At 44.5% G+C, this 72,089-nt stretch overlaps 2 protein-coding genes across 2 annotated transcripts; one reads left to right on the top strand and one right to left on the bottom strand.

Annotated features, from left to right (window-relative positions):
- Positions 1-49,239: 49,239 nt before the first annotated feature.
- On the top strand, positions 49,240-52,152 carry LOC123102192 (30S ribosomal protein S17). The gene is made up of 2 exons (XM_044523498.1): positions 49,240-49,668; positions 51,468-52,152. The coding sequence occupies exons 1-2, from the start codon at positions 49,507-49,509 to the stop codon at positions 51,618-51,620; spliced, it is 315 nt and encodes a 104-aa protein (XP_044379433.1). The 5' UTR covers positions 49,240-49,506; the 3' UTR covers positions 51,621-52,152.
- Positions 52,153-54,481: 2,329 nt separating this feature from the next.
- LOC123102191 (homeobox-leucine zipper protein HOX33) lies at positions 54,482-60,517 on the bottom strand. Its single transcript, XM_044523497.1, has 18 exons — positions 60,090-60,517; positions 58,739-58,907; positions 58,488-58,594; positions 58,313-58,403; positions 58,123-58,218; positions 57,930-58,043; positions 57,748-57,831; positions 57,339-57,494; positions 57,167-57,241; positions 56,926-57,032; positions 56,642-56,834; positions 56,322-56,510; positions 56,151-56,231; positions 55,932-56,066; positions 55,512-55,837; positions 55,299-55,404; positions 55,037-55,186; positions 54,482-54,907 (listed from the first exon to the last, which is right to left on the bottom strand). The coding sequence occupies exons 1-18, from the start codon at positions 60,404-60,406 to the stop codon at positions 54,755-54,757; spliced, it is 2,649 nt and encodes an 882-aa protein (XP_044379432.1). The 5' UTR covers positions 60,407-60,517; the 3' UTR covers positions 54,482-54,754.
- Positions 60,518-72,089: the final 11,572 nt, after the last annotated feature.

Raw genomic sequence — 72,089 nt, 5'->3', positions numbered from 1 at the left:
TTGTCAAGGTATGTACTCATTGAAAATATATCAAGCGTCTTGATCTATCTCTATAGATCTTGATGCTCAATATGTAAGTAGATTCACCGAGGTCTTTATTTGAAAAACTCCTTTCAAACATTCCTTTATGCTTTCCAGAAAATTCTACATTATTTTCAATCAACAATATGTCATTCATATATACTTATCAGAAATGTTGTAGTGCTCCCACTCACTTTCTTGTAAATACAGGCTTCACCGCAAGTCTGTATAAAAGCATATGCTTTGATCACATATCCCAACTCCGAGATGCTTGCACCAGTCCATAGATAGATCACTGGAGCTTGCTCACTTTCTTAGAACCTTTAGGATCGACAAAACCTTCTGGTTGCATCATATACAACTCTTCTTTAAGAAATCCATTAAGGAATGCAATTTTTACATTCATTTGCCAGATTTCATAAAATGCGGCAACTGCTAACATTATTCGGACAGACTTTTAAGCATCGATACGAGTGAGAAAATCTCATCATAGTCAACACCTTGAACTTTTCGAAAACATTTTTTGCGACAATTTGAGCTTTGTAGATAGTAACACTACTATCAGCGTCCGTCTTCCTCTTGAAGATCCATTTATTCTCAATGACTCACCGATCATCGGACAAGTCAATCAAAGTCCATACTTTGTTCTCATACATGGATCCCATCTCAGTTTTCATGGCCTCAAGCCATTTTGCGGAATCTGGGCTCATCATCGCTTCCTCATAGTTCGTAGGTTCGCCATGGTCTAGTAACATGACTTCCAGAACAGGACAGGATTACCGTACCACTCTGCTGCGGACCGTACTCTGGTTGACCTACGAGGTTCGGTAGTAACTTGATCTGAAGTTTCATGATCATCATCATTAGCTTCCTCACTAATTGGTGTAGGAATCACAAGAACTGATTTCTATTATGAACTACTTTCCAATTCAGGAGAAGGTACAATTACCTCATCAAGTTCTATATTCCTCCCACTCACTTCTTTTGAGAAAAACTCCTTCTCTAGAAAGGATCCACTCTTAGCAACAAAGATCTTGCCTTTGGATCTGTAATAGAAGGTGTACCCAACAGTTTCCATTGGGTACCCTGTGAAGATGCATTTCTCCGATTTGGGTTTGAGCTTATCTGGTTGAAACTTTTCAACATAAGCATCATAGCCCCAAATGTTAAGAAACGACAGCTTAGGTTTCTTGCTAAACCACAGTTCATATGGTGTCGTCTCAACGGATTTAGATGGTGCCCTATTTAACGTGAATGCAACTGTCTCTAATGCATAACCCCAAAATGATAGTGATAAATCGATAAGAGACATCATAGATCGCACCATATCTAATAAAGTACGGTTATGACGTTCGGACACACCATTACGCTGTGGTGTTCCAGGTGGCGTGAGTTGCGAAACTATTCCGCATTGTTTCAAATGAAGACCAAACTCGTAACTCAAATATTCTCCTCCACGATCAAATTGCAGAAACTTTATTTTCTTGTTACGATGATTTTCCACTTCACTCTGAAATTCTTTAAACTTTTCAAATGTTTCAGACTTATGTTTCATCAAGTAGATATACCCATATCTGCTCAAATCATCTGTGAAGGCCGGAAAATAACAATACCCACCGCGAGCCTCAACACTCATCAGATTGCATACATCAGTATGTATTATTTCCAATAAGTTAGTTGCTTGCTCCATTGTTCCGCAGTACGGAGTTTTAGTCATCTTGCCCACGAGGCATGGTTCGCAAGCATCAAATGATTCATAATCAAGTGATTCCAAAAGCCCATCAGCATGGAGTTTCTTCATGAGCTTTACACCAATATTACCTAAACGGCAGTGCCACATATAAGTTGCACTATCATTATTAACTTTGCATCTGTTGGCTTCAATATTATGAATATGTGTATCACTACGATCGAGATTCAATAAACCATTCACCTTGGGTGTATGACCTCAGAAGGTTTTATTCATGTAAACAGAATAACAATTATTATTTGACTTAAATGAATAACCATATTGCAATATACATGATCCAATCATATTATGCTAAACGCAAACACCAAATAACATTTATTTTAGGTTCAACACTAATCCCGAAGGTAAAGGGAGTGTGTGATGGTGATCTTATCAACCTTGGAATCACTTCGAACTCATATCATCACCTCACCCTTAACTAGTCTCTATTTATTTTGCAACTCCCATTTCGAGTTACTACTCTTAGCAACTGAACCAGTATCAAATACTAAGGGGTTGTGTAACATCCCAAATTTTCAATTTGGAATTTATACATTAGATCATCATTGCATATCATATTTTATTGCATTTTGGCTTGATCCTAGAAATTCCATGCAACTCAAGGACCTACGGAGGAGTTGGGGATTTCATTATTTTCATATTCGAGTTTTCTCAAATTTTGAAAAGAGGATCGTTTGATTTTAATTATTTTATCTTCGAATATTTCTTTTATAAAAATAAAAGAGAGAGGATAAAATGACTTCCTCAAAATAGAGAAATATCGAAGATTTAATATTAAAATCAAATAAGATTTTTATTCAGAGTTTTATCACTATTTTATTTGAATTAGGAAAAATATGCATTTTTCAAAATTACATTTTAGGCCCAAATAAATGTTCACCTTGTCTGGCTTATTTTTAGAGGACGGATAAATTTATTTCGGGATTTTTGGAGTCCGTTTAGTACTTCTTTTCTTTCTTTATCTACACGTCGGAATTATTTTAAAGAAAGTGAACCGACTCCGGGCCGTACCTGAGCGGGACTCCGCCCGAGGGGGCTTTTTAAGCCGCGCCGCCGAAGCCCACCGCAGCCCATCCGCGCCGCCGCCCCAAACCCTAACCCTAGCCCGCACTGTGCCGCGCCGCTGCCGCCGCCGTCGCCGGACCTCGCCGGACCCGAGGTAGCCGCCTCGGTTTTCGTGAGAAAACTGTTTGGTTTTTTTTCGAAACCCTAGATCCGTTTTTTTAGATCCGGTTCGGTTTATTTTTCGATATTGTTATTTAGCGAACGCCCGTTTTTACGTTCGTTTTAATGAACGGTTTTCATAGTTTAGCTGCAGACAGCGAACGTTCGTTCGTTAGCCTGTTCGTCAGTTTTTCTTTTTCTCGGATTTTCCGCGATTATTTTCGATCGCAATTTCCGATCCAATTTTCGTTTTAGTATAACTTTTCGCTCGTTTATCGGAATCAGGCGATTCAAGCGCCTAGAGTTTCGTCTCGAAACCCTCTTTCCGTTTAACCAACTTGAACAAGATTTTGATACAGTAAAATTTGACCTTAGTCCAGATTAGTAATCGGATCTTGTTTCTTTCGCAGTTTGAGTTTCGTCGCTCCGTTTGATTTGATTTTTTTTGCAAACCGGAGTTCTTAAGTTGAACTTTCTGGTTAGATCTCTTATTTGATTTTTACCCGTGCGTCTTGTTTGATTGCTTATTGTATGCTTGTTTGTTTGCGATAGAACACCCGGAGTGTGAAGCGTGCTACTACGAGTCTCTAGGTTTTGCGGATCATCAGCAAGGCAAGTAACACTTTGATCATATCCCTTTATCACCCATTTTTTATGCATTAGTTTCAACCCTCAAACATTGCATGGTTAGGACTTGATAACATGTGGGATTGGGAAGTAGTTGATGAGGTAGAACCTATTGCCCTGTTACTATCAAACCCTTGGGAGTTACTTCTACGTATTGCTTATATTGCTATGCTATGCTCCTAGACGTGGATTGGGTTTGAGTGAAACCATGACAGATGGGAGATTATTAATTAATGGTTTAACTTAAGGTGGAAACTTTAATACACATCTGGGTGGATTGTTTGTTGGACACCTAGAGAATCCAGTGTTGTCCTAGGATATCCCGGAGTACCCATGTGATAATCCTAAGGTCCGCCACCCAGGCTCAAAGGGAACTGAGATATTTCATGCTACAAACTTCCGTGTGCAGCCACAAGCTAGTATGGGCTCTAGCATAGTTGAGTAAGTTGCGTGAAGCTCTTGAAGAGGTAGACTAGCAGATGTAGTGGGTTGTAGGTGGTATAGTCTATCCGGAGTAGAGAGTTAATGCTTCTGAAAGACTGTGTCTCGGTCATCCGTTTCTCAAACACCATGTAGTGCGAGAAATCCAACGGAGGAGATCGAGTCTTGTGGGGAAAAGTGTGCAAACCTCTGCAGAGTGTACAAACTAATCATGGTTAGCCATGTCCCCGATTATGGACATCTTGAGTATCTAGTACTTGGATTATCATACGTATCTCATCACTCTAAACTAATATTGTTGGGTTGATAATTACTTTTAATTGGGATTGAGTTGGAGGAACCTTCTCAATGATGTTTCAACTACCATGATAGTTAAATAAAATCTATTCCTTTGTTGTAGGAAAAAATTGGCTTTTTGCAAAACTTTAGCCGTAGAGCTTTCCACCAGCCAAATAAGCATATAGTGATAGTATTATTCTGTTCTTGCTCTACCGTGTTATATTGCCAGCATATTCCATGTGCTGACCCGTTTTCGGGCTGCAACATATTATGTTGCAGACTTTTCAGACAAGGAGTAAGGTTCGTTAGGTCGTTGCCCTGCAGCTCAGCTATGCCGTTGGAGTTGATGGACTCACTTTATCTTCAAGCCTTCCGCTGTTATCGTATTAGATGGCCTTAAGCCATATTTATTGTAATAAGTTCTCTTTTGAGACATTCGATGTAATAAGTGTGTGATTGCTACTCTGTTATAAATCCTTCCGAGTATTGTGTGTCAGCATTACCGATCCAGGGATGACACTGAAGCACAGAGACTTGGCCGTTTGAGGTCGGGTCGCTACAAGATGGTATCAGAGCACACGCTGAGTGTAGGACACGACCACTAAGATAAAGCCCTAGATCACCACTCTCTTCTCATTTCTGACTCCTATCCATTTTTCTACTCTTTAGGATGGCGGGCGCAAGGAACAAGTTTGCACAACCGTATGAAGAAGCACCTTTTGGACGACACTTGAAGGAAGTCACTAAGTACCTGAACATTGGAATACCAAGCTTCACCAGGACTTACAATGCCACTTTACCAGAAGAGGAGCGATGGATGATTCAAGTTCAAGTTCCAGGAAGGACATTCGCGCCAGTCACCAAACCCATAGAGTTTTCCTTTGATGCACCAACCTGGAGTCTACGAAAGAGTATGGCAGCTCACATCACCATGGGACGCATTAGAGAAGTTTACCATAAGGAGCTTAAGCATACTATCTATCAGATTTGTGGGTGCTGAGATGAGCAATGGGAGATGATCAGCACCAGGAAGGATAGATCAATCGCAGCTTTCATCCAGGAGTTAAACCAGCACATTCGTCGCCAGGAGAACCTGATGTGCGCAGGCATGATAGACCTGAAGAAGGCGATGACAAGGATCACAGAACTGGAGGAAGAACTCAAGGCTACTCCCGAAGATTATGAGGAGGAAATCGTCGTACTAGTGGAGAAGAATGACGATCTGGAAAGGAAGCTAGGAGTATTCATGGGAGACCCTGCACCAGGAGGAGAAGATGATGAACCCAAGGAGATTCATTCTGAGGACTACATCATCATCGACGACACCGACTCGGACCCCGACGATAGCGATGATGACTATGAAGACAAAGCTGGAGCAGACATCATGGAGTCTTCGACCGATCAATATTTCTAGTAGACCACCACATCAGTAGTAGTATTCCACCATGTATATAGTATAGTCCAAGCACTTTTGTAACGATAGTTAGATCGATTGTATGCCTTGCTTGATTGATTGAGTAATATGATTGTGTTTGTCTCATGTGCATATGGGTAGTGTTTTCTCACTAGACCTCATTCTATTTTATTATCTTCCCTCTAAACCCTCAGATGCCTCCGAGACGTGACCTCGGACTTACATTCCCACCGGAGCTCACTCAGTTGATCCAACAGCAGAATACACTGATGCAGTTGTTAGTTCAGAATCAAGGCAACAACAACAACAACAACCCACCACCACCAGTTGGCAACTTAGCCCGCTTTTTGAGGTTGCAGCCGCCGGTGTTTTCCAGCAGCACCGAGCCGATAGTGGCAGATGATTGGCTCCGCAGGATTGGAAGGGAGTTAACCACTGCAGGTTGTATAGATGTTGAGAAGGTGCGTTTTGCCGAACATCAGTTCGATGGACCAGCAGCCTCATGGTGAGAGAATTACATATACATAGTCACCTATCCTATAGCCACTGTTACATGGGATCAGTTTCAGCAAGCATTCCGCATCGCCCATGTCTCAACGGGAGCTATGAGCATGAAGAAGCGTGAGTTTCGCAACTTGCGCCAAGGGAACCATACTGTGGGGCAGTACGTGGATGAATTTAGTAAGCTATCTTGTTATGCCCCTGACGATGTGGCCACAGATGCCGCGAAGCGGGAGAAGTTTATGGAAGGGCTGAACAATGAGATGACCATGCAGTTGATGGTGGAAACATTTAACAACTACCAGGAGTTGGTAGACAAGGCTCTTATGATTGAGGGGAAGCGGCAGCAAATTGAAAGCCGCAAAAGGAAGTATGGACAAGGAAGGTACAACACAGGAGCTCAGTGATAACCCACAAGTATAGGGGATCACAACAGTTTTCGATAAGTAAGAGTGTCGAACCCAACAAGGAGCTAAAGGTAGAACAAATATTCCCTCAAGTTCTATCGACCACCGGTACAACTCTACGCACGCTTGACGTTCGCTTTACCTAGAACAAGTATGAAACTAGAAGTACTTTGTAGGTGTTGTCGGATAGGTTTGCAGGATAATAAAGAGTACGTAAATAAAAAGTAGGGGCTGTTTAGATAAAGAAACAATAAAGTAAATATAGCGAGTGTGGAAAAGTGGTGGTAGGAGTTGCGAAATTGCCCCTAAGCAATTGACTACTTTACTAGACCGATAGCAAGTATTATGTGGGAGAGGCCACTGCTAGCATGTCATCCCTGACTTGGAATTCTATGCACTTATGATTGGAACTATTAGCAAGCATCCGCAACTACTAATGTTCATTAAGGTAAAACCCAACCATAGCATTAAGATATATTGGTCCCCCTTCAATCCCGTATGCATCAATTTCTATGCTAGGTTGAAGCTTCTGTCACTCTTGCCCTCCAATACATAGTCCTATCAACATACAACTAACCCTAGGGTGTGATCCACGCGCGCAATCATATGATGGGCACCAAAGGACAGCAACATAACCACAAGCAAATTAAATCAATCATAGCAATTCATCAAGCACCGATAGGACAACGAAAATCTACTCAGACATCATAGGATGGCAACACATCATTGGATAATAATATGAAGCATAAAGCACCATGTTCAAGTAGAGGGTACAGCGGGTTGCGGGAGAGTGGACCACTGTAGATAGAGGGGGGAAGGTGATGGAGATGTTGGTGAAGATGGCGGAGGTGTTGGTGTAGATCGCGGTGATGATGATGGCCCCCGGCGGCGTTCCGGCGCCACCGGAAGCGAGGGGGAGAGAGCCCCCCTCCTTCTTCTTCTTCCTTGACCTTCTCCCTGGATGGGAGAAGGGTTTCCCCTCTGGTCCATGGCATCCATGGCGTGGGAGGGGCGAGAGCCCCTCCGAGATTGGATCTGTCTCTTTGTCTCTCTCTGTTTCTGTGTTCTCAGATTCTTCCCTTTCACCATTTCTTATATTCCCGGAGATCCGTAACTCCGATTGGGCTGAAATTTTGACACGATCTTTATCCGGAAATTAGCTTTCTTGCGGCGAAAGAAGGACACCAACTGCCTTACGGCTGGCCCACGAGGGTCAGGGGCGCGCCCCGCCCCCCTGCCTTGTGGCCACCTCGGGCACCGTCTCACGTGGATTTTTCTTCCCAAAAATCATATATATTCCAAAAAAAATCGCCGTCAGTTTTTATTGGACTCTGTTTGATATGGATATTCTGCGAAACAAAAAACATGCAACAAACAGGAATTGGCACTGGGCACTGGATCAATATGTTAGTCCCAAAATAGTATAAAAAGTTTCCAAAAGTATATGAAAGTTGAATAATATTGGCATGGAACAATCAAAAATTATAGATACGACGGAGACGTATCAGCATCCCCAAGCTTAATTCCTGCTCGTCACCGAGTAGGTAAATGATAAAAAAGATAATTTTTCATGTGGAATGCTACCTAGCATAATCTTGATCATGTAATCTAATCATGGCATGAATATTAAGATACGAGTTATTCAAAGCAATAGTCTATCATTTGACATAAAAACAATAATACTTCAAGCCTACTAATAAAGCAATCATGTCTTTTCAAAATAACATGGCCAAAGAAAGTTATCCCTACAAAATCATATAGTCTGGCTATGCTCCATCTTCACCACACAAAATACTCACATCATGCACAACCCCGATGATAAGCCAAGCAATTGTTTCATACTTTTGACGTTCTCAAACCTTTTCAACTTTCATGCAATACATGAGCGTGAGCCATGGACATAGCACTATAGGTGGAATAGAATGGTGGTTGTGGAGAAGACAAAAAGGAGAAGATAGTCTCACATCAACTAGGCATATCAACGGGCTATGGAGATGCCCATCAATAGATATCAATGTGAGTAGTAGGGATTGCCATGCAATGGATGCACTAGAGCTATAAGTATATGAAAGCTCAAACTGAAACTAAGTGGGTGTGCATCCAACTTGCTTGCTCATGAAGACCTAGGGCATTTGAGGAAGCCCATCGTTGGAATATACAAGCCAAGTTCTATAATGAAAATTCCCACTAGTATATGAAAGTGATAACTCAAGAGACTCTCTATATGAAGAAGATGGTGCTAATTTGAAGCACAAGTGTGGTAAAAGGATAGTAACATTGCCCCTTCTCTCTTTTTCTCTCATTTTTTTTGTTTTTTTGTAGGCTTCTTTGGCCTCTCTCTCTTTTTTTGGGGCTTCTTTGGCCACTTTTATTTTGATAACCTCACATGGGACAATGTTCTAATAATGATGATCATCACACTTCTATTTACTTACAACTCAATATTACAACTCAATATCTAGAACAAAGATATGACTCTATATGAATGCCTCCGGCGGTGTACCGGGATGTGCAATGATCTAGCGTAGCAATGACATCAAAAACGGACAAGCCATGAAAACATCATGCTAGCTATCTTATGATCATGCAAAGCAATATGACAATGAATGCTCAAGTCATGTATATGATGATGATGAGAGTTGCATGGCAATATATCTCGGAATGGCTATGGAAATGCCATGATAGGTAGGTATGGTGGCTGTTTTGAGGAAGGTATATGGTGGGTTTATGGTACCGACGAAAGTTGCGCGATACTAGAGAGGCTAGCAATGGTGGAAGGGTGAGAGTGCGTATAATCCATGGACTCAACATTAGTCATAAAGAACTCACATACTTATTGCAAAAATCTATTAGTCATCGAAACAAAGTACTACGCGCATGCTCCTAGGGGGATAGATTGGTAGGAAAATACCATCGCTCGTCCCCGACCGCCACTCATAAGGAAGACAATCAATAAATACCTCATGCTCCAACTTCGTTACATGACGGTTCACCATACGTGCATGCTACGGGAATCACAAACCTCAACACAAGTATTTATACAATCCACAACTACCCACTAGCATGACTCTAATATCACCATCTTTATATCGCAAAACTATTGCAAGGAATCAAACACATCGTATTCAGTGATCTACAAGTTTTATGTAGGATTTTATGACTAACCATGTGAATGACCAATTCCTGGCATCTCTCTAAATAGATATAAGTGAAGCAAGAGAGTTTAATTCTATCTACAAAAGATATGCCCACGCTCTAAAAAATATAAGTGAAGCAAAAGAGCATTCTACAAATGGCAGTTGTCTATGTAAAGAGAAACAGGCAATCCAAACTTCAAATGATATAAGTGAAGCACATGAAGCATTCTATAAAGCCATACTCAAAAGATATAAGTGAAGTGCATAGAGCATTCTATAAATCAACCAAGGACTATCTCATACTAGCATGGTGCATAAAAGAAAAATGAAAACTAAATGCAAAAGACACTCGAAGATTGCACATATCGCATGAACGAAACGAATCCGAAAACATACCGATACTTGTTGAAGAAAGTGGGGATGCCTTCCAGGGCATCCCCAAGCTTAGACGCTTGAGTCTCCTTGAATATTTACTTGGGGTGCCTCGGGCATCCCCAAGCTTGAGCTCTTGCCTCTCTTCCTTCTTCTCACATCGAGACCTTCTCGGTCATCGAACATTTCATCCACACAAAACTTCAACAGAAAACTCAGTAAGATCTGTTAGTATAATAAAGCAAATCACTACTCTAAGTACTCTAGAAAACCAATTCATATTTTGTTTTTTCATTGTGTCTACTGTAATATAAATTTTTCGTAGCTTAATCCACTAATATGAATCGATAGTTTCATCAAAACAAGCAAACTATGCATCAAAAACAGAATCTGTCTAAAACAGAACAGTCTGTAATAATCTGAACATTCACCATACTTCTTATACTTGAAAAATTCTACCAAAATTAGGAAAAATAATCAATTTGTATAGTAAGACAGTGCAAAAAGAATGAGAACCATTTGACGTTCCTGCTAAAAATGTAAAATCGCGCACTACAGCCAAAGTTGCTGTCCTGCACCGTACAAACCATCAAGCAAATGTAAACATCTTAAAGGCAAACCTTGGCACATTATTTTTATTTCTAAACTTTATAAAAGCACACAACAGAAATAAATGACTCCCTAAAACTCCCGGATTGTCTCCCAGACAGCGCTTTCTTTAAAGCCATTAAGCTAGGCATATAGTGCTCAAGTAATGAATCCACCCGGATCCCAAGGTATATCAAAGCCAATTTTAATTAACAATGATTTATAATTTAGTGGTGAGCACAAGGTAACATATATCATGCAACAACGAAGTCTAACTCTCTTCCTATGCATTGGCATGTCATAAAAGAACAATTCATGCACACATAGTAAAGGCCAATGCATAGTATAAACAGTTTCTTGCAATTTTATCATATTGGAAACATAGAGAGGTGGAGATATAGTTCCTCTCTCATAATAATTGCAAGTAGGAGCAGCAAGCACATGCATACTATATTCATCAAAATCATCATGTGCAACGGTAAAAGGCAACCCATCAATATAATCATTAATAAGTGCAAACTTCTCCGATATAGTGTAGTCGGGAGAATTCAAAAAGATAATAGGACTATCATGCGTGGGTGCAATAGCAACAATTTCATAAGGAACTATAGCAAGTTCATCTCCATAAGCATAATTCATATTGGCATATTGGCCACAAGCATAGCAAGCATCATCAAAAAGGGATATTTCAAAAGAATCGACGGGATCATAGCAATTATCATAATATTCATCCTTCGGTAAGCATGAAGGGGAGTTAAACAATGTATGAGTTGAAGAGTTACTCTCATTAGAAGGTGGGCACGGTTGATAAATCCGCTCTTCCTCCTTTTGTTCTTCGCTCTTCTCCTCATCTTTCTCATCCAATGAGCTCACAGTTTCATCAATTTCTTCTTACATAGACTCCTGCAAAATATTAGTCTCTTCTTGGATAGCGGAGACTTTCTTAATAAGCGCATTAATTTCGTAATTGTATTCATAATTCTCATAACAATATTTCAGGATAGCTAAATTTGCAGGTCTATAAACAGCATCATCAAAATCTTCAAACTCTTTAAACATAGATTCAATTTCATAAGCACCCATAAAAGCAACAAATTCTTCTATTTGTTCCACATCATAGTAATCATATATACCATTAGCATAAGAAGCTAAGGTTTCCTTATCATTAAATTCACATGAAAAGGGAAGGTGTGGAGCCTCCACCTTAGAGCAAAAAGTATAAGCATATCTCAAGCATAGTTGCCTAGCATACCAATTCAATATATGAATTTGATCCCATAATAGTTTCCCTTTTTGTGTCAAGCGGTAATCCCTAAAGTATTCACGTTGATCCAACGTTACTCCCATTACATAATTGAAAGGGGTTTTCTTAGGATTATTAAAGTAGTACATAATATCTTTCACATAACCAGCATCGAGGGTTTTAGGAGGTTCCCCATCTCCATGAGTAGCAAGTACACCTAATTTTTTTGGTATTTCGTGTTCCATATCCATAACTAAAGATAAAGAACAACTAAGAACAGCAAATAAAAATTACTTAGTGATAAAGCAAACAAGCACACACGAGAATATTCACCCCACGCTATTGCTCCCCGGCAACGGCGCCAGAAAAAGGTCTTGATAACCCACAAGTATAGGGGATCGCAACAGTTTTCGATAAGTAAGAGTGTCGAACCCAACGAGGAGCTAAAGGTAGAACAAATATTCCCTCAAGTTCTATCGACCACCGATACAACTCTACGCACGCTTGACGTTCGCTTTACCTAGAACAAGTATGAAACTATAAGTACTTTGTAGGTGTTGTTGGATAGGTTTGCAAGATAATAAAGAGTACGTAAATAAAAAGTAGGGGCTGTTTAGATAAAGAAACAATAAAGTAAATATAGCGAGTGTGGAAAAGTGGTGGTAGGAGTTGCAGAATTGCCCCTAAGCAATTGACTACTTTACTAGACCGATAGCAAGTATTATGTGGGAGAGGCCACTGCTAGCATGTCATTCCTGACTTGGAATTCTATGCACTTACAATTGGAACTATTAGCAAGCATCCGCAACTACTAATGTTCATTAAGGTAAAACCCAACCATAGCATTAAGGTATATTGGTCCCCCTTCAATCCCGTATGCATCAATTTCTATGCTAGGTTGAAGCTTCTGTCACTCTTGCCCTCCAATACATAGTCCTATCAACATACAACTAACCCTAGGGTGTGATCCACGCGCGCAATCATATGATGGGCACCAAAGGACAGCAACATAACCACAAGAAAATTAAATCAATCATAGCAATTCATCAACCACCGATAGGACAACTAAAATCTACTCAGACATCATAGGATGGCAACACATCATTGGATAATAATATGAAGCATAAAGCACCATGTTCAAGTAGAGGGTACAGCGGGTTGCGGGAGAGTGGACCGCTGTAGATAGAGGGGGAAGGTGATGGAGATGTTGGTGAAGATGGCGGAGGTGTTGGTGTAGATCGCGTGATGATGATGGCCCCCGGCGGTGTTCCGGCGCCACCGGAAGCGAGGGGGAGAGAGCCCCCCTCCTTCTTCTTCTTCCTTGACCTTCTCCCTGGGTGGGAGAAGGGTTTCCCCTCTGGTCCATGGCATCCATGGCGTGGGAGGGGCGAGAGCCCCTCCGAGATTGGATATGTCTCTTTGTCTCTCTCTGTTTCTGCGTTCTCAGATTCTTCCCTTTCACCGTTTCTTATATTCCCGGAGATCCGTAACTCCGATTGGGCTGAAATTTTGACACAATCTCTACCCGGAAATTAGCTTTCTTGCGGCGAAAGAAGAGCACCAACCGCCTTACAGGTGGCCCACGAGGGTCAGGGGCGCGCCCAGGGGAGGCAGGCGTGCCCCCCTGCCTCGTGGCCACCTCGGGCACCGTTTCGCGTGGATTTTTCTTCCCAAAAATCATATATATTCCCAAAAAAATCTCCGTCAGTTTTTATCCTGTTTGGACTCCGTTTGATATGGATATTCTGCGAAACAAAAAACATGCAACAAACAGGAACTGGCACTGGGCACTGGATCAATATGTTAGTCCCAAAAATAGTATAAAAAGTTGCCAAAAGTATATGAAAGTTGAATAATATTTGCATGGAACAATCAAAAATTATAGATACGACAGAGACGTATCACTCAACAGAAGCCTCGTCTAACCCCGAACTCGGGAGGACTTGTTCATAACCATGGAGGTCATAACCACAACGGAGGATGTTTGCATAACCACAATGGTTCCAAGAATGGGACTGGGAACAGAACAAGCAACAATCAGACCCGCTCCACTCTAGCCACACCCGCCAAGAGAGACCTAAGTCACATTACTTGCTTCAAGTGCGGGAAGACTGGACACTATGCCACGGAGTGCCCTGAAGCGAAGAATGGAAATGGTAATGGGAGTGCTGGGAAGAAACCTAATCCATTCAACAAAGGACAAGTGAACGACGTTAACGTGGAGGAGGTTGAAGGGCAGCCAGACGCAGTGATCGGTAAGTTTTTGGTCAAGTCTTTTACCGCCCTTGTTCTTTTTGATACTGGTGCATGCATCACATTCATACATATCAAGGGGATTCGTGAATAAGTTTAAACTACCAAACCAAACCCTTAGGACCCCTCTATTAGTAAGCTCACCTGGAGCAGAGTATATAGCGAGCCGATGGTGCGACCAGATACCCCTAACCATTGGTAGCCATGTTTTTCTGTCAGACCTAATAATTTTGGAGACACAAGGATTGGATGTGATATTAGGCATGGACTGGATGTCAAAGTATGGAGGAAGCATTGACTGTGCTAGTAAATCAATTTGTCTCACCACCCCGGAGGGAAAAAGGATCAAGTATGTATCTAGACATGCGCCTAGGAGGAGCCAAGTAAATACCCTCACGGGAGTTGTTCAAGAGGAAGTGCCTGTAGTGAAGGATTACCCAGATGTTTTTCCAGGGGAGTTACCAGGCATGCCATCGGATCGAGACATCGAGTTTTTGATAGAGCTATTGCCAGGTATCGGGCCAATATCAAAGAGACCCTACCGGATGCCCGCAAATGATCTGGAGGATATTAAGAAGCAGATCAAGGAGTTATTGGAGAAAGGTTACATCCGACAGAGTTCATCACCATGGCGAGCCCCAGTGCTTTTGGTTGAGAAGAAGGATAAGTCTCTAAGGATGGTTGTTGATTATCGTGCATTGAATGAGGTTACGATCAAGAACAAATACCCACTGCCAATGATCAATGATTTGTTTGACCAGTTTCAAGGAGCTAAGGTGTTTTCGAAGATCGATCTGCAATCAGGATATCACCAGCTAAAGATCTGGGAAAAGGATATACCTAAAACCGCATTTACCACAAGGTACGGGTTATATGAGTATACGGTCATGTAATTTGGACTAACTAACGCCCCAACCTATTTCATGAGCATGATGAACAAGGTGTTCATGGAATATTTGGATAAGTTTGTTGTGGTGTTCATTGATGATATAATGGTATACTCGAAGAATGAAGAGGAGCACAAAGAGCATTTGCATTTAGTTCTCGATAAACTCAGGTGTAAGGACATATTTATCCCTAAGTGTTTTGGTGATTGATGACAACGCATTTGCGGACTAATCATGTGCCATGAGTTTTCCAGACACTTCTTTGCTAGGCACAAGACGATTGGGTGCCCCTCTAAGACTGATGAAGACGGCGTCTTTTCTACGTTTCTTTTTGGTGGATTTGAGTCGTAGGAAAGCCGTACTATTAAGAGGGGGTCCGCGTTGGAAAGGTTTGGGTGGAATCATCACGTACACGTCTCCTTTTATCCCCTCCTTTTTCCTTGGAGCTTCCTCCGTTTTTCCTGCCTCCTTTGACTGGCTGCTGTTGTGGTTGCGGTAGTACTGCTCCTGGATCAACGGTAGTACCGTAGGCATCCACGGTAGTACCGCGCCGTGGCGCGGTAGTACCGCTGGTGCTCACGGTAGTACCGCTCCCCCGGAGCCGCACTACCGCTGCCCACCAGGCTAGTGTCGCCCCCTTGCGGTAGTAGGAGCGGATGTAATTTTTTACATCCGCACCTGCCGCGGTAGTACCGCTTTCGCCGTGCGGTAGTACCGCGCTATGCGGTCAGGTAGTAGTACCGCCCCTCGGCAGTACTACTGTGTCGGGTTTTTGCTACTTCCGTTTATTTGCGGAAGTAGGCACGGAAGTTCCCCTTCCCCCTGGCTGGGACTTTTTCCTTGCGGTAGTACCTCATGGGGGGCGCGGTAGTACCGCGCGTGCGGAAGTACCGCCCCCAGCTTGCGTCTGTTTTTGTGCTGGGGTCGCGGCAGTACCGTGGGACGGTACGGTTGTACCGCACTGCCGTGCGGTAGTACCGCTTGGTTGCAAGCAGTAGTACCGCGTGGCCTTGCGATAGTACCGCTGGCCAGGCGCGGTAGTACCGCTGGCTGCGGGCTGGTTGGTGGGTAATGGTTGGATCTTTTCCACATACTATATAAAGGGTCTCCTTCTTCCCCGTTGACTCACCTCTTCCACCATTAAAGCTCCATTATTGCTCCAAGCTCCATTTTCGCCCGATCTCACTCCCTAGCCAACCAAACTTGTTGATTTGCTCGGGAGTGGTTGAGAAGGCCCCGATCTACACTTCCACCAAGAGATATTTGATTCCCCCCTACTAATCCCTTGAGGATCTTGTTACTCTTGGGTGTTTGAGCATCCTAGACGGTTGAGGTCACCGCGAAGCCACAGTCCATTGTGGTGAAGCTTCGTGGTGTCGTTGGGAGCCTCCAATTGAGTTGTGGAGATTGCCCCAACCTCATTTGTAAAGGTTCGGTCGCTGCCTCCAAGGGCACCAATAGTGGAATCACGGCATCTCGCATTGTGTGAGGGCGTGAGGAGATTACGGTGGCCCTAGTGGCTTCTTGGGGAGCATTGTGCCTCTACACCGCTCCAACGGAGACGTACTTCCTCTCAAAGGGAAGGAACTTCGGCAACACATCCTCGTCTCCACCGTCTCCACTCTTGGTTATCTCGTGCCTTTACTTGTGTAGCTTATTTGTTTCATATATCTTGCTTGCTTGTGTTCCTATTCGTGTTGCATCATATAGGTTGCTCATCTAGTTGCATATCTAGACAACCTACTTTGATGCAAAGTTTAAATTGCTAAAGAAAAACTAAAATTTGTTAGTTGCCTATTCACCCCCCCCCTCTAGTCAACCATATCGATCCTTTCAATTGGTATTAGAGCCTCGTCTCTTTATTAAGGACTTTACCATCCAAAGAGTATGGTTGATACCGTAGACGGTGCGGAGGAACACTCCAGTGTGAATCCTATCTCGTCTACGGGCGATGGGGGAACTTCGGTCTCTCGTGAGGAGTTCAATGTGGCCTTGGAGACATTGAAAACCTCCATGACGACCGAAGTTGAAATCATGTTTACTAAATTTCTTGAGGGGTTTAAACTATCCACCGCACCGTTGAAAGTGGGTGATCCCGCCATCAAGGTGTCGGATGCTATCCCCGACAAGGGGGAAGCTAGTAGTGAAAAGGCTCCTTCTTCTAGTGGTAAGAATGGCACCGACATCTTTGCCCATGTGGAACCACCACTTGTTTATGGTGGACCGGTTCCTTCCACTCATTTGAATCATGCCGGTCCTCCCCCTAAGATTGTGAAAAATGAGAATTTTGATTCTTGGGTTTACCGCTTTAAACGTCATTTAAATCATGTGAACACTAACCTTTGGAGAATCATTGAAGAAGGTTTCTATCCACATGATCCAAGCAACTTCACTCCTCGAGAAGCCGTGGACAATCAATTCAATGAGAATGCTCTCTTCATCATTCAAGATGCAATTCCACCCGAAGACCTACCTCATCTTCGTCCCTTCGCCTTGGCCAAAGATGCATGGCATTGTGTCGTGTCTCTCTACCGGGGAAGCGCAAGCATTCAACGCTCCAACTATGAAGTGGTACAAGATGAGGCCGATGAGTTTGCAATGAAGGAAGATGAAGAACCTCGTGAGCTTTATCGGAGAGTAACCAAACTCACGGTCTCACTACGAGATCACGGGAGCAAGGACACGGATGACAATTGGATCAAGCGCAAATTCCTCAAGGCAATGATGCCCTACCACAAGGCCATGTCTTCCGTCATTCGTCAAAGACCGGACTTCCACACTTTGACCTCAAGCGAAGTGTTGGATGAGTTTGTGGCCATGAACATTTTGGACAAGACCGCCGACAATGCGGTGCTCCGTTCTCAACGGGCAAAGAAGCCTAACCTTGCATTGAAGGCCAAGCTCACCGTGGAAGAAGAAGAAGAGGAAGAAGAGGAGAGCAACCCCGAAGATACAAAGTATGCATATCATGAACACATGGCACTTGCTTCAAGGCAATTTTGGAGCAAGAAAAACTCGAGGCCCAATTTTAGCAAAAACAACTCGAGTGGCACAAGGGGCAAGCAACATGTAAGGACTTGCTACAATTGCGGCAACATGAGTCATTTCGTTGCGGAATGCCCGTATGAGAAGAGGGAAGACAATGGTGGCAAACTCATCCGAAAGGACAAGGCCAGGTCGTTCCCCAACAAGAACAAATTCACAAAGAAGACTCCTCCCAAGGCTTTGGTTGTGCAAGAAGAGTACAATGAGGATGATGATGAAGGTGATGAGTCAGTTGCCATGGCCTCCGTTGCCATTGCAACAACGTCACGGGTGTCTCTCTTCGACTCACCCAATGAGAGCATCACCGCCAAGTGCCTCATGGCTAAAGCCACCAACAAGGTAACCTCCAACATCAAAACTACCATCATTAATCATCCTTCCCCAACGGATAGCATTAATGAACCTGAGGGAGCTAATGTGGAGGCTAATGAGTTTAAGGACTTTATGGGCAAACTCAAGGGAAAATCCAAGACTTTGTTGCTCTCTTGGAACAACTGGGTGAGGCCAATGACATGATCGAGGCTCACGAAGACACCATCTCTAAGATGGAAGGGCATAGTCGTGACTATGCCGATGAGATTTCGGATCTTTCCAATGCTCTTGAGGAAGAGCGTGGTCTTCGTTTGGCTCTTGAGGAGTCACACAACGTCGATCATGCTAAGTTAAAGAAAGATTATGATCATGCCCTCATTGTTTCTCGTGTGCTAAATTCCGAGAAGGCCAAACTCAGGGTTGATCTTGCTAGACTCAAAGAGGAGTTTGATATACTTGACAAGGCCCACAAGGCCTTGAAGGGTATTCACGCTAGTCTCAAGGAGTCTCATGATCAACTCCAAGTGAAGCTAACTAAGGAGAAAGCAACTTTTCCTCATATGGTTTTAATTGATAATGCAAATGCTACTAACCCGTGTTGTGAGCATATACATCTTGTTGAGGAAATGCGAAGTTGAAGGAGCAACTTGAGAGAGGTCTTGCGACTTGCATACAAGGCAAGAAGAACCTCAACGATCTCTTGATCAACCAAAAGGGAGGTGTGGCCAAGGAAGGGGTTGGGTACGTGCCCGACTCCAAGAACAAGAAGAAGAATGACAAGACCAAACGACCTCCTCCCCTCATGCAAACCTTTGTGAGGGAGGGAGAGAGTGCCCCTGAGGAGAAGAAGAAGAACAATGTCAAGAAGGGCAATGCCATCCCTCTCAACAAAGCCGGCGATTTTAATCCTTCTTATGTGTTATGCCGTGCTAGTGATGGGCATGTTTATGCCAAATTTGTTGGTTCTCTTCATGAATACATTGAATGGTCTATTTGGGTTCCAAAAACCCTTGTTTCTAACATCAAAGGACCCATTACAAAATGGGTACCTAAAACCAAGCATTGATCTCTTGTAGGTGTTTGCTTCCGGTGGGGGATCATGGTTGCTCGATAGCGGAGCTACAAATCATATGACCGGAAGCAAGGACTTGGTGGTGGACGTGCACAAGGTTCCATCTATGCCCACCAATGTCGAGTGGGGTGACGCCTCATCTTCTAAGGTATTGGGACTTGGCAAGGTGGTCATCTCTCATGATCTCACGATCGAGAAGGTCATGCTTGTTGAGTCCCTTGCATACAATTTACTTTCCGTTCGTCAACTTGCTATCATGGGCTTTGCCACTTTCTTTGATATCGATACCGTGGCCCTCTTGTGGAGCAAGACTCTTAAAGTAGCCTTTGTTGGGCATGTCGAGAACGGTCTATATGTGATTAACTTTTCGGAGCGACCCACTAAGACCGCGACATGCCTAATGGCTAAAGTTGATGTGGGATGGCTTTGGCATCGCCGTTTAGCCCATGTCAATATGAGATCTTTGCAAAGTCTCCTCAAGGGGGACCATGTCCGTGGACTAACGAATGTTAGTTTTGCTAAAGATCGTGCTTGCAGTGCCTGTATCGAAGGAAAGCTACATGAGAAGGCTCACCCTCCCACGACTATCATTTATTCAAAGAGGCCTTTGGAGCTCCTTCACATGGATCTCTTTGGGCCTCCATCCTTCGATAGTCTTGGAGGTAGGAAGTATTGCTTGGTGATTGTGGATGACTACTCAAGGTACACGTGGGTGTATTTCTTCAAGAGGAAGAGCGAGACCCAACAAACCGTCATTGACTTTGCAAATGAAGCACAACGTCAACACAATGCAAAGATCTTGACAATAAGAAGTGACAACGGCACCGAGTTCAAGAACTACACCTTGGATGAGTTTCTTAGTGACGAGGGAATCAAGCATCAATATTCCGCACCCTACACCCCTCAACAAAACGATGTTGCAGAGAGGAAGAACCGGACATTGATGGATGCGGAAAGGACCATGATGGCGGAGTTCAAGTCTCCGTACAACTTTTGGGCCGAAGCCATCAACACCGCGTGTCATGCATCAAATCAGCTCTACCTCTGCAAGGGCTTGAACAAGACTCCATATGAAATACTCACCAGTAACAAGCCCAACCTCAAGTACTTCCGGGTATTCGGGTGTAAGTGTTTCATTCTCAAGAAAGGTGTTCGGTTGTCTAAATTTGAGGCTAGAGCTTATGAGGGCATATTTGTTGGTTATGCTACAAACTCTCATGCTTACCGTGTCCTCAATAAATCCATGGGACTTATTGAGGAGACGTGTAACGTGGAGTTTGATGAGAATAACGGCTCCCAAGTGGAGCAAAGTGGCACTTGTGATGTAGGTGATGAAATTCCTCCTCAAGCCATAAGAAGAATGGGTGTTGGTTTCATCCTACCCATTGAGGAACCCCTTGTGGCCGAAGGAGAAGGACAATGCTCCACTCAAGTGGAGCCATCACCAACCCAAGGCCCACACGCTTCCGAAGAACAAAGTGAAGGCCCTCAACCTCATGAACAAGACCAAGGGCAAGATCATACTCAAGACGGTGTGGACACACCAAGTGATGCCCAAGGTCAAGTTCTCTCCCCCGAGCAAGTTCAAGATCAAGAACAAGTTCATGACGGCGCTCAAGATGATCAAGTAACCGCTCCTCAACTCACCACCGAGGAGGAATTAGAGCGTCGTGCCGCCAAGGTTGCTTCCAAGCTCTCCACCAAGGATCATCTCATGACGAATGTGCTTGGAAGCTTAAGAAAGGGGGTAAGCACTCGTAGACAATTAGCAAATTATTGTGAGCATCACGCGTTTGTCTCTTGTGTGGAACCCCACAAGGTCTATGAGGCGCTAGAAGATCCGGATTGGCTCAATGCCATGCACGAAGAACTCAACAACTTCGAGCGCAACAAAGTGTGGAGATTGGTGCCAAGGCCAACGGGGAACCACAATGTCATTGGAACCAAGTGGATATTCAAGAACAAGCAAGATGCCCATGGGATTATCATTCGCAACAAGGCTCGTTTGGTAGCACAAGGCTACTCCCAAGTCGAGGGTATCGACTACGGTGAAACCTTTGCTCCCGTTGCTCGTCTTGAATCCATTCGCATGTTGATTGCATATGCTTCTCATCATAACTTTAAGTTACAACAAATGGATGTGAAGAGTGCTTTTCTTAATGGTCCCATTAATGAATTGGTTTACGTCAAGCAACCCCCCGGGTTCGAGGATCCCTACTTTCCCGATCATGTGTATCAACTCGATAAGGCACTCTATGGCCTTAAACAAGCCCCACGTGCGTGGTATGACCACCTTACCGAGTTGTTACAAGACCGTGGTTTTGAAGTTGGGCTAATCGACCCCACTCTTTTTACTAAGAAGGTCAAAGGGGAGTTGTTTGTGTGCCAATTATATGTTGATGATATTATCTTTGGTTCTCCTAACAAAGCTTTCAATGAGGAATTTGCCGCTCTCATGACATCAAAGTTCGAGATGTCCTCCATGGGAGAGTTGAAGTTCTTTCTAGGGTTCGAAGTGAAGCAAAGAAGAGAAGGAACCTTCATCAATCAATCCAAATACACTCAAGACATGCTCAAGAGATTCAAGCTAAGTGACGTCAAGCCGGCTTCCACTCCAATGCCCACCAAGTGCCAACTTGACTTAGATCCCAATGGTAAAGTGGTGGATCAAAAGGTATATCGTTCCATGATTGGATCCTTGCTTTACCTTTGTGCATCTAGACCGGACATCATGTTGAGTGTGGGAATTTGTGCACGGTTTCAAGCCGCACCTAAGGAAAGTCACTATGTGGCGGTCAAACGAATCTTTCGATATTTGGCTCATACCCCAAACTTTGGCTTATGGTACCCAAGAGGATCAAACTTCAAGCTTGTAGGGTACTCGGATTCCGATTGGGCGGGAGACAAAGTGGATAGGAAGTCCACTTCCGGAGGGTGCCAATTCCTTGGTTGCTCTTTGGTAAGTTGGTCTTCCAAAAAGCAAAGTTGTGTGTCTCTCTCGTCCACCGAAGCGGAGTATGTGGCGGCCGGTAGTTGTTGTGCACAACTCTTATGGATGAGGCAAACTTTAAAGGATTATGGTGTCACTTGTGACAAAGTGCCTCTTTGGTGTGACAATGAAAGTGCCATCAAGATCTCTCTCAACCCGGTGCAACACTTCAAGACGAAGCATATTGAGATCCGGTATCACTTCATCCGGGATCACATTAGGCGAGGAGAGATCGAGCTCAACTACGTCAACACTCATGATAACCTTGCAGATATCTTCACGAAGCCCTTGGATGAAGCAAGATTTCGCGAGTTAAGGCATGAGCTAAATATCATCGATTCGAGCAATGTTGCTTGAACCTTTGCACACCCCACCATACTCAATGTGTTGTCCTATTTAGATGTAGGCATGGACATAGGGGGAGTGATGTTCTCTCAATGAACTCTCCCTCCCCCCATTATGCATAAATCAATCAAGTCTTTCACATTAGCCATGTTTGATGGTACTTGTGCTTCAAAGATGAGTTTTGGTCATGGACCCAAGGATAATTCTTCGCGGTGCCATACCAATTGACTCAAACATAGGTGGCTACGGCCACCGCCCTCTCTTTTGGAGAGGTGGTGTCTCGTGGTTGGTTCGTTTGTCGTGTGCCTTTCTGGTTTTGTGTGTTGCGTGGTCTTGTGGTGTCGTGTTGGCTCAGAGTGGTTTGTGCAAAGATCCAGTTTTTTGCGCTCGAAACGTGCATCTTCTTGAGCCCACAGTACTACCGCGTCTGGGCGCGGTACTACCGCTTTGGGAGGCACGGTACTACCGCGCCACAGCATGGTACTACCGCTCTGGTGCGGTACTTTGGAAGTACCGCACCGTGCGGTACTACCGTGTCTGGGCACGGTACTACCGCGCCGTCAAGGGCGCGTGGGGGTTATGACTCGGGCAGGGGAGTTCCAACTCCCCATACCCATTCATTGTCTCTCTCTCTACGTCTCTCCCTCTCAAGAACGGCGCCGGAGGCCCTCGCCGGATCTCTGTCTCCGGCCACTCTCCTCGGATTCTGACCAGTGGGATCATTCCCCACCACTTCCTCTTGCCATGGACCAAGGTTTTTTCCCAAATCCCTCTTTTTCTTGGTTGTTCTCTTGCTTCTAGGCTTTTGGGGAGAAACTTGTCGTTCTTGAGATTTTAGGCCAAATCTATGCAAGAGTAGGATGTAGGAGAGTCATGATGCGTAGGAAACATACTTGATATGCTATCTTGTGGTAGCTTTGTCCAACCGTAGTACTATTGTGGTTTCGCGGGCTTTCTCAGATTTGAACCAGTTCAGATCTAACGCGGTGCGGTACTACCGTGCCCGATGTGCGGTACTGCCGCTCTTGCAGTACTACCGCCCGTCAGGTGCGGTACTACCGCACCAGCCATGGCACTAAGGTCGTACTACCGCTCCTACACCCGGTACTACCGTGATCTTGCACAGTACTACCGCGTCTAAGAGCCGTACTACTCTCTTAGCTCCGCAGCTCTTGGCAGTACTACCGTAGGGATCAAATCTCTCTCTAGGCATTTATCATGTGTGCTTTCTACTTGTTTCACTTGCTTTGTTGTGGTCTTTGCATTAATCTCTCTTGGCTGTTGTGGGTGTTTTTGCGTTCTGTGTCTTAGGTGGTGGATCTCGCCGTTCCAATCCCAATCGTGACACTGGCTCCAAGCGTCTGCGCAACCCCCAAGATGAAGCCCCAGAGGGCTCCAATGCCCCCAAGCGCAATGTCAAGACCACTGCCAGCAAGCAAAAGGAACCGGCTAAGGGCATGGACGAGATTTCAACCACTGAGTATGTTGAGCGCCGGAAGATCAATCCCTATGTGAATCCTCGGGCTATCCTCAGAGGCACCGAGTTGTTCTGGACCAAGCAACAGGCTCTCATCTATCTGGATGTGATCAAGAACAAGCAGAATACCTTCGTGGATGTCAAGTGGATAGACATGCATCACCTGCGGAAAGACAAGTTTCGTGACTATTTTGGAGAGGCTCTGGACTTGGTGGAGCAGTTTGCTATTGAGCCGGTGATCTCCTTTCACCTTGACTATGACCCTGAGCTTATCTGTCAGTTCTTTGCCTCAGTGTACTTTCATCCCGGGGAGGAGCGGAGGATGACCTGGATGACCAATGGCCGTCAGCTGTCTGCTACATGGAAAGAGTTCATGGATCTGCTGCACATTCCTGATGACGGGCTTCACACCCCCGTTGGCGTTCGCCCCCATGCCAACTCTGAGTCTGCCAACAAGAACCAGCTTCAGCCCTTCCTTGTTGAGAAGGTACTCCCCAATGGCAAGTCATCTTGGGTGTTGAACTCCTTTCTGGATATCATGCATCGCATCTTCCGCAACACTCTGTTCCCACGCATTGGCGACAAGGACAAGGTTCATGCATATCTAGTGGACATGTTGCTCTTGTGTGCAGAGGCACGTACTTCTCAGACTCAGCCACTTGATGTCTCACACATCATGTGGTGTGAGCTTCGGTTTGCGGTGTTCACTCGCAAGGTACCTATCTATGGACCGTACCTGTTTCTGCTGCTCTCCACCACTTGGGAGAAGACATATCCAGGTGATGAGTTCCTTGCTCCAGACTGGATTCGCCATGAGTCCATCAGCCTCCGCGTCAAGCCCAACTGGGCCAACACCACTACCCGTGCTGAGGCATCTTCTACTAGGAGGGCTGCTGGTGAGGGGGAGGCTGCTGCTGTTGAGACTGCTGCTGAGGACCGTGCTGCTAGGTCCACCACTTCTTCCTCTAAGCCATCATGGGCCAAGAAGCTGAAGGACAAGATGAAGACTCTCTTCTGCATGCAGGCGAAGGGACAGTACAGGGCTCACGTGACTGACAATGAGAGTCGCCGCCGTGCCAAGAAGGTGATGAGGCTCTTTGGAGAGGATGTGTCTGGCGGGTCTGAGGACGTCATCACACCTGAGGCTGCCTGGATGTCAAAGCAGGGCTACAAGTGGACCAGTTCAGAGGATGACATCGAGGAGACTATCCCCGCCGCTGAGTCTGACGAGGAGCATGAGGAGCAGTGGGACGACTTCTCTGCCTGAGCCACCCCGTGTGTGTAGGTGTCCTCTCTGCCTTTTTGGCGTCTCGATGCCAAAGGGGGAGAGAGTGTAGGGATTTGCGTTGTGTCGTGCTTGGTGTGTTTGTTTGCTTTGTCGTTTGGACCTCGTTTGCCTCATGTGCCTTCGAGACCTATCCTCCATATGGTGTAAGACATATGCACTCTATCTATCTTAGTTATCTTATGTCTGTACTATCTTGTCTAGTGATAAATTTGCCTTGTCTCTATAATATAGGGGGAGCTCTGTTCCTAGTATTCGTGCTCATCTAGGTGGCACACATTTAGGGGGAGCCCGTCTATATTATAGAGAGGAGGGGTTTGCATTTACTTAATAGTATTTTTCCTTGTGCAAATCCCGTTTTGTCATCAATCCACCAAAAAGGGGGAGATTGTAAGAACATATTTATCCCTAAGTGTTTTGGTGATTGATGACAACGCATTTGCGGACTAATCGTGTGCCATGAGTTTTCCAGACACTTCTTTGCTAGGCACAAGACGATTGGGTGTCCCTCAAAGACTGACGAAGACGGCGTCTTTTCTACGTTTCTTTTTGGTGGATATGAGTCGTAGGAAATCCATACTATTAAGAGGGGGTCCGCGTTGGAAAAGTTTGGGTGGAATCATCACGTACACGTCTCCTTTTATCCCCTCCTTTTTCCTTGGAGCTTCCTCCGTTTTTCCTGCCTCCTTTGACTGGCTGCTGTTGTGGTTGCGATAGTACTGCTCCTGGATCAACGGTAGTACCGTAGGCATCCACGGTAGTACCGCGCCGTGGCGCAGTAGTACCGCTGGTGCTCACGGTAGTACCGCTCCCCGGAAGCCGCACTACCGCTGCCCACCAGGCTAGTGCTGCCCCCTTGCGGTAGTAGGAGCGGATGTAATATTTTACATCCGCACCTGCCGCGGTAGTACCGCTTTCACCGTGTGGTAGTACCGCGCTATGCGGTCAGGTAGTAGTACCGCCCCTCGGCAGTACTACTGTGTCGGGTTTTTGCTACTTCCGTTTATTTGCGGAAGTAGGCACGGAAGTTCCCCTTCCCCCTGGCTGGGACTTTTGCCTTGCGGTAGTACCGCATGAGGGGCACGGTAGTACCGCGCGTGTGGAAGTACCGCCCCCAGCTTGCGTCTGTTTCTGTGCTGGGGTCGAGGCAGTACCGTGGGACGGTACGGTTGTACCGCACTGCCGTGCGGTAGTACCACTTGGTTGCAAGCAGTAGTACCGCGCGACCTTGCGGTAGTACCGCTGGCCGCGGGCTGGTTGGTGGGTAACAGTTGGATCTTTTCCACACACTATATAAAGGGTCTCCTTCTTCCCCTTGACTCACCTCTTCCACCATTAAACTCCATTATTGCTCCAAGCTCCATTTTCGCCCGATCTCACTCCCTAGCCAACCAAACTTGTTGATTTGCTCGGGAGTGGTTGAGAAGGCCCAGATCTACACTTCCACCAAGAGATATTTGATTCCCCCCTACTAATCCCTTGCGGATCTTGTTACTCTTGGGTGTTTGAGCATCCTAGACGGTTGAGGTCACCGCGAAGCCACAGTCCATTGTGGTGAAGCTTCGTGGTGTCGTTGGGAGGCTCCAATTGAGTTGTGGAGATTGCCCCAACCTCATTTGTAAAGGTTCGATCGCTGCCTCCAAGGGCACCAATAGTGGAATCACGGCATCTCGCATTGTGTGAGAGCGTGAGGAGATTACGGTGGCCCTAGTGGCTTCTTGGGGAGCATTGTACCTCCACACCGCTCCAACGGAGACGTACTTCCTCTCAAAGGGAAGGAACTTCGACAACACATCCTCGTCTCCACCGTCTCCACTCTTGGTTATCTCGTGCCTTTACTTGTGTAGCTTATTTGTTTCATATATCTTGCTTGCTTGTGTTCCTATTCGTGTTGCATCATATAGGTTGCTCATCTAGTTGCATATCTAGACAACCTACTTTGATGCAAAGTTTAAATTGCTAAAGAAAAGCTAAAAATTGTTAGTTGCCTATTCACCCCCCCCCCCCTCTAGTCAACCATATTGATCCTTTCATCAGGGAACATCAGTTGTATGCCAAGTTCAGCAAATGTGAGTTTTGGTTGAAAGAATTTGGATTCCTTGGACATGTTATATCAGGAGAAGGTATAGCAGTAGACCCCACCAAGGTTCAGTCAGTCACTGAATGGTTGGCACCCACTTCAGTTAGCGAGATCCTCAGTTTTCTTGGACTCGCAGGATACTACCGGAGATTCATTGAGAATTTTTCCAAGATTGTGAAGCCAATGACAGAGCTATTGAAGAAGGATACCAAATTTAAATGGACGGAAGAATGTGAAGCAAGTTTTCAGGAGTTAAAGAAACGTCTGACCACCGCCCCAGTACTGATTCTATCGGATATACGCAAGGATTTCCAAGTGTATTGCGACGCCTCTCGCTTATGACTTGGAGGAGTACTGATGCGGGACGGAAGAGTTGTCTCGTATGCCTCGCGACAACTGAAACCGCATGAGTTAAATTATGCCACGCATTACTTGAAGTTGGTTGTCGTAGTGCATGCGTTGAAGACTTGGAGACATTATCTTATTGGAAACCATTGCGATGTATACACTGACCATAAGAGTTTGAAGTACATTTTCGCTGAACCTTAGGCAGAGGAGATAGTTGGAGCTTATAAAGGATTATGACATGAAGCTTCACTATCATCCAGGCAAGGCCAACGTCGTAGCAGACACTTTGAGCCGGAAGAGTTATGCCAACACACTCATAAGCGCAGGACTGCCAAAGGAGTTGGCAGAGGATCTCAGGGAGCTTCGATTGGAGATTGTCCCTAGAGGTTTTGTTGCAACAATGGAAGTTCGGTCTACATTGTTAGGAAAGATTTGAGAAGCTCAGAAGGATGACAAAGAGATCGCTGAGATAAAAGAGAGAATGAGCAAAGGAAAGGCCAAAGGTTTTCATGAGGATGAACATGACACCTTGTGGTTTGAGGACCGTGTTTATGTGCCCAATAATACAAAGATCAGGAAGTTAATACTTCAGGAGGCTCATGACTCACCATACTCGATTCACCCCGGAAACACCAAGATGTATGTGGATTTAAAGTAGCGTTTCTGGTGGACTGGTATGAAGAAGGATATTGCCGAGTTTGTAGCCGTATGTGATGTATGTCAGAGAGTGAAGGCAGAACATCAAAAGCCAGCCGGATTGTTACAACCTATGCCGATACCCGAATGGAAGTGGGATAAGCTTGACATGGATTTCATCACCGGTTTTCCCAGGACCAAATCAGGATATGATTCTATATGGGTAGTAGTTGATCGCTTGACCAAAGTAGCTCACTTTATCCCAGTGAAAACCACCTATACAAGCGCCAAGTTGGCAAAGATATACATGACCAGGATCGTATGTTTGCATGGAGTTCCAAGAACAATTGTATCAGATAGAGGAACCCAGTTTATCTCAAAGTTTTGGAATCAGTTGCATGAAACTTTGGGAACCAGACTGGAGTTGAATATAGCTTTTCACCCGCAAACAGATGGACAGACCGAAAGAGTCAACCAGATTCTGGAGGATATGTTGAGAGCTTGTGCACTAGATTATGGATCTAGTTGGGATGACAACTTGCCCTACGCAGAGTTCTCATGCAACAACAGTTAACAAGACAGTTTGAAGATGGCACCTTTCGAAGCCTTGTATGGAAGGAGGTGCAGGACACCGTTGTTGTGGGATGAAGTTGGAGACCGTCAGTTGTTTGGACCAGATTTGATTAAGGAATCGGAAGAGAAGGTTAAATTGATTAGAGATAGACTGAAGGTAGCTCAGTCCCGACAGAAGAGCTATGCAGATTCAAAATGCAAGGAGGTAGTGTATGAAATCGGAGACAGAGTGTATCTTCGGGTATCACCACTCCGAGGAGTTAAGCGCTTTGGAGTTAAGGGAAAGTTAGTGCCACGCTTTGTGGGACCATACAGAGTTTTGGAACGTATGAGAGAAGTTGCTTATAAGTTGGAATTACCCGAAGGATTGTCAGGAGTTCACGATGTGTTCCACGTTTCTCAGTTGAAGAAGTGCCACGCAGAGATGGCCGACATTCCTCTTAGAGATACAGTACCGCTGGAAGCAATTCAGTTGGACAATGATTTTACCTATGAGGAGAAGCTAGTCAGGATTCTCGAGTTTGCCAGTCGGGTTACCGCAGCAAGGTTATTAAGTTTTGCAAAGTTCAGTGGAGTCACCATACCGAGGACGAAGCCACCTGGGAACGATAGGAAGACCTACGCAAGGACCATCCACACCTATTTTCTAGCCAACTCGAATCTCGAGGGCGAGATTCATCTTAAGGGGGTAGGTTTGTAACATCCCAAATTTTCAATTTGGAATGTTATACATTAGATCATCATTGCATATCATATTTTATTGCATTTTGGCTTGATCCTAGAAATTCCATGCAACTCAAGGACCTACGGAGAGAGTTGGGGATTTCATTATTTTCATATTTGAGTTTTCTCGACTTTTGAAAAGAAAATCGTTTGATTTTAATTATTTTCTCTTCAAATATTTCTTTTATAAAAATAAAAGAGAGAGGATAAAATGACTTCCTCAAAATAGAGAAATATCGAAGATTTAATATTAAAATCAAATAAGATTTTTATTCGGAGTTTTATCGCTATTTTATTTGAATTAGGAAAAATATGCGTTTTTCAAAATTGCATTTTAGGAACAAATAAATGTTCATCTTGTCCGGCTTATTTTTAGAGGACGGAGAAAATTTATTTCAGGATTTTTGGAGTCTGTTTAGTATTTCTTTTCTTTCTTTTTCTGCACGTCGGAATTATTTTAAAAAAAAGTGAACCGACTCCGGGCCATACCCGAGCGGGACTCCGCCCGGGGGGCTTTTTAAGCCGCGCTGCCGAAGCCCACCGCAGCCCGTCCGCACCGCCGCCCCAAACCCTAACCCTAGCCCGCGCCGCTGCCGCCGCCGCCGCCGCACCGGAGCCGCCCCGCCATCGCCGGACCTCGCCAGACCCCAGGTAGCCGCCTCGGTTTTCGTGATAAAACCGTTTTGTTTTTTTCGAAACCCTAGATCTGTTTTTTTAGATCCGGTTCGGTTTATTTTTTCGATTTAGTTATTTAGCGAACGCCCGTTTTTATGTTTGTTTTAACGAACGGTTTTCACCGTTTAGCCGCAGACAGTGAATGTTCATTCATTAGCCTGTTCGTTAGTTTTTCTTTTTCTCAGATTTTCCGCGATTATTTTCGATCGCAATTTCTGATCCGATTTTCGTTTTAGTATAACTTTTCGCTCATTTATCAGAATTAGGCGATTCAAGCGCCTAGAGTTTCGTCTCGAAACCCTCTTTCCGTTTAACCAACTTGAACAAGATTTTAATACAGTAAAATTTGACCTTAGTCCAGATTAGTAATCGGATCTTGTTTCTTTCGCAGTTTGAGTTTGGTTGCTCCGTTTGATTTGATTCTTTTTGCAAATCGGAGTTCTTAAGTTGAACTTTCTGGTTAGATCTCTTATTTGAGTTTTACCCGTGCGTCTTGTTTGATTGCTTATTGTATGCTTGTTTGTTTGCGATAGAACACCCGGAGTGTGAAGCGTGCTACTACGAGTCTCTAGGTTTTGCGGATCATCAGCAAGGCAAGTAACACTTTGATCATATCCCTTTATCACCCATTTTTATGCATTAGTTTCAACCCTCAAACAGTGCATGGTTAGGACTTGATAACATGTGGGATTGGGAAGTAGTTGATGAGGTAGAACCTATTGCCCTGTTACTATCAAACCCTTGGGAGTTACTTCTACGTATTGCTTGTATTGCTATGCTATGCTCGCAGACGTGGATTGGGTTTGAGTGAAACCATGACAGATGTGAGATTATTAATTAATGGTTCAACTTAAGGTGGCAACTTTAATACACATCTGGGTGGATTATTTGCCGGACAGCTGGAGAATCCATTGTTGTCCTAGGATATCCTGGAGTACCCGTGTGATAATCCTAAGGTCCGCCACCCAGGCTCAAAGGGAACTGGGATATTTCATGCTAGAAACTTCCGTGTGCAGCCACAAGCTATTATGGGCTCTAGCATAGTTGAGTAAGTTGCGTGAAGCTCTTGAAGAGGTAGACTAGCAGATGTAGTGGGTTGTAGGTGGTATAGTCTATCCGGAGTAGAGAGTTAATGCTTCTAAAAGACTGTGTCTCGGTCATCCGTTTCTCAAACACCACGTAGTGCGAGAAATCCAACGGAGGAGATCGAGTCTTGTGGGGAAAAGTGTGCAAACCTCTGCAGAGTGTACAAACTAATCATGGTTAGTCGTGTCCCCGGTTATGGACATCTTGAGTATCTAGTACTTGGATTATCATATGCATCTCATCACTCTAAATTAATATTGTTGGGTTGATAATTACTTTTAATTGGGATTGAGTTGGAGGAACCTTCTTAATGATGTTTCAACTACCATGATAGTTAAATAAAATCTATTCCTTTGTTGTAGGGAAAAATTGGCTTTTCGCAAAACTTTAGCCGTAGAGCTTTCCACCAGCCAAATATGCATATAGTGATAGCATTATTCTGTTCTTGCTCTACTGTGTTATATTGCCAGCATATTCCATGTGCTGACCCGTTTTCGGGCTGCAACGTATTATGTTGCAGACTTTTCAGACGAGGAGTAAGGTTTGTTAGGTCGTTGCCATGCAACTCAGCTATGCCATTGGAGTTGATGGACTCACTTTATCTTCCAAGCCTTCTAATGTTATCGTATTAGATGGCCTTAATCCATATTTATTGTAATAAGTTCTCTTTTGAGACATTCAATGTAATAAGTGTGTGATTGCTACTCTGTTATAAATCCTTCGAGTACTGTGTGTGTCAGCATTACCGATCCAGGGATGACAATGAAGCACAAAGACTTGGCCGTTTGAGGTCGGGTCACTACATGTTGCTATAAACACTAGTAAAGTACACATCAATAACATGTATATCAAATATACTTTTGTTCACTTTGTCATCCTTCTTATTCGCCAAGTATCTAGGGCAGTTCCACTTCCAGTGACCATTTCCTTTTCAGTAGAAGCACTCAGTTCCAGGCTTGGGTCTAGCTTTGGGCTTCTTCATGGGAGCAGAAACTTGCTTGCTATTCTTCTTTGAAGTTCCTCTTTCTTTCCCTTTTCCCTTTTCTTGAAACTAGTGGTCTTGTTAACCATCAACGGTTGATGCTATTTCTTGATTTCTACCTTCATCGATTTCAGCATCGTGAAGAGCTTGGGGATTACTTTCGTCATCCCTTGCATATTATAGTTCATCACTAAGTCCTAGTAACTTGGTGATAGTGACTAGAGAACTTTGTCAATTACTATCTTATCTGGAAGATTAACTCCCACTTGATTCAAGCAATTGTAGTACCCAGACAATCTGAGCACATGCTCACTGGTTGAGCTATTCTCCTCCATCTTGTAGGCAAATTACTGTCAGAGGTCTCCTACCTCTCGACACGGGCATGAGTATGAAATATCAATTTCAACTTTTAGAACATCGTATATGCTCTGTGGCATTCAAAAACATTTTTGAAGTCCCGGTTCTAAGCCTTAAAGCATGGTGCACTAAACTATTAAGTGGTCATCATATCGAGCTTTGTCAAACGTTCATAACGTCTGCATTTGCACCTGCAATAGTTATGTCACCTGGCGGTGCATCAAGGACATAATTCTTCTGTGCAGCAATGAGGATAATCCTCAGATCACGGATCGAATCCGCATCATTGCTACTATCATCTTTCAACATAGTTTTCTCTAGGAACATATCATAAATAAAACGGGGAAGCTATACGTGAGCAATTGATCTACAACATAGATATGCAAATACTATTAGGACTAAGTTCATAATAAATTAAAGTTTAATTAATCAAATTACTTAAGAACTCCCACTTAGATAGACATCCCTATAATCATCTAAGTGATCACGTGATCCATATCAACTAAACCATGTCCGATCATCACGTGAGATGGAGTAGTTTTCAATGGTGAACATCACTATGTTGATCATACCTACTATATGATTCACGCTCGACCTTTCGGTCTCGGTGTTCCGAGACCATATCTGCATATGCTAGGCTCGTCAAGTTTAACTTGAGTATTCTGCTTGTGCAAACATGGTTTGCACCCATTGTATGTGAACGTAGAGCTTATCACACCCGATCATCACGTGGTGTCTCAGCACGAAGAACTGTCGCAACGGTGCATACTCAGGGAGAACACTTATACCTTGAAATTTTAGTAAGGGATCATCTCATAATGCTACTGTCGTACTAAGAAAAATAAGATGCACAAAAGATAAACATCACATGCAATCAAAATATGTGACATGATATGGCCATCATCATCTTGTGCCTTTGATCTCCATCTCCAAAGTACCGTCATGATCTCCATTGTCACTGGCATGACACCATGATCTCCATCATCTTGATCTCTATCAACGTGTTGTAATATGGTCATCTCGCCAACTATTGCTTTTGCAACTATTGGTATCGCATAGCGATAAAGTAAAGCAATTATATGGCGCTTGCATCTTATGCAATAAAGAGACAACCATAAGGCTCTTGTCAGTTGCCGATAACTTTAACAAAACCTGATCGTCTCATACAACAATTTATATCCCATCACATCTTGACCATATCACATCACAACATGCCCTGAAAAAACAAGTTAGACGTCCTCTACTTTGTTGTTGCAAGTTTTACGTGGCTGCTACGGGCTGAGCAAGAACCGTTCTTACCTACGCATCAAAAACCACAATGCGGTATAGTGATTGCTTTTTGATCTTCAGAAAGAACCCTGTTCATTGAATTCGATTCAACTAAAGTTGGAGAAATAGACACCCACTAGCCACCTGTGTGTGAAGCACGTTGGTAGAACCAGTCTCGCGTAAGCGTACGCGTAATGTTAGTCTGAGCCGCTTCATCCAACAATACGGCTGAATCAAGAATCAACTAGTGACGGCAAGCAATATGTATATACCCACGCCCACAACTCCTTTGTGTTCTACTCATGCATATAACATCTACGCATAGACTTGGCTCGGATGCCACTATTGGGGAACGCAGTAATTTCAAAAAAAATCCTACGCACATGCAAGATCTATCGTGGTGATGCATAGCAACGAGAGGGGAAGAGTGTTGTCCACGTACCCTCGTAGATCGTAAGTGGAAGCGTTATGACAACGCGGTTGATGTAGTCGTACGTCTTCACGATCTGACTGATCCTAGTACTGAAAGTAGAGCACCTCCGCAATTTGCACACGTTCAGCTTGGTAACGTCCCACGAACTCTCGATCCAGCTGTGTGTCGAGGGAGAGCTTTGTCAGCACGACGGCGTGATGACGGTGATGATGATGCTATCGGAACAGGGCTTCGCCTAAGCACCGCTACGATATGACCGAGGTGGATTATGGTGGAGGGGCACCGCACACGGCTAAGGGATCAATGATCAACTTGTGTGTCTATGGGGTGCCCCCTTGCCACATATATATAGGATAGAGGGAGGAGGAGGCCGGCCCTCATAGGGCGCGCCCAAAGTGTGGAGTCCTACTAGGACTCCCTAGTCCTAGTAGGATTCCACCTCCCACATGGAATAGGAAAAAGGGAAGGGAGAAGGAGAAGGAAGGAAGGGGGTGCCCCTTTTCCCTAGTCCAATACGGAATAGTCCATGGGGAAAGGGCGCAGCCACCCTTGAGGCCTTTCTCTCCTTTTTCCGTATGGCCCATTAAGGCCCAATACGAATTCCCGTAACTCTCCGGTACTTCGAAAAATACCCGAATCACTCGGAACCTTTCCGATGTCCGAATATAGCCTTCCAATATATTAATCTTTACATCTTGACCATTTCGAGACTCCTCGTCATGTCCCCGATCTCATCCAGGACTCCGAACAAACTTCGGTCATCAAATCACATAACTCATAATACAAATCGTCACAGAATGTTAAGCGTGCGGACCCTACGGGTTCGAGAACTATGTAGACATGACCGAGACTCATCTACGGTGAATAACCAATAGCGGAACCTGGATGCTCATATTGGTTCCTACATATTCTACCGAGATCTTTATCGGTCAAACCGCATAGCAACATACCTTGTTCCCTTTGTCATCGGTATGTTACTTGCCCGAGATTCGATCATCGGTATCTCAATACCCAGTTCAATCTCGTTGCTGACAAGTCTCTTTACCCGTTTTGTAATGCATCATCCCGCAACTAACTCATTAGTCACATTGCTTGCAAGGCTTAGAGTGATGTGCATAACCGAGAGGGCCCAGAGATACCTCTCCGATAGACAGAGTGACAAATCATAATCTCGATCTATGCCAACTCAACAAACACCATTGGAGACACCTGTACAGCATCTTTATAATCACCCAGTTACGTTGTGATGTTTGATAGCACACAAGGTGTTCCTCTGGTATTCGGGAGTTGCATAATTTCATAGTCAGAGGAGCATGTATAAGTCATGAAGAAAGCAGTAGCAATAAAATTGAACGATCATTATGCTAAGCTAATGGATGGGCCTTGTCCATCACATCATTCTCTAATGATGTGATCCCGTTCATCAAATGAAAACACACGTCCATGGCTAGGAAACTTAACCATCTTTGATTAACGAGCTAGTCAGGTAGATGCATACTAGGGACACTATGTTTGTCTATGTATTCACACATGTACTAAGTTTCCTGTTAATACAATTCTAGCATGAATAATAAACATTTATCATGATATAAAGAAATATAAATAACAACTTTATTATTGCCTCTAGGGCATATTTCCTTCAGTATTTACAAGAAAGTGAGTGGGAGCTCTGTAGCATTTCTGATATTATATGTGGATGACATATTGTTGATCGGAAATGATACTGAATTTCTGAATAGCATAAAAGGATACGTGAATAAGAATTTTTCAATGAAAGACCTCGGTGAAGCTGCTTATATATTGGGCATCAAGATCTATAGAGATAGATCAAGATGCTTAATTGGACTTTCACAAAGCACATACCTTAATAAAGTTTTGAAGAAGTTCAAAATGAATCAAGTAAATAAAGGGTTCTTGCCTGTGTTACAAGGTGTGAAGATTGAGTCAGACTCAATACCCGACCACTGTAGAAGATAGAGAGAAAATGAAAGTCATTCCCTATGCTCCGGTCATAGGTTCTATCATGTATGCAATGCTGTGTACCAGACCTGATGTGTGCCTTGCTATTAGTTTAGCAGGGAGGTACCATAGTAATCCAGGAGTGGATCACTAGACAGCGGTCAAGAACATCCTGAAATACCTGAAAAGGACTAAGGATATGTATCTCATTTATGAAGGTGACAAAGAGCTCGTCGTAAACGGTTACGTCGATGCAAGCTTTGACACTGATTCGGATGACTCTAAGTCACAAACCGGATACGTATTTTTATTGAATGGTGGAGCTGTCAGTTGGTGCAGTTCTAACCAAAGCGTCATGGCGGGATCTACGTGTGAAGCGGAATACATAGCGGCGTTAGAAGCAGCAAATGAAGGAGTCTGGATGAAGGAGTTCATATCCGATCTAGGTGTCATACCTAGTGCATCGGGTCCAATGAAAATCTTTTGTGACAATACTTGTGCAATTGCCTTGGCAAAGGAATCCGGATTTCACAAGAGAACCAAGCACATCAAGAGATGCTTCAACTCCATCCGCGATCAAGTCAAGGAGGGAGACATAGAGATTTGCAAGATACATACGGATCTAAATGTTGCAGACCCGTTGACTAAGCCTCTCTCACGAGCGAAACATGATCAGCACCAAGACTCCATGGGTGTTAGAATCATTACAGTGTAATCTAGATTATTGACTCTAGTGCAAGTGTGAGACTGAAGGAAATATGCCCTAGAGGCAATAATAAAGTTGTTATTCATATTTCCTTATATCATGATAAATGTTTATTATTCATGCTAGAATTGTATTAACTAGAAACTTAGTACATGTGTGAATACATAGACAAACAGAGTGTCACTAGTATGCCTCTACTTGACTAGCTCGTTAATCAAAGATGGCTAAGTTTCCTAGCCATGGACAAAGAGTTGTCATTTGATGAAATGGGATCACATCAATAGAGAAAGATGTGATTGACTTGATCCATCCGTTAGCTTAGCATGATGATCATTTAGTTTACTGCTATTGCTTTCTCCATAACTTATACATGTTCCTATGACTATGAGATTATGCATCTCCCGAATACCGGAGGAACACTTAGTGTGCTATCAAATGTCACAACATAACTAGGTGACTATAAAGATGCTCTACAGGTGTCTCCGATGGTGTTTGTTGAGTTGGCATAGATCAAGATTAGGATTTGTCACTCCGTGTATCGGAGAGGTATCTCTGGGCCCTCTCGGTAATGCACATCACTATAAGCCTTGCAAGCAATGTGACTAATGAGTTAGTTATGGGATGTTGCATTACGAAATGAGTAAAGAGACTTGCCGGTAATGAGATTGAACTAGGTATTGAGATACCGATGATCGAATCTCGGGCAAGTAACATACCGATGACAAAAGGAACAACGTATGTTGTTATGCGGTTTGACCGATAAAGATCTTCATAGAATATGTAGGAATCAATATGAGCATCCAGGTTCCGCTATTGGTTGTTGACCAGAGATGAGTCTCGGTCATGTCTACATAGTTATCAAACCCGTAGGGTCCGCATGCTTAACGTTCGGTGACGATCGGTATTATGAGTTTATGTGTTTTGATGTACCGAAGGTTGTTCGGAGTCCCAGATGTGATCACGGACATGACGAGGAGTCTCTAAATGGTCGATACATAAAGATTGATATATTGGACGGCTATATTCGGACACAGGAAGTGTTTCGGGTGATTTCAGAGAAAACCGGAGTGCTGGAGGGTTACCGGACCCCCCCCCCCCCCCGAGGAACTAGTGGGCCTAGATGGGCCTTAGTGGAGAGAGAGGGAGAGGGGATGCAAGGGCAGGCCGTGCGGCCCCCTCCCCCTTGGGTCCGAATTGGACTAGGAGGGGGTGGCGCCCCCTCCTTTCCTTCCTCTCTCCCACTCCTTCCTTCCCCCTCCTAGTAGCACTAGGAAAGGAGGAATCCTACTCCTACAAGGAGGAGGATTCCTCCCCTCCTTGGCGCGCCCTAGGGCCGGTCGGCCTCCCCCCTTGCTCCTTTATATACAGGGGCAGGGGGGCACCCTAGAACACAAAAGTTGACATTGTTTAGCCATGTGCAGTGCTGCTACCTCTTGAGCACTGCGTTGGTTTTCCCTTAAAGAGGAAAGGGTGATGCAGCAAATTAGCGTAAGTATTTCCCTCAGTTTTTTAGAACCAAGGTATCAATCCAGTAGGAGACTACACGCAAGTCACCTCGCACCTACACAAACAAATAAGAACCTCACAACCAACGCGATAAAGGGGTTGTCAATCCCTTAACGGTCACTAACAAGAGTGAGATCTGACAGAGATAATAAGATAAATATTTTTGGTATTTTTATTATATATATTGGAAAATAAATATTGCAAAATAAAATAGATTGGAAACTTATATGATGGAAAATAGACCCGGGGGCCATAGGTTTCACTAGTGGCTTCTCTTAAGATAGCATAAGTATTATGGTGGGTAAATAAATTACTATCGAGCAATTGATAGAAAAGTGCATAATTATAAGAATATCTAGGCATGATCATATATATAGGCATCACGTCCGCGACAAGTAGACCGAAACGATTCTGCATCTACTACTATTACTCCACACATCGACCGCTATCCAGCATGCATCTAGAGTATTAAGTTCATAAGAACAGAGTAACGCATTAGGCAAGATGACATGATGTAGAGGGACACACTCAAGCAATATGATATAAAACCCATCTTTTTATCCTCGATGGAAACAATACAATACGTGCCTTGCTGCCTCTGCTGTCACTGGGAAAGGACACCGCAAGATTGAACCCAAAGCTAAGCACTTCTCCCATTGCAAGAAAGATAAATCTAGTAGGCCAAACCAAACTAATAATTCGAAGAGACTTGTAAAGATAACAAATCATACATAAAAGATTTCAGAGAAGAATCAAATATTGTTCCTAGATAATCTTGATCATAAACCCACAATTCATCGAATCTCGACAAACACACCGCAAAAAGAATTACATCAAATAGATCTCTAAGAAGATCGAGGAGAACTTTGTATTGAGATCCAAAGAGGAAGAAGAAGCCATCTAGCTAATAACTATGGACCCGAAGGTCTGAAGTAAACTACTCACACATCATTGGAGAGGCTATGGTGTTGATGTAGAAGCCCTCCGTGATTGATTCCCCCTCCGGCAGAGCTCCGGAAATGGCCCCAAGATGGGATCTCTTGGGTACAGAAGGTTGCGGCGGTGGAAATAGGGTTTCGTGGTGCTCCTGGATGTTTTTGGGGTATATGGATATATATAGGAGGAAGAAGTAGGTCGGTGGAGCTGCGATGGGCCCACGAGGGTGGGGGCGCACCCAGGGGCAGGCGCGCCTCCCTGCCTCGTGGCCTCCTCGCTCCTATCTTGACATCTACTCCAAGTCCCCTGGATCACGGTTGTTCCAAAAATAACTCTCCCGAAGGTTTCATTCCGTTTGGATTCTGCTTGATATTCCTTTTCTGTGAAACACTGAAATAGGCAAAAAACAGCAATTTGCACTGGGCCTTAGGTTAGTAGGTTAGTCCCAAAATAATATAAAAGTGTATAATAAAACCCATTAAACATCCAAAACAGATAATATAATAGCATGGAACAATCAAAAATTATAGATACGTTGCAGACGTATCAAGCATCCCCAAGCTTAATTTCCTGCTTGTCCTTGAGTAGGTAAATGATAAAAACATAATTTTTGATGTGGAATGCTACCTAGCATAATTCTCAATGTAATTTTCTTTATTGTGGCATGAATATTCAGATCCGAGAGATTCAAGACAAAAGTTTAATATTGACATAAAATAATAATACTTCAAGCATACTAACTAAGCAATCATGTCTTCTCAAAATAACATGGCCAAAGAAAGTTCATCCCTACAAAATCATATAGTTTGGTCATGCTCCATTTTCGTCACACAAGAATGCTCTCATCATGCACAACCCCGATGACAATCCAAGAAATTGTTTCATACTTTAGTAATCTCAAACTTTTTTTCAACTTTCACGCAATATATGAGCGTGAGCCATGGATATAGCACTATGGGTGGAATAGAATATAATGATGGGGGTTATGTGGAGAAGACAAAAAAGGAGAAAGTATCACATCGACGCGGCTAATCAACGGGCTAGGGAGATGCCCATCGATTGATGTCAATGCAAGGAGTAGGAATTGCCATGCAACGGATGCACTAGAGCTATAAATGTATGAAAGCTCAACAAAAGAAACTAAGTGAGTGTGCATCCAACTTGCTTGCTCACGAAGACCTAGGGCATTTGAGGAAGCCCATTGTTGGAATATACAAGCCAAGTTCTATAATGAAAAATTCCCACTAGTATATGAAAGTGACAAAACAAGAGACTCTTTATCATAAAGATCATGGTGCTACTTTGAAGCACAAATGTGGAAAAAAGGGATAGTAGCATTGTCCCTTTTTATTTCTCTTTTTTTGGGCCTCCCTTTTTTTTGGCCTTTCCCTTTTTTTATTTGGGACAATGCTCTATTAATGATGATCATCACACTTCTATTTATTTACAACTCAATGATTACAACTCGATACTAGAACAAAATATGACTCTATATGAATGCCTCCGACGGTGTACCGGGAAGGGCAATGAATCAAGAGTGACATGTATGATAAATTATGCATGGTGGCTTTGCCACAAAATACGATGTCAACTACAGGATCATGCAAGGCAATATGACAATGATGAAGCGTGTCATAAATGAAACGGTGGAAAGTTGCATGGCAATATATCTCGGAATGGCTATGGAAATGCCATAATAGGTAGGTATGGTGGCTGTTTTGAGGAAGATATAAGGAGGTTTATGTGTGATAGAGTGTATCATATCACGGGGTTTGGATGCACCAGTGAAGTTTGCACCAACTCTCAAGGTGAGAAAGGGCAATGCACGGTACCGAAGAGGCTAGCAATGATGGAAAGGTGAGAGTGCGTATAATCCATGGACTCAACATTAGTCATAAAGAACTCACATACTTATTGCAAAAATCTACAACTCATCAAAAACCAAGCATTACGCGCATGCTCCTAGGGGGATAGATTGGTAGGAAAATACCATCGCTCGTCCCCGACCGCCACTCATAAGGAAGACAATCAAAGAACACCTCATGTTTCAAATTTGTTACACAACGGTTACCATACGTGCATGCTACGGGACTTGCAATCTTCAACACAAGTATTTCTCAAATTCACAACTACTCAACTAGCATAACTCTAATATCACCATCTTTATATCTCAAAACAATTATCAAGTATCAAACTTCTCATAGTATTCAATGCACCTTTTTATGAAAGTTTTTATTATACCAATCTTGGATGCCTATCATATTAGGACCAATTTTATAACCAAAGCAAATTACCATGCTATTATAAATGACTCTCAAAATAATATAAGTGAAGCATGAGAGATCAATAATTTCTATAAAATAAAACCACCACCGTGCTCTAAAAGATATAAGTGAAGCACTAGAGCAAAATTATCTAGCTCAAAAGATATAAGTGAAGCACATAGAGCATTCTAATAAATTCCGATTCATGTGTGTGTCTATCCCAAAAGGTGTGTACATCAAGGATGATTGTGGTAAACTAAAAAGCAAAGACTCAAATCATACAAGACGCTCCAAGCAAAACACATATCATGTGGTGAATAAAAATATAGCCTCAATTAAAGTTACCGATGGACGAAGACGAAAGAGGGGATGCCTTCCGGGGCATCCCCAAGCTTAGGCTTTTGGTTGTACTTGAATTTTACCTTGGTGTGCCTTGGGCATCCCTAACCTTAGGCTCTTGCCACTCCTTATTCCATAATCCATCAAATCTTTACCCAAAACTTGAAAACTTCACAACACAAAACTCAACAGAAAATCTCATAAGCTCCGTTAGTATAAGAAAACAAACCACCACTTAAGGTACTATAATGAACTAATTCCTTATTTATATTGGTGTTAAACCTACTGTATTCCAATTTTTCTATGGTTCATACCCTCCGATACTAGCCATAGATTCATCAAAATAAGCAAACAACACACGAAAAACAGAATCTGTCAAAAACAAAATAGTCTGTAGTAATCTGTAGGTTTCTAATACTTATGTAACCCCAAAAATTCTGAAATAAATTGGTGGACTTGAGGAATTTGTCTATTAATCATCTGCAAAAAGAACCAACCTAATCGCACTCTCCAGTAGAAAATGGCAGCAAATCTCGTGAGCGCTAAAGTTTCTGTTTTTTACAGCAAGATCGCAAAAACTTCCCCCAAGTCTTCCCAAAGGTTCTACTTGGCACAAAAACTAATTAAAAGCATAAAACCACATGTAAACAGAGGCTATATGAATTATTTATTACTAAACAGAACCAAAAAGCAAGAAACAAAAATAAAATTGGGTTGCCTCCCAACAAGCGCTATTGTTTAACCCCCCTAGCTAGGCATAAAAGTAAGAATAGATCTAGGTATTATCATCTCTGGTATGCAATCCATAGGTGGCTCTCATAATAGATTGATAATGTAATTTAATTTTATTTCTAGGAAAGTGTTCCATGCCTTTCCTTAACGGAAATTGGAATCTAATATTCCCTTCTTTCATATCAATAAATGCATCAATCGTTCTAAGGAAAGGTCTACCAAGAATAATGGGACATGTAGGATTGCAATCAATGTCAAGAACAATGAAATCTACGGGCACATAATTCCTATTTGCAACAATAAGAACATCATAAATCCTTCCCACAGGTTTCTTAATAGTGGAATCCGCAAGATGCAAATTTAAAGAACAAACATCAAATTCACGGAAACCTAACACATCACACAAAGTTTTTGGAATCGTGGAAACGCTAGCACCCAAATCACATAACGCGTAGCATTCATGATCTTTAATCTTAATTTTAATAGTAGGTTCGCACTCATCATGAAGTTTTGTAGGGATAGAAACTTCTAATTGAAGATTTTCTTCATAAGATTGCATTAAAGCATCAACGATATGTTTGGTAAAAGTTTTATTTTGACTATAAGTATGCGGAGAATTTAACACGGATTGTAACAAGGAAATACAATCTATCAAAGAGCAATTATCATAATTAAATTCCTTAAAATCCAAAATAGTGGGTTCATTGCTATATAAAGTTTTGACCTCTTTAATCCCATTTTTATTAATTTTTGCACCAAGATCTAAAAACTTCGAATCATTGGGACGCCTTTTAACTAAAGTTGACTCATCTCCAGTCCCATCATTATCAAGATTCATATTGCAAAACAAAGATTTAATAGGAGACACATCAATCACTTTTAGATCTTCATCCTTATTATCATCAAAACTAGAAGAACACACTTTTATAAAGCAATCCTTTTTTACACGCACCCTAGCGGTTCTTTCTTTGCACTCATCAATTGAAATTCTCATGGCTTTGAGAGACTCATTGATATCATGCTTAGGTGGAATAGATCTAAGTTTCAAAGAATCAACATCAAGAGAAATTCTATCCACGTTCCTAGCCAACTCATAAATCTTAGACAATTTTTCTTCAATCAAAGCATTGAAACTCTTTTGCGAACTAATAAATTCTTTAATACTAGATTAAAAATCAGAGCGAATATTATTATAATTTCCATAAGAATTGTTGTAGGAATTACCATAATTATTAGAGGAATTACTAGGATACGGCCTAGGATTAAAGTTTCCTCTATACGCGTTGTTACCAAAATCATTCCTACCAACAAAATTCACATTCATAGATTCATTATTATTCTCAATCAAAGTAGACAAAGGCATATCATTAGGATCAGAAGAAACACTCTTATTAGCAAACAATTTCATAAGTTCATCCATCTTTCCACTCAAAACATTAATTTCTTCTATAGCATGAACCTTTTTACTTATAGATCTTTCAGTGTGCCATTGAAAATAATTAACCATAATATTATCTAGCAGTTTGGTAGCTTCTCCTAAAGTGATTTCCATAAAAGTGCCTCCCGCGGCTGAATCTAAAAGATTTCTAGAAGCAAAATTCAATCCAGCATAAAAAAATTGTATGATCATCCATAAATTCAAACCATGAGTAGGGAAATTGCAAATCATTAATTTCATCCTCTCCCAAGATTGTGCAACATGCTCATGATCTAGTTGCTTAAAGTTCATAATATTGTTTCTAAGAGAGATGATCTTAGCAGGAGGAAAATACTTACAGATAAAAGCATCTTTGCACTTATTCCAAGAATCAATACTATTTTTAGGCAAAGAAGAAAACCAAGTTTTAGCACGATCTCTAAGAGAAACGGGAATAGCTTTAATTTAACAATATCATTATCCACATCTTTATTATTTTACATATCACACAAATCAACAAAGTTGTTTAGATGGGTAGCAGCATCTTCACTAGGAAGGCCAGAAAACGGATCTTTCATGACAAGATTCAGCAAAGCAGTATTAATTTCACAAGATTCAGCATCGGTAAGGGGAGCAATCGGAGTGCTAATAAAATTATTATTGTTGGTATTGGAAAATCACACAATTTAGTATTATCTTGAGCCATCGTGACAAACAATCCAACACACAAGCACACAAGAAGCGAGTGAAAAAGAGGCGAACGGAAAAAGGAGGGCGAATAAAACGGCAAGGGTGAAGTGGGGGAGAGGAAAATAAGAGGCAAATGGAAAATAATGTAGTGTGAGGGATAAGAGTTTGTGATGGGTACTTGGTATGTCTTGACTTGTGCGTAGATCTCCCCGGCAACGGCGCCAGAAATCCTTCTTGCTACCTCTTGAGCATTGCGTTGGTTTTCCCTTGAAGAGGAAAGGGTGATGCAGCAAAGTAGCGTAAGTATTTCCCTCAGTTTTTGAGAACCAAGGTATCAATCCAGTAGGAGACTACACGCAAGTCACCTCGCACCTACACAAACAAATAAGAACCTCACAACCAACACGATAAATGGGTTGTCAATCCCTTCATGGTCACTTACGAGAGTGAGATCTGACAGAGATAATAAGATAAATATTTTTGGTATTTTTATTATATAGATTGGAAAATAAAGATTGCAAAATAAAATAGATTGGAAACTTATATGATGGAAAATAGACCCGGGGTCCATAGGTTTCACTAGTGGATTCTCTCAAGATAGCATAAGTATTACGGTGGGTAAACAAATTACTATCGAGCAATTGATAGAAAAGTGCATAATTATGAGAGTATCTAGGCATGATCATGTATATAGGCATCACGTCCACGATAAGTAGACCGAAACGAGTCTGCATCTACTACTATTACTCCACACATCGACCGCTATCCAACATGCATCTAGAGTATTTAGTTCATAAGAACAGAGTAATGCATTAGGCAAGATGACATGATGTAGAGGGACAAACTCAAGCAATATGATATAAACCCCATTTTTTTATCCTTGATAGCAACAATACAATACGTGCCTTGTTGCCCCTGCTGTCACTGGGAAAGGACACCGCAAGATTGAACCCAAAGCTAAGCACTTCTCCCATTGCAAGAAAGATCAATCTAGTAGGGCAAACCAAACTGATAATTCGAAGAGACTTGCAAAGATAACAAATCATACATAAAAGATTTCAGAGAAGAATCAAATATTGTTCCTAGATAATCTTGATCATAAACCCACAATTCATCGAATCTCGACAAACACACCGCAAAAAGAATTACATCGAATAGATCTCTAAGAAGATCGAGGAGAACTTTGTATTGAGATCCAAAGAGGGAGAAGAAGCCATCTAGCTAATAACTATGGACCCGAAGGTCTGAAGTAAACTACTCACACATCATTGGAGAGGCTATGGTGTTGATGTAGAAGCCCTTTGTGATTGATTCCCCCTGCGGCGGAGCTCCGTAAAAGGCCCCAAGATGGGATCTCTTGGGTACAGAAGGTTGCGGTGATGGAAATAGGGTTTCGTGGTGCTCCTGGATGTTTTCGGGGTATATGGATATATATATATAGGAGGAAGAAGTAGGTCGGTGGAGCTGCGAGGGGCCCACGAGGGTGGGAGGCGTGCCCAGGAGGGCAGGCGCACCTCCCTGCCTCGTGGCCTCCTCACTCCTTTCTTGACATCTACTCCAAGTCATCTGTATCACGTTTGTTCCAAAAATAACTCTCTCGAAGGTTTCATTCTGTCTGAATTCCGTTTGATATTCTTTTTCTGTGAAACACTGAAATAGGCAAAAAAAATATAGCAATTTGCACTGGGCCTTGGGTTAGTAGGTTAGTCCGACAAATAATATAAAAGTGTATAATAAAGCCCGTTAAACATCCAAAATAGATAATATAATAGCATGGAACAATCAAAAATTATAGATACGTTGGAGACGTATCAGGTGCCCCCCTCCACCATAATCCACATCGGTTATATCGTTGCAGTGCTTAGGCGAAGCCCTGTTCTGGTAGCTTCATCATCACCGTCATCACGCCGTCGTGCTGATGAAACTCTCCCTCGACACTCAGCTGGATCTAAAGTTCATGGGATGTCACCGAGCTGAACGTGTGCAGATCGCGGAGGTGTCGTACCTTCGGTGCTAGGATCGGTCGGATCGTCAAGACGTTCGACTACATCAACCGCGTTGTCATAACGCTTCCGCTTATGCTCTACGAGGGTGCGTGGACAACACTCTTCCCCTCTCGTTGCTATGCATCACCATGATAGATCTTGCGTGTGCGTAGAATTTTTTTGAAATTACTGTGTTCCCCAACAGCGCATTCATGCCAATCAAGCCACTCTAGGGCGGATGTGACTCCACACCACATTGATGTCGGTTAGTGCAACGTGACTGGACGAGTGGGTGACATTGTTTCAATGTCAACAAGGGGACCAAGAAGTCAACTCCACTAGATGCGTCGCGTTGAAGCCGGTTGCCCGTCCGTTCACCTGGCCGCGACTGTTTAAGCACGGCTACGGCGCCATCCACACCACACCTCAAATCCTTTCCTCTCCGCTCACCACCAATTTGCCCCTCTCTTGTTCGCTCACCATCGATTTGCTCCTCTCTGTTTTCACTCACCGCCATCAATGATGCCAAAGTCATGGTTCTTCACGACGGTAGGTGACGACTCAGGATCTCCTTCCGGATCCGAATCTTGGCGGCGCCGCCATCGCTCTCCTGGGCCATCATCCTCCACGGTTTCCGCTCATCCAGGAAGGAGGAGATCATCCTCTCCTCCAATGACGAGGAGGAGCAGGAGCAAGATCCACAGCCGCCTCCTCGTGGAGGCGGTGATGACGAACGAGGAGTACTAGGTGCACCTGGTGATCATGCTTCAACGGTCGCTTAAGTACCACGGTCCGGTACCCCTCCTCCCTGCGCATGCAACCGTTGTGTCCAAGTTGGACGCCGCATGAAGGAGGAGCTAACGTCATTGCATATTCGATACACCTGCATCGACGAGCTATGTTGCCGCTTTGCCGCGTCTGGAGCGGCAAGGCCGTGAAGGAGGTGCCCCTGGATATCCCGAAGGACGCGCGGGCGCTTCCTCCACTACCTCAACCGTGATGACTATGTCTCCTCATCGCGGAGCATCGTTACGATAGAGGAGAGGTCGGATAGAGAGACAATGCGGAGGGAGCGATGTAAATCCGACGCTACGCTACCCCGACCTCGCGGAGGCCTCGGTCCGTGATCGGTCCGTGACCATCGTAGAGACGTCCCCGCGATGACTGTGCCACCTCGATGGGGAGCTGACCAAGATCGGCGAGGAGTGATTGCTCAATGACACCTCCTCCGCCGCTAGCAAGGGAAAGGGCAGGGCTGCCTAGTCAGGGTTGACGTTGGCGGAGGTAGCCTTTCACACGATGCATGAGGAAGTGAGTAGCTCCTTTGTGAGTGTCAGGCGGCCGCCGGACATGGCTGTCGCGCCCACGCGCCAACCGGCGAAGCTATATATAACTCTGGGGGTTGTGGCCTCCAACCTTGTACCAAATTGTGAAGAAGAAAAAATTAGGGGGAGTGCTTAGATCAGATGAGATCTTCTTTAGCATCCCAGGCCTTAGCCCCCTCCCCCCCCCCTCCCCCGCCCCCATCCCTAGCAGCAGTTTCTACGTAGCTCTGTCGCTGCTCGTGCCCTTCCGTTGCTGGAAGGACCACTTCAACGATGATGACTACTACGAAGGTGCCAACGGCTAGCCATTCATGCATACAAGGTCATTGTCCGGTAAAATTAGTTTATGTTTTTAGGTTTTAGTTGAACGTACTAAACATGATCGGGTTTATGTAAAACATATCGAAATGATGTTCATTTGCATGAATTCCATCCTGTTTGCATGGATTATCTTCAATTATTTTATTACGAAAAGAGGTTTGCAAGCGTCATATGATTGGCATCGGTATCGGTATCATGATCAGCGGATGTGTCCGTGGACAGACAGTAGTATGTCCGTTTTGGGAGGCTAACAAATTGGAAAAACCGAGTTCTCCGAAAACCGAGAAGCGGGAGAAATCACGGACACCTGCCACCGCCGAGTGACTCGATCCAGCGCGCCCCTGTCCCTTCCCCCACCACAGCACCTCGTCCAACCCTAGCCGCCACGGGCAGGAGACGGCGCAGAGCACCTCGTCCGACGGCGGCCGCCCTCCCCGCCGCCGCGAACCGTCAACCTCGTCCGTGAATCGACCGCCACAGCACGCAGGCGGCGTCGATTCTCTGTCTCCCCCGACCACCTCTTCAGCCGCCGCCGCCCCTAATCAGCAGGCGGAGATGAAGCCAGTGGTGGGTATCGTGGTGTCGAACAAGATGCAGAAGTCGGTGGTGGTGGCGGTCGACCGCCTCTTCCACAACAAGGTGTACAACCGCTACGTCAAGCGCACCTCCAAGTTCATGGCGCACGACGAGGCCGAGGGCTGCAACATCGGCGACAGGGTATGTCAGTAACCCCTAACCTTTCTAGCCTGTCTGCAACATCGGCCTTTGGATCCAACCTCTTAGAATTTATCCTAGATCTTAATGGTGATAATTTTAATGGTTGCTTATGCAAACTATGTTTACATGTTTCTCTCTGAGAAATTTGGAGGCCCATACAAGGAATGTAGCAGATTTATTACTAGCACATTTACTAGATTTTTACTCCAGTAGATAGATATCCATTTCTGACGAAAAACAGCAAGCGCTGATTTCAGTCATTACATTTTATTAAGAGAAAAGCCAGACGGCTGAGTTACAGTAAGGTCGCCATAATATTTACAAAGTGACAAAGACCCAGGCTAAGTGCTAATCAGGCGGTAACCACATTGCCCTTTACTAGGCCGGCCTTGCTCCAGGCGGCTATTTCTTGCTGGATAGCATCTAGAACGGCAGCAGCAGGGCTGCTCTGGTGCCCGAAGATTTTAGTGCTCCTTTCCTTCCATAGCTGCCACCAGGTGCATATTGTGAGGCAGTTAGTCATTATTCTTGTTACCATAGGGGCTTTGTCTGACCACACAAACCCACCAGTCTTCCAAGCTTGGATTGTCGGCTTCCGGCTCAGCGATGTTCCAGCGAAAACGACGTCAAATGAGAAACCAAGACTCCCTACTGAATGGGCATTGGGCGAAGAGGTGCAGTGCCGTTTCCGGGTGCAGATTGCATAGCTCTGGCACACTCATTGGTACCAGGGGATGCCCATCAAGGAATTACTGCCAAACCTCTTCAGTCACAGGCTCACAGCTCTGGCTTTAAGCTAATGCTGTGGCAGGCCGTTCTGAATAATAAATGGATTATGGATCAAGAGATCTTTGCAAGTGCTGAGGGAATACCTGCAGCTTTGGAGCATAACACAAGACTTGCAGCTTGATCCTATATCGGCTGATGACATTAAATGGAAGTGGACCACTGATGCGCAGTATTCTGCAACCTCTGCATACAAGATGCTCTTTCCAGGACTGATTCGGTCTAACTACAGGGAGCTAATTTGGGCGTCCAGAACACCTCTGAAATGCCAATTCCATGCTTGGCTCGCCATCTAGGGGAGATGCAACACCGCAGACATCAATACATGGTCTTTAATATGTCATAATGGCACTTCTGTTTTATATTGCTATACGTCAGCCTATAATATTATCAGCTGAAGCAGAGCAGTTTATTTCTTGGCACATTCTCTTCTGTAAACTTTAAATAAGATAGATCTGCTGGACTTTCTTAGGCATGTAAGATCAAAGTTTCATTAAGCTAGCTAGGTTATCGGCGAAACTTATTATTTTGCGATCTTTAGATTAAACACTAAACAATATTGCCTCTTGAACACTTGAGTGATGATGGTTGTTGTTACAATAATGGAGTTTTTTTCTCCTTCCATCCTTCATAATATTCTGAGATACCATGGTTCCATTTGAAAAGAATGCTTGGACCTGGTGTTGTGTGCATATCACGTCAGTTAAGGCGGTGACTCTGCAATTTGCTCATAATATGTCTTCTGCTGAACAAATTTTGCTTTCAGCGCCGAAAGATCCACATTACTGAGGACTTTACGAGCGGTTTGGTTTTACAAAGAAGCTTGTATGATTGTGATTAAAAGGTCGAATAGGTTAACGTGTTCGTGTCGTTTTGTCCTGTAGTGTATTCTTTTTATCTGCTTACAGGAGGCTAGTGTTCTTTTTGCTCTATGATTCATTCACACCAGGTGTAACAACATAAACTAGAACAGTTTTCTTCTTCTTATAATTCCTGCATCAATATCTCTCCAGGTTAGGCTGGATCCTTCTAGGCCATTGAGCAAAAACAAGCATTGGATTGTTGCCGAGGTTCTTCGAAGAGCTAAGATGTATGTTCCACCGCCACCTGCACCAAAAGCTTCTGCTGCTACAACTCAACAAAGTAGCAGCAAATCATCTGTTTGATGATCCTCAGAGGCAAACACATACATGTCTTTCAGAATGTCTCTTCTTTACTGACTGACGGCGTGTCCAGAGAACCATCTCATTGAATAAACAACGGGTGCTATGAAATGTTCTTTTTTGTGATGGTCATCATGTTCAATTTATTTGTTTGCGGTCCGAAACTTGGTGATCCAGAATTTATGTTGGACCCTATACCTTCGAGTTTGCCGCAGCAAAATTCATAGTAGGTACGTAGAACTTAAGCATTTCTTCATAATAGTTCTCCATACATGGTGGAGGCCGTGGTGGTGTTCATGGCGGAGCTGAGACCCTGGCATGGGAGAGAGCTGCCGGCCATTGGATGTCACCGGTAGCTAGTATGCTCATTGTGGCTCACTGTTGCCGTCCACCGGTGAAATTAAATTCCTGGCAGGAGAATTGCAAGTTTGCTCACGTTTGTTGAATGTACCCACGCTTGAATATATGCTGTTAATGTGGACCATTCTTGTAAAACATTTGTTCTTCACATGGTATCTTTTTTTCTTGTGGGTCAGTAGGCTATTTATTTAAGCATATATATAAGTTGTATGATTTTCCAGCTTTAATGTGTCTTGATTTTCCAGCTGAAACAATTAGATGCTTCAGTTAGTCGATCATCTTGTAAGACTAGTGGATTTATCTGCTTTTAACTATTTTGGACCGAAATGTCACCAAGGTTTTGTGATGTAGTTGGTCACACGTCGGTCTAAGGCACTGAAGGTCTCCGGTTGGAACCTGGGCGAAGCCAATTTATGTTTTCACATCTCCCTTTTTTGTCACACTTCTCATTGTGAGAAAAAGAATAGAAGAATAGTTATTGTTGGCCTCCAAATTAGTAGCACTCTAACAAGCAAAGTTTTTTTAACAAGAAACTTTTATTCATTTAGGAGCATTTTACAGAGAGGAGCGTGAAAGGCATCACGCTTGATACAGAAGTAGACTGAATTCTCAGTGCTAAACGAGCTTGATGATGAGCTTTGACATTTGTACTCCTGTTAATATGAGAGATGTTACTATGGCGGAAAGAGGGAGAGGCCTGGATTGCCACCAGCTGCGACCTGTTCTCTCAATGGCTAGAATCTGCAAACACCGTTGGCGTCATAGCTGCTGAAGCCAACACAAAGCAATCTGTGTAGTGGTGTGGATCTTGAACCTGTAGAAGAAGTCCATAAATCTCTGCCTGAAGCGGTGAAGATGCCGGAGGTGGGATCGCCGAGATGTGCAGGTGCTTAAGATGCTCATTCCCTTGAAATTGAATGACTACACCTTATCCTGCATGACTTTTCCCTGAATCTTGCTGCTTCTTCCATGCTGCACCGCAGAAGATCGCATTCCCCGCAGTCAATTCAGAAGCTTGGAGCTGCAACACAGTTTTTGCTACCTGAATGTTGCTCAATTGCACTTTGTTATGCTGTTCAGTGGAGCTGGAGACCTCTAACTTTTTTTTTTTTTTGAAACAAGGCAAAAGATTTGCCATTTTCGTTGATTAAGGAAGAAGGTTTTAGACAAATAGTCGCAAAGCGGGGAACAAAGAACTACTCTCGCGGCATTACAACACTCAAGTGGGTGGCATCTGCCATAGAACAAAAATGGGCCTCCTCTTTGATCTTCGCGACAACCATCATCGTTGTAGCGGCAGTGTTGCGAAAGACCCTTGCGTTGCGCTCTTTCCAAATCTCCCAAGACCCTGGAGACCTCTAACTTTGTGCGTTGATAATGGCATTGGCTGCTGCAAAAACTCGTGTAGGTTTGCTTACTTTCCTGCAAAACAGAGTGTCGTTTCGAGCCGTCCACAAACACCACAAAAAGGTATAGAGAGTAGCAGGTTTTATTTGTGGGTGTTCAGATGTGAGCAAGGCATGAACCATATCAGGAATAGTGCTATGATGAGCAGCAAAAGATTCAGTTTAATGTACCAAGGAAAACAGAACCATTGCTGATTTAGAGAAAGGACATAAGAATAGCATATGCATTTCATCTTCTGTATTACCACATCTAGAGCAACATTCTTTAATATGTTTGGAGTACCTGCTTGCCCTCTTACTCGTTGGAAGCGCTTTCCTCAGGAGCCTCTAAGCGAATGTTTGAACTCTTGGTGCCAACTCTTTATCCTGCCATACTTGATTAAGAAGAGAAATGATCCACGGAGGAACAATTTTTGGGCGTTGCCTCGGCAAAAGTTGAAGGTTGTTGAAACAATGTTTATATGCACTTCTTGATGTACAATTGCCTGCAGGGGTTAGTTTCCAAACTAGGCTTATTGCCCGTGTTAATTTTTTTCATATTTTTTGTGTGGAGGTGTTGCGGTGGCAAGGTGAGAATGACCGCACCAATGACGGTGAGGGTGTTCAAGAACATCAGGATGGGCAAGGATCACCACAATTTGGACAAACTATTTCAGAATAAATTTGTTCCGAACCATAAAATTGTTCTATCATTCTGGGGATGATATAATATCTGCTCCAGGTGCAAATGCACCAGTTTGAACAATAAATGAGAAGTAGTAAAGAACTAAAAAAATCTTTTTCCCAACAGTCATTTATGAGTATTTCACACATGTGTGAAATTTTCATAAAGGAAAAACTTATTTGAAGTTTATGAAAGAAGACATTTCAAAACCACTCCCTCCATTACAAAACATTTGAAGTTCTAGGGTTTCTTCTAAGTCAACTCATTTAGGTTCGACCAAATCTAAAGAAAAACTTCCAACAATCTACAACACCAAATTAGTTTCATTAGATTTTTAGCGCCTCATTTTGCATTTGGCACTTGGGACTAGAACTAAGTTATCCTAAGATAGGTTTGTCACCTTCAAGACCTGACACAAACAAGGCACAGGGGTGGGCACGCAAAGCAAATTACAGGAACCGCAAGCCACTGTTCGGTTCATCACACTGACAGTTACACACACATACATAGGTCTTGTTCCCGATCAACACGGGAAGGAATGCCAACTATGTTTCGGTTCACGGCAACAAACATCAGATCAGGTTCTCAACAAAGATGCAAACCATACATACCATAGCTAGGATGGGTACATAGGTAGATAACTGAACCATACAAATCGGACAGCGGTTTTCAAGTCTTTTGCTCAAGCAGATGGCCGGCGGCAGCGGTCACAGGAAGGTCCAGTTGACGAACATGAAGGCGAGGCAGTGCGGGGCGCCCGCCACGTCGTCGCCCACCACCTTCCACGCCACCGCCTGCTCGTACGACGCCTGCCGCCCCATGCTCGACTTGCACACCCCACCAGGGAGGTACGCGAAACCCTGAATGAAATGCAACATCTCATTCAGTCATGTACTCATGTAACAAACGGAGTGCTGCTCTACTCTAGTGAAGAGATGATACATAGTAGGAGGTGCATTGCTGCTGGTCAGTTGGCTAGTTGAAGTTACCTGCTGCATGACCTTGGAGAACTCGGCACACAGGGCCTTGCGCCCCTCGTCGTCCAGGATCACCTCCAGCGAGATGTCCTGCAGGTTCACCAGAGTCGTCTCCAGCATGTCCAGGGCCGCGTTGTTGCCGAAGGTGAACATAGGAGCAGGCTGGCCAAAGTTAACATTGTCAGGTTAGGTGGTGAGTTTCGGCACAGGAAAATCTTTTCATTCCTTTTTTGAAGTAGGCAGCACAGCTAAAACAACTGAGCAAAAAAATCACCTTCAGAGAGCAGCAGAGTATCGCGTCACTGTGGTTCCACAGAAGCTTCAGGGGAGAATCTGCTTCTTCAGTGTCCGACCAACGGATCTCTTCTCCAGTGTGAGCCCTGCAAGTTTCCACAACTACTTAAGAAACAGTGGGCAACAACAGAGGCTTACATGATTTTACAATAAGGCCACAAAGTGCCGAGCTTAGTAGTGGGTTTTAGTTTACCTGTAGCTCCTGCCAATCCAGCTAGCAAGTGTAAGCGCCTCAGGGGAGCCTGGAGGGTGCTTCAGTTGGATCTGCGAGCCTAGGCGAGAAGGAGCTATTGCCATGGCCACCCTCTGCACGGATGCCATCACAGCCCTCACGTACTGCCTTGCCATTGCTGCCACGCTTTCACGGAGGTGGTTCTCGAATGAGAACTGGAAGGCGATGGTCAGCACCGACCTCGTGCTGCATCCACCAGGAGAGTCACCAGAACCACGCAATGCTCCACCAGATCCAACCTCAAGGGCAGACGCCAGGTCGAGTGTGCGTGTGGCAGATGGGACATCCTACAGTTGAGTGTATAATCAACTAGTTAGCAGTGTGTCAACAAAAACAAGAGAAGCCTTCAGGTATATATCTGCATTGGTGAAATGTACTAACCGTCTTTGTGTCCAGTGGTATGACACGGAAGCCCGAGGGTAGCAGCGGTGCATCATCAGCAAAAGATTCATCAATAGGTGCAAAGACAAGCTGCGCGCAAGCGCCTGAAGCGTTCTCATCAACACCGCTGCAAAGCTGCAGTTTCAAAATAACATCACCCAGTCAGGACGCAGCAACTATATAGAACAAGCTAAAAAAACAGTCGGAAAAATACCATACCTGCAGAAGGTACATATCTCGCGCAAGAAGCACCTCATCATGGCTAAAACCATGTCCTTCCAGCCTAAGGACCTCAAGGAACTACATATAAAAAATAATTTAGCTTGATGCACTGATATTGGCAATCCATTATGACGAGATAACTGAGAAAGGGCTGAATTAACTCGTTACCTCTTCATGCTCCAACGTGTGCGCGAGTGGCAGTATAACCTGATTTTCCATGAATCCACCAGCTCTTAAGCCTGGAACTGCGTATGGGCTGGCCCTCAAAGAGGCAGCAGAATAAGCATCAACACCAGGATCAGCCCATTCCGAGCGATGCTCCCTCAGAAATCGCACAAGTAAAGCAGGAGGGACATCCTACATTGTCCAAAAGTACACTTGGTTAACTATGATTAAGAGGCATAATTCTGGTCATGTGGAACAAACAGAAAGATTGCCTACTTAATTGAGGAACAAAACAACAAACTGAATGGAGTATGAGCAAATACCTGCACTAGCATTGATGCCTTCGCACACAAAATGCCACCTCCGATGGCAGAAAAGAGCGGTGAAGGGCTGATGTGGGATCCGACAAGCTTGTTTGGCGATGAATTTACTGTGATGGTAATATCCTCAGCACCATCACTCGTCAACAAAGACCAACCATCATCTGGAAATCCACTCACAGCATCGTTGAAGCCTCTGCAAAGTCAGTGTATCGAGTTTAGAGATGTATCGTTGTAGGCATATGCAGACGGCTTGAAGACCACATGGCCATTATAATGTTACTGACCTGCTGAGCCTTTGACTGAAGGTTCTGAGAACTGCAGGCTGGCGCCCAGCACCATAGGGGATTTCACCACTTGATTCATGCGCGATTTGCCTGATGTGTCGCAATGCCTGCACATAAAGAGCCATTAGCATGAAGAGAACCATTTGCCTGATATGTCACTGGTGCATGGGTGAAATAACAAATTCAGCTATACTACAGAAGGCCAACGAATGACAACAATCAAATGGAATGGCACACATACCGCAATAGTCATCTTCTGTGCAACGATCTTTGGAGATTCATAGAGCGGTCTAAGGACTTCAGGCACACTCCAAGCCTATAGAGTATAGATATATAGGATTTATAAGATGCATTTCTTGCAAGAGTATTCAAGTGTGACACTCACTGATATGAAAGCCATTGTTGTTACTTACATCCAAATCAACATGATCCACAATGTGGATCATGGAGCCACCTCCCTCGCATGGTCGAATCAGATAACCACTAGGGAGCACCTCGGCTCTGATAAAACCAGGAGTGTTAGGCCCAGATGGACCACCCGTGGACTGAGTCAATGACCTTTCACAGATCTGCAGAACAACAGCATCACATTATAAGCAACACTGTGGGGTACTTACTGCAACTGTGAAGAAATGGCAGTAAAAGCACCATTAGATACAGAATCAATACACTACAGTTGGAAGTCACAGTAATAATGTTCATCCAAACAGATTGAGCCCAATCAGAACATGACAAAGACCAACAACAATCAACAGCAACCAACAAGAGGCTTGTATACTTTTTGGTAAGATCATAACAAGCAATTAAAGATCAGTTTAATACCACAAGGCTGCCATCATCAAGTCCGCAGGTGTAGCGGAGTGTCCAGAAGTCGCGTGGTGCCGCCAAAGTCGTCGGTGCATAAGTCTAAGAAATTGAAATGGCAATGGTCATCAGCACAAACAGATTCACTAGAACAGCAACAAGCACACATAACTGCAACTCATTTCTGAGCAGATACACACCTGCATGTAGATTAGCTCGATAGTTCCACCATTACCCGTAGGGAAAACATGGAGGATATCAACGCAACGACAGTCGCGATACCAAGATGGACGATCCTTGAGGATCTCGGCAACCTAAAACGAAGCATGTTAGGAGCTGCCTTATGACTGCAGTAAGGTAAACATGGAGCAATGGCAATGAGCAACATCATACCTTTGTGGGCTCAAGGCTCACAAGACCGCAAGCTCGGGCTGCTACGCCAATACAATTGTGCGAAACAGCGATGATTCCAATGGAATCCGGACCAGGCTGTAACCAAGTTCCAGTTCAGAGCGGTTAGAACAAACTTGGTAGAAAACCAGCACTTTGTGCACTACTATCATGTATACAATGAATGCATTACCTTCATTCCCATCATTTGCACCCATTCGACAGCAGTTCCGGTCGCCTTGGACAGGAACGCTGTCAAGGTCTCTTCACCGATTGCGAGAAGACTGCACACGACAAACGGCATCTCAGCAAACTTGCATCGACCAAACCCAATTTACCTAAGAAATGAGACTGGGCATTGCACTTACCCAGCTGGGTTGTTCGCATCCCTCTGCGGACGCGGGGCTGCTAGGGCTTGCTGCTGACCACTCGTCACCACAGACTCGCAGCTCGTGTCCGTGGTGGCCGCAGAAGCCTGCAGAATTGCAAAAAAATGTCACCACAGGTGAAACAGGAAAGGCAATAGCCACTGAATCCTCTGAATCAGCAACACGACATGAAACGATATCAAGTACATAAGCACACATTGCATCTAGAGAGAAGGGCAGTGTGAGCTCACCTTGTGGATCTTAGTCTTGAGACTCTTGACCGACGCGTTCTCGTAGACGAGACGCGACACCTGCTTCTGCAGCCGGTCATTCTCCTCCATCAGCAGCTTGTTCATCGCGGTGAGCTTCCGGTTCACCGTCTGCATGCGGGAGGACTCCTTGCGCTGCTTCTCCCGGCACCTGCATACACACCAATCACAAGAAAAGCCACACGCTTCAGCTCAGTGGCATGCGCACCTGGATAAAACTAGTGCTGAAAGGATAGCGGTGGCCTCTAACACAATGATATTCTTGTTATTAGGCAAAGGCAAGATCCTGCGATGTGCCCCCTTATGTCATAAAGTGCGCCTCATCAAATCAAACAGGAACAAGGCGCAAAAAGCCCTTTGCAAAAGAGACAAATGGTTAATACTAGTACGCAAATGGAACAGATATGTGTGAATCATTGCCTAATTGACAGTGATGTGTGTGTGTGCCTGCATCTGTGAAAGTCCACACCAGATTTCAACATCTTTGTAATGGGTTGAAGATTCTTGGGTCATGTTTCCCCTTCATGGGTACAGTGTGGTACTAGCAAACTACTACTACTGCCAAGAAGTGATGTTCTTCTTCATGTTCTAACACAGATTTACCAAGCACAGAAAAAAGATGGTGCACTCATGTACACATCCACTAAAGATTCAACAAGAAAGGAAATAAAGTAACATAAGAAATGAGGTTAAATAAACTAGCACAGTAAACAAGAACACCAGCACACGAGACAGTAAGCAAGGATGCACAGGAAACAAGAAATGCCTGAGGGAATATCTGTTGGGGGAAACCCATTGCAGACCCAAAACAGCAGCCCAGATTTGGGAGTGACAGTGAGCCCAAATCTTCCCATATAAATCCAATGAAAGACATGTGAGGTTGTTTGACCACGAAATCCACAAATGGCAAAGAACAGTGGAGGTGCAGAGCCCAAATCAGTGTGGAGACCTTGTCAAAATCTTTGAGAAGATGCTCGAATACAAATAGAGCTTAAACAAAGACCAGATTCGAGCAAACAGGCAGAGGCCGTCCTTTTTTTAGGCGTTTGTTTACACAGAATCACCAGACAGAAAAATTAACCCCAAAAATGGAGACACATTTGAACTTCCAAGAACAGAGTAAAGACACCCAAAACTTGCGGAACTTTGGGTATTTCCGGAAGAAAATCAGAGGAACTCGCCGCATTACTGAAACCCAAGCCCCCTAAAAATGCACATCTCCGAGAGGGCGAAAGGAAGCTGATTTCCCGCATTCCCGGCAGCGGCAGAGCAACACGTAGAGCGGCCCGGATCGGAGGGGAAAGAGGGAGAGGGAGCGGGTGCGGGTGCTGACCTTCGGTTCTGGAACCAGACCTTGATCTGCTTGGGCTCGATGTTGCAGAGGATGGGGCAGTCCCGGATGATCTGCTGGCGGCGGAGGGAGCTGGGCTTGGGGCACTCGTTGTAGACGCGCTCCAGCGCCTCCACCTGCTCCGGCGTGTAGCGGACGTACTTGCCCGTGTCCACCTGCGGCGCCGCCGCCCCCGGGGAGAGCCTCGCCATCTTCTTCCCGCCGCCGCTGCCGGTCGCTGCTGCTGCTGCTGCCCGAAGAGGATGAGGGTGAGGAGGAGGAGGAGGGTGGGAAGGAGGCCAAGGACGGTGGCGCGTCATGGCCTGCGGGAGGGAGAGGAGGGAGCGTGGCGTGCTGCGCTGCGGGGGGTCGCCATGCCGTTCGCTTTCCGGTTTCTTGGGGGGTGGTTGGCGTTGGAAGGGGTGAGCACGCCCTGCCTCCCCTCGTTTTAATACTGCGGCCGGTCCAGTGGCCAACCCAGGAGTGAGAGAGTGACCCCTCCTCCTCTCTCTCTCTCTCTCTCTCTCTCTCTACACTCACTCTCTCTCTCTATCTCTCTCTACACTTTTGTGTCGAGTATATTGAGATGAGAATGAAATATTTCCTTCCCTGAGATGATTTTTTTACTACTACTACCTCCGGTCCAAATTACTTGAACTAAAACGACGACAAGTAATTTGGAACGGATGGAGTATATCCATTTTAGATCAATTCATGCAAGAAGAATTCATTGCATGTTTTACAAGCTGTACTGCATGTCAGTAATTTCCAGCTCAAACACACTGCAAGTTTACAAATTACTAGTACTCCCACGCCAACAAAGCTTGTTTTGCTTGTTAATGTTCAAGAACTAATCTTGTCCCTTGTGTTGCAATGGGTGTGCACATAACTGAGGTTCAAAGCAGAGAGCTCCAAAACGGAATGGGGTTGGGCATGGTTACAGTGGATGGGACATGAGAAGACGGCTTTAAGCATGCATCGCAAAGCTCCAGGAGAGCTGCTATACACACGACGTTTTTGGACGATGCATGAACGACACTCCACATCCAGCCATTGAATCAGGGAATAAAGTGCTTCACATCCATCTGATTGTAAATCGTGCATGCATCGTGCATGGAGTGTCGTCTGTCTAGTATTTTCGAAGCTCCAGTGTCACAGAAGTAGGATTCTTTAGGAATCGCAGCGAGAGAGAACCCAGAAGAAAGATTCTTCAGGCGTGGGGAGGGGGCAGCAGTAAAAAACATTGCCAGCGCTTTCTAGAAACCTGTGTGGGTATTTCTAAATTTTCTACAAATTCAAGCTTCTACCTTTTTTCATACAGTCTTTTATCCCCTGTGTTACAAACAAGCTGGTGCTCCAAAAGCAGAGGTGAAAAAAATGTACTGCCGGGTGAAGAAAAATGTGTAAAGATGTATGGTTTTTGCTGCTAGACATTGGCATGGAAAGAATGAAGGGGGGCTCGAGAAAAAAGAAGAGAAAAAAGAGATGAGATGAAATGATGCAGACTGGCGGGCCTGCAGGAAAGAAAAGGCTTTTTATGCTCTGTTATCAATACTGTTGCTCCTGCAAATCTAAACAGTCAAAGCCACTGCGCCATCGCCGCAGACGCTCCAGGATCCTCTGTGACTGTGAGCATGCTGCCGAGTAGCTACTGTATGTAGGATTCGTACACGGCATTCGGGGTGGATGGCCGCAGAAGATCCTGGGAGTGGGTCCGGCCCTGGGTGGCGCTAGGCCCGTGCGCTGGAAGGACGAGGGTGGCGAGACGAGGGCCACCCGGGTTGACCGGTCTACAACCGTGCGATCGGGTAGCGCCCCCTGGGTCTGGACGGCTGCGATTCGGCCGCGTGGCAACTCCACCGTTTCGGAGGCCTACCGTATCTTTTATTTTCAGCACTAGTGCTATTTTCTTACCGAAACGTGCTCTCTCTTTTTGTTTGTTTTTTGTGGATTACCGAAAGAAAAACGTTTTCGGACGGACTGCCGGCCGAAGCGTTGCGCCGGTCTAACGCAAGCCACACGATCAATCACGATCATGTGGCCAGCAAACAGCGTGCCCGCTCCCTTATCCACATCGAACGTTTTCTTCCTCGCAGCTTCTTCGTCCCGCGCCGGCGTCTTCATAGCTCCGATCCCCCGCCCGCACCACCGGCGTCGCCGCCGCGACCATCCTCCCCCATCCCCGAGCAGATTTCCCTCTTCCCCTGTCCTTTTTTCTTCTCTCTAACGACCAACGCTTGGGCCCTGATCCCCGACGACCATCTCTCATTGGAGATGAACACGACAACAGGAGCGTTGCGCAGACGGCGATGCTGGAACCACCAGCTTTTTTGCTCCAACCGGTGGCCAGCCAGACGCTGGGAACCGCGGTGCCCTCGTGCTACAACCATATCGTTCGGGGAGCTGCAACCGCGACAGCAGGAGAGCTGCAAACGGCGGTGCCCTTTGCTACAACGGCGGACTCAAAAAGCTACATCCAGTCAGGGATTTGCTAGAACCGGCGGGAGATGCTAGAACTAGTTTTGGTAGGAAGGTGCAAACGTTGCCGGGGGAAGCTCGAACCAGTGTCGCCGGAAGCTACAACCATTGGCTGGAACTACTGGAACCAGTAGCCAAAAAAGCTGAAACCAACAACTGTCGGAGCTACACTCTTAAGCAACGATGCCACAGCATCAACCTTTTTTGCTGCAACCATCGTTAGATTTACTACTACTGGGGAGGAAATTTGCTACATCTATCATAAGCGGAGCTGCATGGTGCCATGACCGGCAGACTTTTTTTTGCTGGAACTGGCTACTAGTGGAGCTGCAACCATGCAATGAGGATGCTTGAATTGCCTACGAAAGCTGGATCCAGTGTCTTTTTTTGATTCAATCCAGCAAGCACTACTGAGATGACGACGGCCGTCGAGGTGAGCTGCAACTGGCACCAACAAAGCTACATCCGGCTTCCATTTTGCTGCAATGATTTTAATGGGCGAAGCTTAATCCTAGAGACGACGGCGACGGTGAGGCATTTTTGCTGTAACTGTATCGATTTGTTGCTACTACAGGCGACACTTTTGCTACATCCATTTTTATCCATGAAACTACCCACTGATGATTCAACGGGAGGCGATGAGCGTGACGGCTATGTAGCTTGGAGCGGCAAGGGCAGTGCGGTGCTCCAACAGGAGGCGACCGCAAACAGCCGAGGACGAGCGAACAACTGCAGAAGCCAGAAGGCACGAGCAGCCAGCGAGCACGGGGACAACAACGGCCGCACGCTTAGGACAATGACGACTTGATGTGGTGCTTGTCGACCTGATGCGGTGCGCCCCCGCGACCAACCGAGGGCGCCCGTGGGCGGCCGGCAAGCACGGCCGAACAAGACGAGCGGGGCGTTGCTCTCTCTCTCTCTCTCTCTCTCTCTCTCTCTTTCTCTCTCTCTCTCTCTCTCTCTCTCTCTCTCCTTTTTTCCCTGTGGCGGAGAAATCCCCATGGTTCTGAGGTTGTCGGAAGAGAAGAATAGTCAGATCTAAAGGTTGACAAAAGGCTGATCGGCCAGTCCGTCGGCGCCTAACACAGACCTTTTAGGGTTAATTAGATAAATGCCACTCCAACTATGACGATTCATAAAAATGCCACTGCAATTTTCAAACTTTAAAAAATGCCATTGTAACTTTTGCAAACTTTGAAAAACGCCATTGCAGACTTCGAAAAATGCCACTAGAAATGGCATGAAATGGCATTTTTCAAAGTTTGGAAATTGTAGTGGCATTTCTCGGAATCGTCAAATTTGGAGTGGCATTTATCAAATGAACCCTTGATTTTACGTGAAGATTCGTGCAAGCATTTTCATTAGTCTTTTTTTCCTTTTTCTTCTAGTTTGATTGAGTCACTTACATATGCAATAACTAGAGCACATCTAGATGTACCTGATGACCCACAAGTATAGGGGATCTATCATAGTCCTTTCAATAAGTAAGAGTGTCGAACCCAACAAGGAGCAGAAGGAAATGATAAGCAGTTTTCAGTAAGGTATTCTCTGCAAGCACTGAAATTATCGGTGACATGAAGTGTCATGTAGTCGACGTTCACATGACACCACTAGAGGAAAGACAACATACATCTCATCAAAATATCGAACGAATACCAAATTCACATTACTACTTATAGCAAGACTTCTCCCATGTCCTCAGAAACAAACGTAACTACTCACAAATCATATCCATGTTCATAATCAGAGGGGTATTAATATGCATAAAGGATCTGAACATATGATCTTCCACCGAATAAACCAACTAGCATCAACTACAAGGAGTAATCAACACTACTAGCAACCCACATGTACCTGTTGGAAATATGCCCTAGAGGCAATAATAAAATGGTTATTATTGTATTTTCTTGTTCATGATAATTGTCTATTGTTCATGCTATAATTGTATTAACCGGAAATCGTAATACATGTGTGAATACATAGACCACAACATGTCCCTAGTAAGCCTCTAGTTGACTAGCTCGTTGATCAATAGATGGTCATGGTTTCCTGACCATGGACATTTGATGTCATTGATAACGGGATCACATCATTAGGAGAATGATGTGATGGACAAGATCCAATCTTAAGCGTAGCACAAGATCATGTAGTTCGTTTGTTAAAGCTTTTCTAATGTCAAGTATCATTTCCTTAAACCATGAGATTGTGCAACTCCCGGATACCGTAGGAATGCTTTGGATGCACCAAACGTCACAACATAACTGGGTGGCTATAAAGGTGCATTACAGGTATCTCCGAAAGTGTCTGTTGGGTTGGCACGAATCGAGACTGGGATTTGTCACTCCGTATGACGGAGAGGTAGCTCTGGGCCCACTCGGTAATGCATCATCATAATGAGCTCAATGTGTCTAATGAGTTAGCCACGGGATCATGCATTACAGAACGAGTAAAGAGACTTGCCAGTAACGAGATTGAACGAGGTATTGGGATGCCGACGATCGAATTTCGGGCAAGTAACATACCGATGAACAAAGGGAATTGTATACGGGATTGATTGAATCCCTGACATCGTGGTTCATCCGATGAGATCATCGTGGAACATGTGGGAGCCAACATGGGTATCCAGATCCCGCTGTTGGTTATTGGCCGGAGAGTTGTCTCGGTCATGTCTGCATGATTCCCGAACCCGTAGGGTCTACACACTTAAGGTCCGATGACGCTAGGGTTATGGGGAAAGTTTGTACATGGTTACCGAATGTTGTTCGGAGTCCCGGATGAGATCACGGACGTCATGAGGAGTTATGTAATGGTTCGGAGGTAAAGAATAATATATAGGAAGTGAGGTTTTGACCACCGGAAGTGTTTCAGGCGTCACCGGTAATGTACCGGGACCACCGGAGGGTTCCAGGGGTCCACCGAGAGGGGCCACCAGCCCCGAAGGCTTGCATGGGCCAAGAGTGGGAAGGGACCAGCCCCTGAGTGGGATGGTGCGCCTCCCACCAAGGCCCAAGGCGCGGCGAGGAGGAGAAGGGGGGAAACCCTAGGTGTAGATGGGCCTAAGGCCCACCCTAGGGTGCGCCCCCCCTCTCCCCCTCTTGGCTGCCCCCCTCCATCCCATCTAGGGTTGCCGCCCCCTAGGGGTGGGAACCCTAGAGGGGGCGCACCCTCCTCCCCTCCTCCTATAAATAGTGGGGGTTTTGGGGCTGCCCAACACACGAGTCTCTCTCCCTCTTGGCGCAGCCCTACCCCTCTCCCTCCTCGTCTCTTGCAGTGCTTGGTGAAGCCCTGCTGGCGTGCCACGCTCCTCCACCATCACCACTCCGTCGTGCTGCTGCTGGACGAAGTCTTCCCCAACCTCTCCCTCTCTCCTTGCTGGATCAAGGCGCGGGAGACGTCACCGGGCTGTACGTGTGTTGAACACGGAGGCGCCGTTGTTCGGCGCTTAGATCGGAATCGACTGCGATCTGAATCGCTACGTGTACGACTCCTCCAACCACGTTCTTGCAACGCTTCCGCTTAGCGATCTTCAAGGGTATGAAGATGCACTCCCTCTATCTCGTTGCTAGTATCTCCTAGATTGATCTTGGTGACTCGTAGGAAATTTTTGAATTATTGCTACGTTCCCCAACAGTGGCATCATGAGCTAGGTCTATGCGTAGATTCTATGCACGAGTAAAACACAAAGCAGTTGTGGGCGATGATTTGTTCAATTTGCTTACCGTTACTAGTCTTATCTTGATCCGGCGGCATTGTGGGATGAAGCGGCCCGGATCGACCTTACACGTATGCTTACATGAGACTGGTTCCATCGACTGACATGCACTTGATGCATAAGGTGGCTGGTGGGTGTCTGTCTCTCCCACTTTAGTCGGATCGGATTCGATGAAAAGGGTCCTTATGAAGGGTAAATAGCAATTGGCATATCACCGTTGTGGTTTTGCGTAGGTAAGAAACATTCTTGCTAGAAACCCATAGCAGCCACGTAAAACATGCAACAACAATTAGAGGACGTCTAACTTGTTTTTGCAGGGTTTGCTATGTGACGTGATATGGCCAAAAGGATGTGATGAATGATATATGTGATGTATGAGATTGGTCATGTTCTTGTAATAGGAATCACGACTTGCATGTCGATGAGTATGGCAACCGGCAGGAGCCATAGGAGTTGTCTTAATTTATTTATGACCTGCGTGTCAATGAAAACACTGAAGGAAATATGCCCTAGAGGCAATAATAAAGTTATTATTTATTTCCTTATAATCATGATAAATGTTTATTATTCATGCTAGAATTGTATTAACCGGAAACATAATACATGTGTGAATACATAGACAAACAAAGTGTCACTAGTATGCCTCTACTTGACTAGCTCGTTAATCAAAGATGGTTATGTTTCCTAACCATAAACAATGAGTTGTTATTTGATTAAAGAGGTCACATCATTAGTTGAATGATCTGATTGACATGACCCATTCCATTAGCTTAGCACCCGATCGTTTAGTATGTTGCTATTGCTTTCTTCATGACTTATACATGTTCCTATAACTATGAGATTATGCAACTCCCGTTTGCCGGAGGAACACTTTGGGTGCTACCAAACGTCACAATGTAACTGGGTGATTATAAAGGAGCATTACAGGTGTCTCCAAAGGTAGATGTTGGGTTGGCGTATTTCGAGATTAGGTTTTGTCACTTCGATTGTCGGAGAGGTATCTCTGGGCCCTCTCGGTAATGCACATCACTTAAGCCTTGCAAGCATTGCAACTAAATGATTTAGTTGCGGGATGATGTATTACAGAACGAGTAAAGAGACTTGCCGGTAACGAGATTGAACTAGGTACTGGAATACCGACGATCGAATCTCGGGCAAGTAACATACCGATGACAAAGGGAACGACGTATGTTGTTATGCGGTCTGACCGATAAGGATCTTCGTAGAATATGTGGGAGCCAATATGGGCATCCAGGTCCCGCTATTGGTTATTGACCGGAGACGTGTCTCGGTCATGTCTACATTGTTCTCGAACCCGTAGGGTCCGCACGCTTAAGGTTATGATGACAGTTATATTATGAGTTTATGAATTTTGATGTACCGAAGGTTGTTTGGAGTCCCGAATGTGATCACGGACATGACGAGGAGTCTCAAAATGGTCGAGACATAAAGATTGATATATTGAAAGCCTATGTTTGGATATCGGAAGTGTTCCGGGTGAAATCGGGATTTTACCGGAGTACCGGGAAGGTTACCGGAACCCCCCGGGAGCTAAATGGGCCATGATGGGCCTTAGTGGAAAAGAGAAGAGGCAGCCCTACATGGGCTGTGCGCCACCCCCTTCCCCTAGTCCTATTAGGACTAGGAGAGGTGGCCGGCCCCCCCTCTCTCTTTTCTCCCTCCGCGAATCCTATTCCAACTAGGATTGGGGGGGGGGGATCCTACTCCCAGAGGGAGTAGGACTCTCCTGGCGCGCCTCCTATGGCCAGCCAGCCTCCCCCCTCTAGTCCTTTATATACTGAGGCAGAGGCACCCTAGAACACACAAGTTGATCCACGTGATCTATTCCTTAGCCGTGTGCGGTGCCCCCTGCCACCATATTCCTCGATAATACTGTAGCAGAGTTTAGGCGAAGCCCTGCTGCTGTAGTGCATCAAGATCGTCACCACACCGTCGTGCTGACGGAACTCTTCCCCGACACTTTGCTGGATCGGAGTCCGGGGGTCGTCATCGAGCTGAACGTGTGCTCGAACTCGGAGGTGCCGTAGTTTCGGTGCTTGATCGGTTGGATCGTGAAGACGTACGACTACTTCCTCTATGTTGTGTCAGCGCTTCCGCAGTCGGTCTGCGTTGGGTACGTAGACAACACTCTCCCCTCTCGTTGCTATGCATCACATGATCTTGCGTGTGCGTAGGAAATTTTTTGAAATTACTACGAAACCCAACAAACACCATGTAATTAGTTTACTTTATTGCTAACCGTTAGCCATAGTAGTAGAAGTAATAGTTGGCATCCGAGCCTAGGTTATTTATGTTGATGTTATATGCACGAGTAGAACACAAGTGAGTTGTGGGCGATATAAGTCATACTGCCTACCAGCATGTCATACTTTGGTTCGGCGGCATTGTTGGACGAGACGACCCGGACCGACCTTACGCGTACGCTTACGCGAGACCGGTTCCCCCGACGTGCTTTGCACATAGGTGGCTTGCGGGCGACTGTCTCTCCAACTTTAGTTGAACCGAGTATGGCTACGCCCGGTCCTTGCGAAGGTTAAAATGGAGTCTATTTGACAAACTATCGTTGTGGTTTTGATGCGTAGGTGAGATTGGTTCTTGCTTAAGCCCGTAGCAGCCACGTAAAACTTGCAACAACAAAGTAGAGGACGTCTAACTTGTTTTTGCAGGGCATGTTGTGATGTGATATGGTCAAGACATGATGCTGAATTTTATTGTATGAGATTATCATGTTTTGTAACCGAGTTATCGGCAACTGGCAGGAGCCTTATGGTTGTCGCTTTATTGTATGCAATGAAATCGCGATGTAATGCTTTACTTTATTACTAAGCGGTAGTGATAGTCGTGGAAGCATAAGCTTGGCGAGACGACAACGATGATGGAGATCAAGGTGTCACGCCGGTGACAATGGTGGTCACGACGGTGCTTCGGAGATGGAGATCACAAGCACAAGATGATGATGGCCATATCATATCACTTATATTGATTGCATGTGATGTTTATCCTTTTATGCATCTTATCTTGCTTTGATTGACGGTAGCATTATAAGATGATCTCTCACTAAATTATCAAGAAGTGTTCTCCCTGAGTATGCACCGTTGCGAAAGTTCTTCGTGCTGAGACACCACGTGATGATCGGGTGTGATAGGTTCTACGTTCAAATACAACGGGTGCAAAACAGTTGCACACGCGGAATACTCAGGTTATACTTGACGAGCCAAGCATATACAGATATGGCCTCGTAACACGGAGACCGAAAGGTCGAGCGTGAATCATATAGTAGATATGATCAACATAACGATGTTCACCATTGAAAACTACTCCATCTCACGTGATGATCGGTTATGGTTTAGTTGATTTGGATCACGTAATCACTTAGAGGATTAGAGGGATGTCTATCTAAGTGGGAGTTCTTTAATTAACTTGATTAACTGAACTTAAATTTATCATGAAACTTAGTACCTGATTAGTATCTTGCTTGTTTATGTTTGATTGTAGATAGATGGCTCGTGCTGTTGTTCCGTTGAATTTTAATGCGTTCCTTGAGAAAGCAAAGTTGAAAGATGATGGTAGCAATTACACGGACTGGGTCCATAACTTGAGGATTATCCTCATTGCTGCACAGAAGAATTACGTCCTGGAAGCACCGCTAGGTGCCAGGCCTACTGTAGGAGCAACGCCGGATGTTATGAACGTCTGACAGAGCAAAGCTGATGACTACTCGATAGTTCAGTGTGCCATGCTTTACGGCTTAGAATCGGGACTTCAACGACGTTTTGAACGTCATGGAGCATATGAGATGTTTCAGGAGTTGAAGTTAATATTTCAAGCAAATGCCCGGATTGAGAGATATGAAGTCTCCAATAAGTTCTATAGCTGCAAGATGAAGGAGAACAATTCTGTCAGTGAGCATATACTCAAAATGTCTGGGTATAATAATCACTTGATTCAATTGGGAGTTAATCTTCCAGATGATAGCGTCATTGACAGAATTCTTCAATCACTGCCACCAAGCTACAAGAGCTTCGTGATGAACTATAATATGCAAGGGATGAACAAGACTATTCCCGAGCTCTTCGCGATGCTGAAAGCTGCGGAGGTAGAAATCAAGAAGGAGCATCAAGTGTTGATGGTCAATAAGACCACTAGTTTCAAGAAAAAGGGCAAAGGGAAGAAGAAGGGGAACTTCAAAAAGAGCGGCAAGCAAATTGCTACTCAAGAGAAGAAACCCAAACCTGGACCTAAGCCTGAAACTGAGTGCTTCTATTGCAAGCAGACTGGTCACTGGAAGCGGAACTGCCCCAAGTATTTGGCGAATAAGAAGGATGGCAAGGTGAACAAAGGTATATGTGATATACATGTGTACCTTACTAATGCTCGCAGTACCACCTGGGTATTTGATACTGGTTCTGTTGCTAATATTTGCAACTCGAAACAGGGACTACGGATCAAGCGAAGATTGGTTAAGGACGAGGTGACGATGCGCGTGGGAAACGGTTCCAAAGTCGATGTGATCGCAGTCGGCACGCTACCTCTACATCTACCTTCGGGATTAGTATTAGACCTAAATAATTGTTATTTGGTGCCAGCGTTAAGCATGAACATTATATCTGGATCTTGTTTGATGCGAGACGGTTATTCATTTAAATCAGAGAATAATGGTTGTTCTATTTATATGAGCAATATCTTTTATGGTCATGCACCCTTGAAGAGTGGTCTATTCTTGTTGGATCTCGATAGTAGTAACACACATATTCATAATGTTGAAGCCAAAAGATGCAGAGTCGATAATGATAGTGCGACTTATTTGTGGCACTGCCGTTTAGGTCATATCGGTGTAAAGCGCATGAAGAAACTCCATTCTGATGGACTTTTGGAACCACTTGATTATGAATCACTTGGTACTTGCGAACCGTGCCTCATTGGCAAGATGACCAAAACGTCGTTCTCCGGTACTATGGAGAGAGCAACAGATTTGTTGGAAATCATACATACAGATGTATGTGGTCCGATGAATATTGAGGCTCGTGGCGGATATCGTTATTTTCTCACCTTCACAGATGATTTAAGCAGATATGGGTATATCTACTTAATGAAACATAAGTCTGAAACATTTGAAAAGTTCAAAGAATTTCAGAGTGAAGTTGAAAATCATCGTAACAAGAAAATAAAGTTTCTACGATCTGATCGTGGAGGAGAATATTTGAGTTACGAGTTTGGTGTACATTTGAAAAATTGTGGAATAGTTTTGCAACTCACGCCACCCGGAACACCTCAGCGTAATGGTGTGTCCGAACGTCGTAATCGTACTTTACTGGATATGGTACGATCTATGATGTCTCTTACTGATTTACCGCTATCGTTTTGGGGATATGCTCTAGAGACGGCCGCATTCACGTTAAATAGGGCACCATCAAAATCCGTTGAGACGACACCTTATGAACTGTGGTTTGGCAAGAAACCAAAGTTGTCGTTTCTAAAAGTTTGGGGCTGCGATGCTTATGTGAAAAAGCTTCAACCTGATAAGCTCGAACCCAAATCGGAAAAATGTGTCTTCATAGGATATCCAAAGGAAACTATTGGATACACCTTCTATCACAGATCCGAAGGCAAGACTTTTGTTGCTAAATTCGGAAACTTTCTGGAGAAGGAGTTTCTCTCGAAAGAAGTGAGTGGGAGGAAAGTAGAACTTGACGAGGTAACTGTACCTACTCCCTTATTGGAAAGTAGTACATCACAGAAAACTGTTTCTGCGACACCTACACCAGTCAATGAGGAAGCTAATGATGATGATC

The sequence above is a fragment of the Triticum aestivum genome, chromosome 5A, assembly GCF_018294505.1.
Source record: "Triticum aestivum cultivar Chinese Spring chromosome 5A, IWGSC CS RefSeq v2.1, whole genome shotgun sequence".
Lineage (NCBI taxonomy): Eukaryota > Viridiplantae > Streptophyta > Magnoliopsida > Poales > Poaceae > Triticum > Triticum aestivum.
The sequence above is the reverse complement of the archived record's forward strand: the minus strand, read 5'-3'. Positions and strand labels throughout refer to the sequence as shown.

Coding starts and splice junctions, on each gene's coding strand:
- LOC123102192 (XM_044523498.1), top strand. CDS start 49,507: ATGAAGCCAGTGGTGGGTATCGTGGTGTCGAACAAGATGCAGAAGTCG. Junction 49,669..51,467: donor GCTGCAACATCGGCGACAGG/GTATGTCAGTAA, acceptor ATATCTCTCCAG/GTTAGGCTGGATCCTTCTAG.
- LOC123102191 (XM_044523497.1), bottom strand. CDS start 60,406: ATGACGCGCCACCGTCCTTGGCCTCCTTCCCACCCTCCTCCTCCTCCT. Junction 57,033..57,166: donor CACAGAAGATGACTATTGCG/GTATGTGTGCCA, acceptor CTTTATGTGCAG/GCATTGCGACACATCAGGCA. Junction 56,067..56,150: donor GAGATATGTACCTTCTGCAG/GTATGGTATTTT, acceptor TTGAAACTGCAG/CTTTGCAGCGGTGTTGATGA.